This window comes from Patagioenas fasciata, chromosome 1 (genome assembly GCF_037038585.1).
Source record: "Patagioenas fasciata isolate bPatFas1 chromosome 1, bPatFas1.hap1, whole genome shotgun sequence".
NCBI classification, from domain to species: Eukaryota; Metazoa; Chordata; class Aves; order Columbiformes; family Columbidae; genus Patagioenas; species Patagioenas fasciata.
The window spans coordinates 183857016-183929104 of NC_092520.1; the positions used below are offsets into that span (position 1 = coordinate 183857016).

Sequence of the window (72089 nt, forward strand, 5' to 3'; positions counted from 1 at the left end):
CAGCCTGTTTCTCGTTTGGGGCAATTAAACGGGGATTTGTAGCCACTGCTGCGATACTGCCCCGCCCCCCGAGGCCCGGCCCCGCCCCCCGAGGCCCGGCCCCGCCCCCCGAGGCCCGGCCCCGCCCCCCGAGGCCCGGCCCCGCCCCCCGAGGCCCGGCCCCGCCCCCGAGGCCCGGCCCCGCCCCCCGAGGCCCGGCCCCGCCCCCCGAGGCCCGGCCCCGCCCCCCGAGGCCCGGCCCCGCCCCGGCTCCCTCGAGGCTCCTCAGGCTCACCGGATCCAGCCCCCGCTCGGCCCCGCCCCTCGCATGCCGGGACTCGGGCCGCCGCCGCCGCCGCGTCCGTTCGGGCTCGCGCTGCCGGTTGGGCCCCGGCCGCCGCCTGGCGCTGCTGCCGGGGCCGGTGCGGGAGGATGCGGCGGTTCGCGCGGGTGGCGCTGCTGTGCCTGGGCTGCGGCGTCTGTTCGCTGCTGTACGGCTTCAGCCAGCTGGCCCTCTCCCTGGAGCAGGAGCCGGGCGGCGGCCGGGAACGGCAGGCCCGAGACCCCGCCGCGCCTGGCGCCCGGGCGGCGGCGGGGAGCGCGGGCCGAGGCGAGGCGGAGACCGGCAGGTACGGGGCGCGGGGGCCGGGGCCGGGCGGGGAAGGCGGGGGCGCGGGCGGGCGGTGGTTGCGCCCGCATTCCTGCGGGGAGGGCCGGGAGGCGCGCTGGCCGCCGTCCCGCGGGCGGAGTGGGGCTGGACGCTCCCCCTCGCCCCCCGCGGGCGCCCCGGCTGCTCGGTGCCGGCCCGCAGCGCTGTGGCGCCGCTGCGCTTGGGCGGCGGGACGGGGGTGAGGCTACCGCCGTGGCGCGGGGCCGGGCGAGCGCTTCGGGAGCGAGCGGGGGTGGTGGTGTCGCTGTGTGGTCCCTCCCGAGCAGCCCCGGCACCCCGCGGGCCGGTCACCGGGAAAGAGAGGTTGAAAAAGCCTTAAAAGCAAGCCAACAAAGGAAACTTTTAGAAGTGGCCCTGCAGGCCAGCCGACGGGAGCCGCTGCGGGGCCGCAGCCGCCCCCTGCGCGTCCCCGCCGCGGGAGAGGCTGCGCTGCCCGCGGTAAAATCGCGCTGCTGCTGCCTTGTTGCAACAGGGTAGATGGAGCGAGGAGGGTGCGTTTTCTTCTACCAAAGCTAATGTATTTTCAGGGCGTTACTCAGTTCTGTAACTTGATAACTTAATGACTGTCAAGTATAACTTTATTTAAGCAAAAGTACTTATTATGGGATACTTTAATAAAGCTAGTCTTTGCACAGTGAACAGTGAGTCCAGTTCCACAGTTGAAGTGTCATAAATCTGAGCAGCTCACACTCTGCATAGCTTCATGTTTCTGGTGCCTTCCTCCTGTCAGCAGAAATCTTTATGTGATCAAGTGGTGAGTGAGATTAGAGAATGAAAAAATACTAGTCTTCCTTTCTAGTTGCATGATCTTTTTCCACCTGTGGCTACCTAGTAATGCCAGGAGGAGTGACAAGAAACATTACTGAAGCTGGTGGAGGATTTAGGACCAGGCCTTTCTGGGCCAGCCTACCTTTAATTCTGCTTGGACTCCACAGAAGTTTAATGTAAGTTTGGTGCTTTGGTAACTGTCCCTTGCCAATACTGCACACGTTCTGGCACCCTCCACTCCCAGCACTGCTTTTGATCTTCTGGTTAACACAAGTGAGTTGATCTGATGTGCTCACTTGCCAGAAGACTGCCTAGTGTTTGACCAGCTCAGCGCTCTGCATTGACTCATCCTGTAATTACAAGTGTGTTGGTGCTGGTGCAAAGGAGTTATGGAGGATGGCAGGATGACAGAAGCTCTGACTAATTGTTTTATGAATATAATGAAACAGCATTCTGAGTTGCTAGGGGTGGAGTCAGCGAAGATGTGAAACCCAGCTTTTGACTGGGCTCTAATTCAGAGAATGTTTTTTTCCCATGCTTTTGCTTTAGTTCCGATTAATACAGATTATGACTTGAAAAAATGTGCAGATGCTTGTTCTTCACTTGTAGCTAATGATTGAAAGCTAATTGTGAGCTTAAATCTACTAATTCTAAATAACATGATAACTGGAATAAAAGAGTGAACTTTAACATCTTTATGTAAGGTTTAATTGGTTTAATGAATCAGTTTTAAATAGAAATGTGAGGGAAAGATTGTATGTATAATATTTGTTTTACTAAAGAAAATATGCAATTTACGTGAAGAAAACTTTTGTGGGTGATAATCTAAATACTTTGTAGTAGTAAACACTGAAATTACTTTCAGGTACATCATGCTCCTGGTTAGCAAAAGAAGAAACAAGTTTATTTTAAAAGCTGTACTTTGACTTAAAAACTATGCTTTAGTACAAATACTAAACAAAGATACAGGTGGGGGAAAACCCCAACAAGGTGCAAGAAGCTTCTTGCTATGGTGAGGTGAAATGAGATATAAATCTGTCTTGTGTTGCAATGTGGAAAAGCTTTATAAACTGAGAAAGTTATTTTTCCAAAGGTCTTCAGTGCTGTAAATAATTCCTTGTGCATACAGTTTTATGGGGCATATCTCCTTGCAAAATCAGTGTCTGTTGACACCTCCGTGGGAATTATTTACTTATAAACTGCTGTCAAACTGAAGGCTCAGGATGAACATCATCCTGTTGTAAATTATTGGTGTTTTATATGCTGTTTGTACAAGCAGCACGTGCAAAACTCATGTGTGAGTCAGTCCCTTAGACAGTCCCTAAAATTAGGCTTTTGTTTAAAGAAAAAAATCTGTCCTGTGGCAGTTAAGCAGTGCCCCGCTGCATGTTCCTTTAGATGTATGTTTCGATTATTCTCAGGTCTGAAATCGTGTTGCATTATCTGGTGTAACTGATACACACATCGCAGTGAATGTATTGGTGTTTTTCAGTTTTTATACTTTAGCTGTTTCTGCAGTGGAGACCAAACATGATGGCCACAGGTCTTTTTGCTGCCTGCTTCTGACTATCTTGTGATCATGTAATATCCTAAAGGGTTCATTACCTTATACAGTACATTGCGTTCAGATAACCTACTAATCCTTCTTGATGTTTAACATTTCATATACATTGATAGTGACCATCAGTAATGGGTTGCTTCAGCTGTTTTTACTCATAGCTTTAAGATAGTTTGACAAAGCAAATGTAAATGCCCTCTGAAGGCATCTACTCACTCAGCAGTGATCTCCTTTTCTCCTTGGCCAAGAATGGTTTTCTTTGCCTTAATAATCTACAGGGTATTTCAAAAAGATGGACCCTTTGAAATCGGATGGATGCTTTGAAATTGCGTCCATCTTTTTGAAACACCCTGTCGTTTAGAACATGACTTAAGGGCAGAAAGAGCCTCAGTGATGCAGGGGGAGAAGTTGAGATTTTTGGTAGTTTTCAGAAGCGTGTAAACTGCAAGCTTTTAATAAAGCTTCAGAATACCACACCTGGAAGAATTTTGAAATAGTGATGATGCTATTAAGTAGAAAATCTTTAATTAAAATGGAAGTATCATATTGAAACTAGAATTACAGGTTGAGACAGGATCCTCCAATAAACATAGTAATTCAGGGGAGCTTGTTGGGTAATCACTTTGGTAAGGAGTTGTTTGTTTCAAAGACTACTGCAGCCTGAGGAACAAGATGAGTGGAAACTAAATGTGTCTTGAAACTTGGTATAAATAGCTGAAAAACATTTCAACAGTTGATTAGCTGTGAAGAAAGATTGACGCTGAAGGTAAATGTCTTGATTATTCATTTCAGTGAGAAAAGTCAGTACTGTCATATGGAACAGCTAAATGAATGATAGATCTGAACTTGAAAAAAAGAAAATACTGAAGTGTCTACTTCCAGAAGTCACAAAATCAGTCAAAGGCCAGTATATGTAGTCAGCCTTTTTTCTTTTGCTAATATGATTTATGGATGAGGAAGAAGGCTGTGAAAAACTAAACAAACAAAACAGTGTAAACAAATGCATATTTGCTACCAGTATGTCATTTAATAGTACTATAATTTGCTGTCTGTGGAGTATCCTTTCAAGTCAGTCTTTCTGTCTTATGCAAAGTGAATCTTCAGTTATTTTTATGAATGTTGCTACTTCCATTAAGCAGATAATGTTAATCTTTTTATTCAGCTCCAAAAAGAGTGCTATCCTAGTGGCAAGTTTGTGAAATAGAGCAGGAGTCAGTCTGTTGTCAGTTCTGTGAATTCAGTGAGGTCAATACATTTGACGCTATTAAATAATGTGAAACATTTTCCCATTGTGCTGTAGTTTAGTGTTTTCATGCAGCCAGCCACACTTACTGTTTTGTGTGACACTGATATCTGACTGTATCTGTCTCTTGGTCTCTGACCGTCCTGGCAAGCAGAGAGTTAAGTGGATTATAGTGCATGGAGGAGTACAGGAAGTAAACCCACAAGCTTAGACAGCAGGGGATGGTGGCTGGAGTAGGTAGTTCATTCTTCCCTTGCACCGTACACAGTTGTGTTTGTCTGTGTCAGAGCTTAACCAGCAGTTTCACCAGTATGCTTCATAGCTACTCCTCTGAAAGAAGAAATTGGTCTAGAAACTGTTTGGACGTTTCAAAATGTGAGTGAAACTTTTGAAAGGATGAAGCACTGAACAATTTGAAGATAAAACTTCGTTTAAAAAAATCAGCTGAATCTGTCAAGTAGTAGACTAATGCATTTGTTTTTTTACATATAAATTGTGTAAATTAATGAAACATTATCAAGATTGTTCCAGTTAGAAAGTTTATCCTGTATCAGACATTTAACATTACGTCTCCTCTCTCCTATCTAATAAAGCCGTTGCTTTTCTGACAAAATATATCAAAACAAATTTGTGGTTGGTATTGCTGGAGATGTTCAGGAAAAGCTATTCAGAAGAATCAGAAATTCCCAGTGCGCTTGAGAGTCAAATTTAGCATCTCTTATTTTCCTAAATTTTTACTGTTGTGATTCTGAAAAGGAATGAACTAAAAAAATGCATCATTCCTGTTTTGCTGTGTGTAATGGGTTACGCTGTAGGAGACACCAGTCCGGCTCCATTAGTTGATTCTTGCAGTTGATTAGACTGTTAATGCAATACCTACAGGAAGGCAGTAGTCATGACTCAAGCTAGTTAACTGCAACCCTGACCATTTGGACATAATATTATATTTGCTGTGAAGGTACAGTAGTATGAAAGATGCCACATGGACTGAAAAGTATACTTGAAAGCTGTGATCTGCATTAACAGTAAACCCAGCAGAGTGCTTAACAAGAGATTCTTTTGTTACTGTTTTTCTTGACCACTGGTTGTTGAGGGATTTTTTATGCTTCAAAATTGACTTGGGTGAGCACAGGGCCTCAGTCTTTGTCAGTGCAACTTGTGCATTGCCATGTGTTTTGCACACAAATTTAAAATTGTCCTTCAATTCTGAAAAGAAGTCAGGTCATAATATAGACACCTTTGCCATGACAGCAAGGCTAACATTTTTACTATCTAGTGGTGTTGAAGCTAAATTACCTTATAAAGATAATTATGAAATGACTGACTGCCTAAGGGGGAGATACCTTGAATTGGCAAACAGATCTTTGAGAATGCTTATTTATGATACCAATGATTTTTTTAAAACTTTATATTGCTTTGTTTTTATATTTTTGACAGTGGTTTGTGTTAGGAGTTGTCCAACCCAGTAGTGTGATGGAGGTGAGGCTGCTGTAACTCAGTGTCCCTCATCCATCCAGTAGCAAAGCTGACCATTTATTCCCAGTGGGCACATATGCCTGCAGCATACACATATGTGGCTGGCCACAGAGATCAGTGTGGAGAAAACAGTGCTTGCATAGCCACAGACAACACAAGCAGACTGATCCTCTTCCCTCTCTGGCTGATAAGCGTAAAAGGCTTTTAGTGAAAAATATATTGAAGTATATAGTGTGGATCCCTCCAGCAACTGACTTTAGACACTCAGTCTATCTATGACTGGCTCCTGATTCTCTGACCTGGTTTTGCAAACCCACGAGGCTTGCAGCCCCAGTTCAGTTGCTGATACTTGGAACCCTCCTAGACATGTGCACAGGTGCACACAGTATGGATCCTTCCAGTTACTTGCCTTAGCCTTGTGGCAGCTGGCCACGAGGACTGCCTCATGCAAATGGGTCTTTTGGGTAGCTGATCCAGACTTGTGGCCTTAACATTAGCTAACCCTCAAACCCCAGGGCCTGTCTGGTGGCTGGCTTGGACCTTCTGGTCCTTCCAGTAGCCATCCCTCAGATGCTAGTCTCTTGTGGCTAGGTGAAGTGAGAGGTTCTTGCAGTAGCTCAGACTCTCTGATCTCTGCAGAGCCTGGCCCAGCCTTGTGGTCTGTCTGATACCCGTTTCCCAAGCCTCTTGCTCTACTTGCGGGCTAGTCTGGCTTGATACTTGCTAGTAGTTATGTGCACCAACAGGCACACTCACATGCTATGTGCATATGTCTCTCTGGTTTCTGGCACTGCGGGCTTATGGGCCCCTATGATCTGTGGCCACCTTTTCATTTGCTGGTACTTGGACCTTGGTGCATGCGTGTGCGCATCGAACAGAGCCCCCTTTCACCGAGGAAAGTAGAAATTGAGTTAAATAAGGAGGCTGATGATGAGGCACACAACAGGGCCAATCATACTGACCAGCAACCTATTTTGCATGTGACTGAACCCTTTTTATCTTCTCTCCATTTTTGTTTTTGCGTTCTCATTCCTCCCCAGTCCACAAGGAGACTCTCACCCCTGTAGGCAGTTGGTAGGATGGTCTGGAGAGCCTCTCCTGTTGTCTTATCTGGTGGATCTTTTGTGTGGCTCATGGTCTGACTGCTGTCCTGTGTTAGGGCTGGACCAGGGTGCTCCATATGCCTGGGTTAGATTGGCAGGTTTCCTTCACCTTACATTAGTTTCTGCTTTCTGTTTGTGGAGACTGGCCTTTAATTGCATAACCTGTAATAGATGTGATCAAAATATCCCTCCCTAATGCTGAAGGTGACTATTCCAGTCTGACTAGTAACCTCTCCCAGGTAACAGCGACTGTACCTGTTTGATGAACAGATACAGTGCATAGCCCTAGTTTTGTAAAGCACTTATGTTACTTATTTGTAGTCTGAGCTTTTCTCAAGTTTTATTTCAGCTAAAAAAAAAATCTTAATGAGTGGCTTTTTGAATAACTGTGAATAACAAGAAGAAAATGCTGTCTGATTATTCCAGTCTCTTAATATTTTGTATGCAAAAGCTTTATGGAATATGGTAGCATATGGTCAGCTGAGACTTCTGTTGGCAGGGGAATAATCCTAGTCTTGCATTAGGTAAATTACATTCATATGTATCCCAGTAACATTTTTGTTTCAAATTAATCAAATCTGTGACTGACAACCTTGTCATTGTGCTGAATGGGATGTTGGAAAGGCCTAATGTGTCAGAGGAATGACTGGGGCATTAATTTGAGCTTGCCTCTTGCCTTGGTAGTCTGGATAGGAGAGTAGCTCAGGGTAGCGAGGAAAAACACAGCTTGACAGCTGGAAGAGGAACCCCCTGTAATAATACAATAATAATCTTCCAGACCAGAAAACTGTTTTTGAAAGATAGTCTATTAATTTATCCTAAAAGTAATGAGAAACAGTTACTTCAAAAAGGTACATAGTGCAGATCATAAAGATTGTTCTTCAGATAAGCATGAAGTCTTAATGTGCCTTGAAATTTTTAAGAAACTTCAAAAGCCACAAAGATTAATGTAAGAAAGAATCTGACAGAGAGAACTTGTGGTTTCATGCCATTTATTTTCCCCAGAGGAGTGCAGATATCCCAGTCACAATCTACAGTATCCTGGAATTTTATTTGTGGAGACCATTTTTAAGTCATGAGGTAGATTTACTTGACTAGTTCTTGCAGACACATGTATCTACAGGATATGAAGATTTCCTGCGATCTCTACCAAAGAACTGCTCCACCCTCTCAACACTTAATGAGGCATTGTGAAACAGCATGATTATCAGATCATTTTTCTCAAGTCTTGGAAAAGGAACAAGTTATGCAGCTTGCCATTTTTTTATGCTATGTTTATTAAATATGGTATTTGCAAAACATTGGCCTTTACAGATACCAAATAACCCAACCAAGATGATACTGATTCATATCGAACTTGCAAAGCCAACTTCCATTAGAGTTCTGAACTGTGGTCCTTAACTACCTTTTTGTCATCAAGCTTTTGTGTGGGTTTTCTTCTTGCACATCTTTCGTTTGCAGATACCAACTTTCGAAGGAGGATAAATGCTATTGGGATTGTGTCATCGGGGCAGAAAGAGGGAGCATAGGAAATCCTTTAAAAGTATGCACCTTCCTTTGCAATAATCTGCTTACTCATTAAAGATTTTAAATCTTGGTGTTGATTTCCTCACCAGAACCTTTGAAAATACACTTCAATTGCTCTTGAAAAATTTTTCCTATATTACTGTTGCATAAAATGTAGTGGTGGACTAGTAAAACCTGTTTTTTTTTTAGTTGTTAGTGTAGCAATAGTCAATAAATTATTAGTCTTCTCGTTAGTATGGAGAACGAAAACTTGCCAGATACAGTGATTATTTCTGTATTGCATTAAACTTTTGTTGAGAAACAGTGGAATTTGTTGGTGCTGAAAAGCCTTGATTTTTGTTAAAAATTGGCTTTGCCGGTTTGTACCAAGTAGAGTCACAGATGAACAGGGACTGTGTTTAAATGGAAAATGTAACTTTGAAAATGAAATGTTTTACTTGCTTCTCTGCTTGGAGTAGACAGAAGTATTGCAAAGATGGAGTTTTTTCAGCAGTTAAGTGTTGCCATTCACTCTATTAGCAAAGGACTTACACTAAGCCAAGAACACAGAATTCCAGCCTCTGTTTTTCTCCCTCTGAAAATACACGGAGAGGAAAGGCTAGAGGATGTGGACCAATCTTCTCTGTAAAGATTCCTCCTCGTTAGCACCTAATACCCCCTCTTTTCTGTTAACCAAGTTCCATAACACGGCCAGTCTTCTGCCAGGTAATTAACTATACAAGTTATGTTTGAGCTAGAGAATAATCCATTTAACTTTGCCATAAAATCAGTAACATTTATATAGGTTATTTTTGTCTTATCCTGTTAGGTGTAAGAATGTGTCTGTGTCTTTCTGGAATTCCTATTGGATGCTGCCCTCTGATGTTTGTGGAAAGAACTGCTTTTGGGAAGCTGCTTTTAGGTAGGATCTATTATTAAATAGTACTTTATTATTTGATTGCAGACAGGTGTAGCTGATAACAATTTCTTGCTATTTGGGAAGGTGGCAAAACAAAATATTTTGATTGCTTCATATACGTTTCACCTGCTTATAATATGGTTGACTTTAGCTGGGCTTTTTATTACTGTTCTATTACATTTTAAAAATTGTAGACTCAAATGTTATTGCAAAGAGTAGTTTTTTCAGTTATGGTGCTTCATTAAATAGAGATTTGCTGACACTGGTAAAAGTCTATCTGAATATAGTCTGAAGAGTTACTGATGAATTAATTATTCTTGATAACTAAAACTTGCTGCACAGTAATACACGTGATGTAACTTGTAATAAAAACTCGCAGATCCACTTAATAGTGAAGTTTGGATTTTTTTTTTATCAAGTTACATGTTTTGTAGAATTGAGGAGGGTACTTCATCCAAAAGCACTTAAACAACCATTTTAGAATGTGTTTGAAGATACAGTATGTTAAAACATAGGTTGTATCCTCAAAAGATGCATCTTTAACAGTAACTTTGTTTTGATGTGTTTGTTAGATGCTTTAGGCTGTCAGATTACAGAAGTAGCTTTAAAAGAAATTGAAGTAGCCTTGAGCTACTTGACAGATAATGTTCTCTAACCTGCATAGTTCTCGTCAGTATATAATTAAAGTTGTAAGTTAAGTTTTCTTATGTTGAAAATTTTACTGATCATCCTTTGATATGGTTATCTCTTCCTGTTAGTCTGAAGTGTGAATATTTCTAGGGAAGTAAAGAAAAAAAAGTTTAGCCTCACAAGACTTAATGTATTTGAAAAATACGTTATTATGATTGTGGGAAAGACTAAATCTGTACTCTGTTCCTCTCTGCTTGTGGGCTGTCAGGGCTTTTTAATCTTGTCAGTTGTCAAGAAGTTACTTGAAGAGGTGGCTTAGATTGATTTTTAGTCTGGTGAACTGTACCTGTAATTTGTTTGGGACTACCGTGTCTTTCTCCCTACCCTTCGTAGCCAGTGTGTCATCCTCTTGGCACAGAGATTCATTTGATATTCCCTTTGGCATATTTAGCTGTCTGGATGGACTCAATGCACTCTTTTTTTTTTTTTTTTTTTCCTTTTGGGAGTCTAGCTTTCTGAGGTTCAGCACATGGGGGTAAACCAAATGTCAGTAATGCTATGGTAGAGGACGTGGGGGCTTAGCCTGTGCTTAGTGGAGGGACAGCACATAGTTGTAAGCTTATTCATCCACGGACATCTGAGCCAGTCTCACAGTTACGTAGTGCTGAAAGAGGAGAGTGTCTCACTGTCTTTTGACCCTATTGCCCGTAATGTTGTCCGTGAACTCCTCACAACACAATGTGATGTGCTAAAATAGCAGAAAACTTCCTTTCTGGATCTTCTGCCAGGATTAAAGCAAGTAGGAACTTGGAACCAAAAGCGGAGAAACCACCTGCAGTTCCTTTGCGTGTACCTTAAAGTATAACTTGTATGATTCCATTAAGAATGTTGTGCGTGGCGGTCAAGACAAGTCTGAAGTGTGCATTGATTATGGCATTACTGGGCAAGTGTGGTTTCTTTCATGGTGAACCACTAGTATCTGCAAGATCTCATGTTTATACAGTTTGACACTGGAAGAAAAAAGCTGCTTGAATGTGTGAAGGAAGTCTGTTGTTCAGATTAATCATATGAGATTATTTTATTTTATCAATATATTACTCTTAAAATAATCCCCATATGTTGTGCTAACTCTGGTGCTTTTTGAATTCCTCAGTGAGCTGCTCTAACTTCAGAGGTGGCCTTCTTGCCTCTCCCAAACTTGATTTATTTCTTGTTCAGTTGGTTTCAGATAGGCGCACTGAGTTTGTGTGAGAGAAGAAGCAGGGAAGGTGGCAGAGAGGAGGAGAAAGTGGATGGTAGCAAGCAATTACAATGGCTCAGCAGCTGAACCTGCTGCCTGAGCCTCGTTTCCTTGGATGTGCTGGAATAACACAGAAGATGGTTGCATTTCAGTTTCAGCTTTGGATGGGAGTCATTGTGGAGAGTCTCTGGCTGTGTGCTGTGAACAAGCCAGGGCTTGATGCGGCTGTGCTACACGGAAGGATTTCCCTGAGACACCAGAGACAAAAGGAAAGTAAACAGAAGCTGGTCTGCTCTCGACCCAGGCTGCAGGAGGGGCGTTGCCGCTGCGCATGAACAGTCTGTGAACAGTGCCCTGCAGCCAATCACCATAGTGGGGGGGCATGAGTGACTGTGAGTGTAACCAATTGTAGCCTGCACTTGCCGCATGGCCTTTTGGTATAGAGTATATAAGGCTTGGAAAAACGTGGTCTCGGGGACATTGATATTCAGTGTTGTTTAAGAGTTCATTAAAGAGTACGGATGGTAAATTCACATTGAATTTGACTCCTTACTCTCGCCCGGCCCGCCCGTTCGATCAAAGAGCTTATGCCGGCGTCTGGATTCGTCGAATTTGCTACCGCCGCATTTGGTAGCAGAGGATGGTTCGTTAGCAGAGCATAACGCTTCGGATCTACATATGGTAGCAGATGGATGGATCGTTAGCAAAGCATAATCGCTCCGGATCGAAATTACTGCGGTGAGCAGCGTTCATAAAAACGGAGCCAAGCCGGGGTGTGGGATAGTGTGCTTAGTCCGGTATCAAAAGACGGGCACCAGTCGAGCTGGCCACTCGCATCCTACGTTAAGACCGCGCTGATAAGATAATGGATATTGAAACAGCCGCGGCACTGCTGACGACTATTCTCTCTAAGAGAGGTATTGAATCGTCACAGGAAAAGCTAATCACATTGATTTTTTTAGCTCAGAAGTGGGGACACTTTGGGGAAGTTCCACTTTTGTTTTCCCCAACGGAATGGAGATCAGTGGGGGACACTATGTGGGACAAAACTATCAGAGGGGAAGAAGAGAAAGAAATTAAAGCTGTGAGAGAATTGTGGAAAACCGTATTAGAATCATTAGAAGTTATGAAATCGGAACAACGTGCCGCCCTAAGAGCCGCGGAGGCGCTTGTCCCAGAACAAACCTGGACTGATAAAACTTGTCGTCCAAAAGAAAAGAGGGGCCTGTGGGCTACTCTGTGGGGTCTGCCTGCCGTTCGGGGTGGTCGCGGGGTCCCGGCTCAGCCAATACTTTCACAATCCGATCTGCAACGCGGATTAGAAACCGCGCGGCTCGTAAACAAAGAACCGGAAGTTTCCCCCTCCGAGTCTCTGGGGAAATGTCCCAAGAAGGCGGAAGTGCAACTAGTCGACTGTCCGGATGTGGGAGGCCCTGAGTGCCGCCCTCCTCCTACCGCTCCGCCTCTGCCCTGCCCCGAGCCGGACACCCCACCTCCCTCCGAGAAAAGCATGGGGGCCGGGCCGGCGCCGTCGCCGGGGCCGGGGCCGCCTCAAACTTTGCCTCCGCAAGCACCCGCGGAAGTTTTTTGTGAGCCTCCTCCTACATCATTGGGCTCACCCCAAGCAGTAGAGCAGTTACTGCAAGTCATTACCAACAAGCTTGAACAACTTAACTTAAGAGTGTCAAATGTAGAGAAAAATAAGGAACAAATTGAGTTTCAAAAACCAGCTTGCCTTTCACAAACAATGCCATCAAAGGTGCCTATAGACTCTACTGACCAGCCGCAGCCCCGACGTAGCAGATGGTCAGGGGTCATCAAAGATGCCATTCTAGAAGGTGATTGGTCTCCAGCAAAATTAGCCCTACCGGTAATTCAAAATATGAACACTCAGACAGCGGTATGGGAACCACACGATTGGAAAATTTTGCAGCAAGCAAAACAAACAACCACAAACTATGGTATACGTTCAGCAGCTACCGGACACAAAGAACATCTCCGAACCTGTATCACAATCAGCGACCAACTGTGAACCAGGCTTCTTTCACCTCAACAAGCCAAGCACCGCAGGAAGCCTCGGAGTTGATGTGGAGACAGCAGTAGATATAACATTGACCAATACTGCAATTCACAGAATACCAACGAATGCTAAAGGACCTTTATTTCGACAAGATAGTCTCATTGGAGGCCTATTGATTGGCCGTTCTTCTGCTAGTATCAAAGGTCTTATAGTAATACCAGGTATAATTGATGCAGATTTCACAGGAACTGTTCAAATCCTGGCCTACACTCTGCATCCGCCAATTTTTATTCCTTCTGGGAGTAGAATAGCTCAGGTAGTAGCACTGGAAAACTGCCTACCAATGCTTCCAGGAGTTCCTCCAGCATCCTCAACACAAAGGCGTGATAAAGGATTTGGATCGACAGGTCCTGCAGTTTGCTTCACCTCATCAATGACTCAGCGTCCCATGTTACGTGTGCAACTATTTCAATCTGATTCTACTGTTGTTGTAGAGGTAAATGCAATGCTTGATACTGGAGCTGATGTCTCCATCATTAGTCAATTCAAATGGCCACGAAATTGGAAACTTCAAAAATCAATCTCTTCCACTGTAGCTGGAGTAGGGGGTCAAACTACTCCAAATATAAGTGTTGATCCCATTTCGATTAGTTTCCCTGAAGGTCAATGTGTTACCCTTAGGGTGTATGTAATGGAATTGCCAAGCAGCCTTGAGGCGCTTATTGGCCGTGATGTCTTGGGGCAACTTGGTGCCGTGTTAACTACTTCACCTTTTCCTTAGTGGTCACTGGAAAGCAGTTGCCCAACCCTCCATTGACCTGGTTAACAGATAGCCCAGTTTGGGTTGACCAGTGGCCATTAACAGAAGAGCGACTGCAAAAGGCACGTGAATTAGTAGAAGAGCAATTAGTTGCAGGCCATATCAAGCCTTCTACTAGTCCATGGAATACCCCAATTTTTGTAATACCAAAAAAGAGTGGAAAGTGGCGATTATTACATGACTTGCGAAAGGTAAATGATCAAATGCAAGCCATGGGTGCTTTACAGCCTGGATTACCATCACCTGTAATGTTACCAGAAAATTGGCATATTCTAATTATAGATTTAAAGGATTGTTTCTTTACCATTCCTTTACATGAGCAAGATACACAGCGTTTTGCATTTACACTGCCTTCAGTAAACAAAGCGGAACCAGCTAAAAGGTATGAGTGGGTAGTGCTACCGCAAGGTATGAAAAATTCTCCTACACTGTGCCAAATGTATGTTGCATGGGCACTTCAACCTATTCGTGCATCATGGAAACAAACTATTATTTATCATTATATGGATGATATTCTGTTCTGTCAACAAGCTGAGTTCACAGAAAGTTCCATAGTCCAAATTACGATCAAACTCAAAGAAAAGGGGTTGGTTATAGCTCCAGAGAAAGTTCAAAAGTCTGCACCTTGGAAATACCTTGGTTGGTCCATTTGTGATGCACAGATTCGTCCACAAAAAATTGAATTACATACTGATTTACAAACATTAAATGATGTCCAAAAATTGTTAGGGGACATACAATGGATTAGAAATTGCGTAGGCATTACTAACAATGATATAGCACCTCTTACTTCACTTCTAAAAGGAGGTGATCCAGCTAAGAAAATAAGCTTAGAGTCCGTGCATCTCAAATGTCTTTCTGATATTATACAAAAAGTACAGACAAATTGGTCTAGCCGAAGACTTTCTGATCGACCAATTTCCCTCCTTATTAGCAATCTAGAACATCCGTGTGCAATCATCTGCCAGTGGCAAAACAAAAACGGGGAATTCCCCATAGATGTTGCTACAGATTCTTCCTTTTGTGCCACTGTCAGATTGAAAACAGAAAATGATTTGCGATTATTAGAGTGGATTTTTCTCAGTGTCCAACCAAAATTCAGTATTCAAACGAGACCAGAAGCAATTGGAGAATTGATTCGAAAAGGAAGATCTCGAATATTAGAAATTAGCGGTCAGGAACCAGATGACATCAGTATTCCGATAAATGGAGCCGATTTAGAATGGTGGCTGAGACATTCGATGCCTATACAGAATGCATTATTAGGATTTATAGGCAAGGTACATTCACGACAACCAAAAGGTAAACTATGGCAATTCCTTAGAACAAATCAGTGGTTAGAGAGAAGCAAAGTAAAAGCAAAACCTGTTGAAGGCCTTACAGTATATACAGATGCAGGAAAACGAAGACACCAGGCAGCATGTGTCTGGCAAGAGAATAGTCAATGGAAACAGCATTTAATTGAAGGTTCAAAAGAGGATTCATTGCAGACTTTAGAGCTCACGGCAGTGATATGGGCCTTAAATAATTGGCTGAAATCTGCTTTAAATGTTGTCACAGATTCTTTGTATGTAGCAGGTGTAATACCCAGAATGGAAAATGCCCTGTTAAGACAATCGAATAATCCTCGATTAGGAAAATTGTTTGTACAATTGAGAGCTATTTTAAATCAAAGAAAAGAACCCTGTTGTGTGATTCTCATCCGCAGTCATCAATGGAATCTTGGTCTAGGTGAAGGAAATCAAATTGCAGATAGTTTAGTAAGTTCAGTACAGCACATGCCTCCAACAGATAAATTCCAACATGCGAGACAAAGTCATGAGAGCTTTCATCAGAATGCCAGAGGTCTCCAAAGACAATTCGATTTAACTTTAAATGAAGCAAGAAGTATTGTACAGGCATGTCCTCAGTGTGGAAGCCAGATGTTAGGTATAGGAATCGGTGTCAATCCTCGAGGTTTAAAAGCCTTAGAAGTATGGCAAATGGATGTGACACATGTGCCAGAATTCGGAAGACTTAAATATGTGCATGTCACAATTGATACTTTTTCAAAAATGATATGGGCTACTGCTTTACCAGGAGAAAAAGCACTACATGTATGTAAACATCTTACAGCTTGTTTTGCTGTAATGGGTGTCCCAGAAAAGATTAAGACAGACAATGGCCCTGCCTATGTTAGCCAGAAAGTTAGAACTTTTCTAATGAAATGGGGAGTGAAACACGTTACAGGTATACCTCATTCCCCAACAGGCCAAGGAATCATCGAGAGAGCACATCAAATGATTAAAGGGTATTTGAGCAAACAGAAGCAGGAAGAGTCAGATTGTCAACAGCGTTTAGTAAAGGTGTTGTTTACCTTGAATTATTTATGTCTAACTGGAGATCATGAGGAGCCTCCTGTGATCATTCATCATTATCAGATCAGACTAGGAAGGAAAAACACTTTACCGGAATTCATGGTGAGATATCGTGATCCCACCACTGGATTGTGGAAGGGACCAGTACCTGTTATTTTTAATGGTAGAGGGTATATGTGTCTCTCCACAGATCAAGGTCCATTGTGGGTTCCAAGCCGAGCAGTAAAGCCGGAGTTGAACCAAACTCAACCAAATCAACTCCCTGCAGCAGAACCTTCGGAGGTCACAGAGTGAGGTGTAACCTTTGCATTGATTTAGCTGTGACATGTATGTGTACTATAGTTATATAAGTAGAGCTTTAAACACCACTACCTCTTGAGTAAGTTTATCAACACCCAGCACATCGTTTGTTATAAGTTGAGTATCTTTAAACCAAAGTTCTTGGAATTTGTTTAATCAATCCATTGCGATATTTAAACGGCAATGGAATACCTCAGGTTTATTGCAAAGTGCATTGTTTACGTTGATTGTTGTTGTTATTTATATGTTATGTATAAGTTGTTTTTTATCACATATCAAAAAAGGATTAGAACACACAGCTAATCAATCCTGGCTTGTCCAAAAAGAAAAAAAAAGGAGGAATTGTGGAGAGTCTCTGGCTGTGTGCTGTGAACAAGCCAGGGCTTGATGCGGCTGTGCTACACGGAAGGATTTCCCTGAGACACCAGAGACAAAAGGAAAGTAAACAGAAGCTGGTCTGCTCTCGACCCAGGCTGCAGGAGGGGCGTTGCCGCTGCGCATGAACAGTCTGTGAACAGTGCCCTGCAGCCAATCACCATAGTGGGGGGGCATGAGTGACTGTGAGTGTAACCAATTGTAGCCTGCACTTGCCGCATGGCCTTTTGGTATAGAGTATATAAGGCTTGGAAAAACGTGGTCTCGGGGACATTGATATTCAGTGTTGTTTAAGAGTTCATTAAAGAGTACGGATGGTAAATTCACATTGAATTTGACTCCTTACTCTCGCCCGGCCCGCCCGTTCGATCAAAGAGCTTATGCCGGCGTCTGGATTCGTCGAATTTGCTACCGCCGCAAGTCATAGTTTTGTTCGACTCTCAAAATACATGCATTTTACTAGTTGAGAAGTTGAAGGGTTTAGACCTCTGGTACCATCTTATGCTTCCAAACTAATGCTTAGTAGTTGTTCTCAAATTTGCAGTCAGAGTTTTGGAGGAAGCAAAATGAAATTAATTCCATGCAGGTTTATTAACCACAGCAAATGAAGTCTAAAATTCTTGTTTTCTGAGGTAGTATTTGTAGGACCAATTCAAGATTCTTCATGAAGATGAATCCTCTTGAAAGATTTTTCTGTAAAAAGGCGACATTGTGGTTTTAAATTTGGTATCTTTTGAAATAGAAAGGAGTGAGACTTCTACCATAGCGTCTTATTCCAAATAATTTGATCCTGGGTTGACTAAGCGTTCATGTTCTTGTTAAGTGCAGTTGTTGTAGTGAGGTGCAGAACAAAGCTGGTGTCTGAAGAGGCTGGGAGAGGGATATGAGAAAAGCCTAAGAGTCACATATGTAATTCAAATCTTAGAATAGCTAACTCCACTGCCTGTAGATGTGCCAAAGAAACAGTGAGAATTCCGATGAGTTTGCTTTTAATAGAAATGGCAGAGTCTGGTCATTCAGCTGCACTAACACCTACCCTGAATCTTCTGTTTGGCATGGTTTAATCAATTAAAAGAGAACACCACTATTTCTTCAAGTCATAAATCAGTTTGTGAATGGAGATTCTAATGTTCTTTCTGTTTCAATAAACTAGCCAAATGACTTTGCACAGAGGAGCAGATCATATAGCCAGAATTCCTTTCCAGTAGTATTAATAGATTAATAAAATTTATTTCAATATTAGAATGTCTGCTTTCCCTTTACCACTGAACTTTTCCAAACATTGGAAGGTAGTCCTTCAGTGTTTGGATTCTTAAGTCTTCTTTGAAAAAATTTAGCTTTATTTCTGATTTTAACTTGAAATTCTAGTTGGGTTTGGGTGGGAGTTTTTTTGGTTTTGCTTTCCTCCTCGATATCAGAACCACAGAAATCTCTTTATCCATGAGAGAAAGAACATGGCATAGACATTTTTGAAATGCAGCTTGCTACGTCATTTCCTCCAAGTAGCTGTAAGTGTATAAAGTGTGAAGTGACAAGTAATGGTCTGCGGATTTGTAAAACTCAAGTTAGTATAATAGCAGAGTTGGAGACCTATAGAGGAAACAGGAAATTTTTTATGAGAGAGGTATATATGTAGACTTCAGTATGACTCATACTGTTGCTAATTCAACATCATTTGAAATAGATGAGCCCTAAGCAGTTGCTGATTCTAATAATGCATAATAAGGATAATGTCTCTATAAGTTAATCAGTGCAAGATCTATTGCTTCTGCTCTGCGTGGGAAGGATTTTTGAGCTATTCTACCCCCACGTTTTATATCAGCATTCTGATTATCAACATTGTTGAGACAGAATGTCTTGTCTTGTGCTTTTGGTACAGAATATTTCTTGTTAGTTTTTGCAGTGACAGAGGAAGCATGAGATCACTTTTACCTATAGTAGTATAGAATTTATTAAAAATTTAAAAAATGCTGATACAGATAACATGAGGCTTAGGTTTCACATGATTTAGATTATGTGTATCATTTCTGGTATACCTTTCAATGTTCCCAGTGTCATGTAGCTGGTATGACTGTTTTCTGTTGATAGTGATTAGGAAGAAATTCTTAGGGGTCATTACTGTGGTTATCTGACCTGCCTGATTACAGTTTGTTGGATGTTGCTTCTAAGTGGGTTTTAACTTGTGTTACCTATTAAAAAATAAAATGACTTTTTTTTTTTTTTTTTTTTAAAGTAAATTGAGGTCCCAGTGGTGTGGATATATTGAGATGAATTGTGACAGTCCTGAAAAACAGGACTTATCTAAACTACCTAGTTCATTGGAGGATGGGTCTTCAGACTTTTTAGTAGATTTTTAAGTGACTAATAGGTTGTAACTTCAAACCTAATCCGTTAATTGAGTTTGTAGTTGAATAAATGACAATTGGACATCATATGCACTGGTATCATTGGTGTACTTTAACAAGATTCTGATTGTGACCTATTTCTAATTCAGGGCAGTAGTAGAAAGTTAAAAAGCTGAGTGAAAACTAGAGTTTTCATCCCTTTCAAATACAGATAATTTCTGTAGTTACCTTGATCCCACTTGTCCTGGCGGAGAACAGGATGACCATGAGCCAGCACTGTGCCCTTGTGGCCAGGAAGGCCAGTGGCATCCTGGGATGTATTAGAAAGGGGGTGGTTAGTAGGTCGAGAGAGGTTCTCCTTCCCCTCTACTCTGCCCTGTTGAGACCACATCTGGAATATTGTGTCCAGTTCTGGGCCCCTCAGTTCAAGAAGGACAGGGAACTGCTGGAGAGAGTCCAGCACAGAGCAACAAAGATGATGAAGGGAATGGAGCATCTCCCTTATGAGGAAAGGCTGAGGGAGCTGGGTCTCTTTAGCTTGGAGGAGACTGAAGGGTGACCTTATTAATGTTTATAAATATATAAAGGGTGAGTGTCACAAGGATGGAGCCAGGCTCCTCTTGGTGATAACCAGTGGTAGGACAAGGGGCAATGGGTTCAAACTGGAATGCAAGAGGTTCCACTTGAATTTGTGAAGAAACTTCTTCTCAGTGAGGGTGACAGAACACTGGAACAGGCTGGCCAGGGAGGTTGTGGAGTCACCTTCTCTGGAGACATTCAAAACCCACCTGGACACCTTCCTGTGTAACCTCATCTAGGTGTTCCTGCTCCAGTGGAGGGATTGGACTAGATGGTCTCTTGAGGTCCCTTCCAATCCCTAACATTCTGTGATTCTGTGAAATGTGGGAATGATTTAACAGTTACATTTTAATCAGCATAAGCTTTGTTACCTTCTCACTCTGCCTTTTTTTGTTTGGTTGTTTGTTTTTTTGTTTTCCTGGTGACTAAAGGCTGCTGCCTTGGGCTCCTTAATGATCATTTTAGATCAAACAAAGCATTAGAAGAAAAAAGGATGCGATAATTAAGCCATCTGTATTGTATTTACATATCTACCATTTGTTTTTCTGAGGTATATCATGGTGCCAGGTTTGAAATAATACAGGTTGATTAGTTGAAAATATTTTCCCTGACTATTCTATACTAATTGTCAGAAAACCATTTTATGGCTAAAATATTTGCACTGATATGGCAGTTAGGTTTTTGTAGTGGAGAAGAAAATGCATATGCAATAGGCTTCTGTTTGTTCTTTTTGCAGTTGTAAACAACTTTAACATGGCTGAAGCTGGCAACCTAATCCATTTAGATATAATATCAAGGAAAGTTAGTTTAATGATGTTGTGGAAGGACTGAGAGACTTTATTAAGGAACCTTGCATAGGAAGCTGAATATTGTGTGCATTACAGAACATATGGAGAAAGGACAAAGAAAACCAAGGCTGTAGCTCTGTCAGAACCAGTGTAGGAAAACTTGTTTTGATGTAGAATAATTTTTTTTTTTAACCTACAAAATAATTCTTACATTCTTGTATTACCATTATGTAATATGGTGGTGATTGTATATAAAAACTAGTGGTGTAAGTTAAGATGATGGCAGTGTTCTTGGAAAATGACAAATATTTTTACGTTGTTCAAGGTTTAAAAGGACAACTGAGGTGAATTTATTGCTTCAGTTATTCATACCACTCTACTTTCAGTACCTGGATGCTGGTCTTTCCTTCCTTGACTTCCACAGCCATGTTAAGGGAACAGAAGACAGCTTGATTGCCAGGGAAGGTGGGTAAGGGGCTTCCTGATGATCCCTAGGCATATTCTTAGCAGTACATCCAGTGGATGGGAAACAGGAAACCTAGCCCACAAAGTTTGTGTTCCTTTGTGGCTTTCTGTAATAAGTACCACTACACTTGAATGTGCTTTAAAAAAAAGGAGAAAAACAAAATTGCCCTTGGTCACAATGGCAGCTCTTTGAATGGTACCAGGTTACGCTAGATGCTGTAGCATGGCTGCTGTTCTGGAAGGTTTGGAGCTTGGAAGGTGGCTTCAACACAGAAATAGTTCAAGGAAGGGCTTGTACCTGGCCTTATGCTGATGACAAGCATCATGTTTTAAAGTATGTTTTTGCTCTCTCAGTGTCAAAGTGGATTGTTTTTAATGTGTTTTCTAAATTCATGGATTATGTGTGGTGCTCTCGCTCAAGTGGGTTTTTTTTCATTTATTTTTACTGTCGCTACCACTCATAGAATCATAGAACGTGCTGAGTTGGGATGGACTCACGAGGATCATCGGGCCCAGCTCCTGTCCCTGCATATGACAACCCCACAGTTCACACCATGTGTCTGAGGATGTTGTCCAGTCTCTTCTTGAACACTGTCAGGCTTGGGGCTGTGACACCTCCCTGGGGAACCTGTTCCAGTGCTCCACCACCCTCTGGGTGAAGAACCTTTTCCTGATGTCCAACCTAAGCCTCCCCTGGCACATCTTCCTGCCATTCCATCGAGTTTTGTCATTGATCACTAAAGAAAAGAGATCAGCACCTGCCCTTCCTCCTTCTCTTGTGAGGAAGCTGTAGACCACAATGAGGTCTCCCCTCAGTCTCCTCTTTTCCATGCTGATCAAACCAAGTGACTTTAGCGGCTCCTCATATGGCTTCCTCTCCAAACCCATCACCAACTTCTTAACCGTCCTCTGGACACTCTCCAGTAGCTTTATATCCTTTTTATCCTGTGGCGCCCAAAACTGCACGGAGTGCTCCAGGTGAGGCCGCACCAGTGCAGAGCAGAGCGGGACAATCACCTCCCTGCCTGGCTGGCAATGCTGTGCTGGATGCACCCAGGACACAGTTGCCCTCTTGGCTGCCAGGGCACACTGTTGGCTCATGTTCAACTTGCCATTGATCAGAACCCCCAGGTCCCTCTCCAGAGAGCTGCTTTCCAGCATCTCATCCCCCAGTCTGTATGTACAGCCAGGGTTGCCCTGTCCCAGGTGTTCTCATGTGTAATTAGTATCCACAGACAAATGACGTTCTCTTATGTGTCTCTCAACACTCAAATCCTGTTACAGCTTCCTGCTCAGTATCTTCTAGTGGACTACAAGTGCATTCTTCACTCTTCCAATTTAATTACCAGAGGGTTTTTTTTTACCCCCTACAGGAGCTAGGACTGCCACATTATTGGACATTTTTTTTTTCTTTAGAAATTGGGGCTCTCAAGTTTTCCTTATTAGTCTATCCAAAACCCTTACTAAAATACACTATATTTCACTCTATTTTTATTTTTCCAGCTTCTCCACTAGATTGTCCCACATCAAAATATCAAGCTACTATTAGTTAGAAATTTACATACAAAAATCTGCATTTGTATTTTTGTATTTTCCATGTTGTGTCTGAACATTTTTTTTTTTTAAACTATCTCCTCACTTTTGAAAATGTCTTAGTGTTTTGAGAATCTGGATTTGAGGTTCAGTAAGGGTATTACTCTGATACCACAGTGTGATACTCTGATACCAAACTTGCTCAGGTTCAGACAAATTATAGGTCTTGTAAAATACTTTTGATTTTGCTCATGCTTATCTCAGCTACTGAGGTGCTAAAAAAATTTGTATTGCTGAAAAAGTTGTGTCATTAGGTTATACTAGACTCAGAGCTGTCTAAATGAACAAGTTTTTCCTGTCCCTGTCTTCTGATGAGATATTGACATGACTGACTGCAGTGGAGAGCGATGGGTGAAAGTCAGGGAAAAGGGTTACAGAGGATGGAAATTTCAGGAAAGTAGAGAAGGGAGCAGTTGAGAGCAGATAATTTTGAAAGGAATTAGGGGAAGCACCCAAGACCATATCTACATGATATAATATTGAACAAGGGACTGAGATGAGTCATGGCATAGATAACTGGCTCTGTGCATGGAGCGTGTTAATATTGAAGGTGAGACTGCAGAGCTCAAGCTATTAAGTTCTACTGTACAACAGAAACTCTATGCTGCTTCTAGTGGGAGGAGAAGGAAAAAGTGAGGAATGATGCTGGCAGTGGAGGATTAGCACAAGAGGTCAGTAGTCAGTGCTCCTGGATGAAGATGGGGCAATGATTTCCCTCTGGGAGTGGGCAGAGATGTGTATGGAGGGAGAGGAGCAGCACTGAGGCCTAATTATTAAAAAGGAGGCTGTGATTGCTGGTGATCTGTATGCAGGAAAGTCAGTTGCAGCTTATAATCACTAAAGGATGTCTCTTCATGGAGTCTCAAGTAAGAACCACAATTCTGGAGTCTCATAACTTCTCATGCCATAATATGTCTCTGAGGCCTAATATGTCTCATCCCCTTCTTAGTGGGTAGTCCCCAGAGGGAATGGTGGCCTGTTCTTTCCAAATGGCTTCTTGCTCATCTGCTTTGGGGATAAAGCTTTGATAAAGATCTGACTCCAGCTGTTCCCCGTATTGTGCAAGCTGAAATTCAGTTGTTATTAGCTTTTTCTAATTTTTTTTTTTTGCCTTTTCAAAAAATTATTTTTAAGTAGAGGTTTAAAAAATTGAACTAATGAAATCAGAAACTCATAGAACACAGATTGCATGAGCGAAGTGACTGGAACTGTATTATAATATGATCAGTCTGTTTTTTGTTGTGTGACTTGAAATGTTACTTTATTCACAGATGTCAGTAGATTTAGAAATAACAAAATACAGACTTTCTATCTCAATGCATTTTAGAGTAGCTTTGGCATAATTTTCATCATACTTTATTCATGGAAAGCTGTGTGTTACATGTGGTTCAGGAGCCTGGTTTTCAGCTATGCAGTTTGAGTAGGTTGTGCCCTTATTTATCACATGACCTTGCAATGTCACTCTAGGCTCTCATGACTTCAGGGCTTAATTATTGTAAGTCTCTTTTCAGTGGATTAGTGATGAGGCTAATCTGCTGCTTGCAGCTGCTTCAGACTGCAACAGTGTACTTATTTGTGGCCTTCAGCTACCCTCATCACAGTCAGCTTGCTTTGTGCTTTTTATATTAGCTACTTACTACATGGTTTAATGTTTAAATTAGCTTTATGTATAAAGGTCTGAATGGGGTTGCCTTTGTTACATTTGGGCATTTTTTTTTTCTTTTTTTTTTTTTTTTTTGTGTGTGTGTGTGTGTTAACCTGAACTAATTTTTCAGGTTTTGCTGTGAGACTTTAAGTTTTCGGTCTGTGGATTAAATCTGCTGAATACAGACATCTGCATATAGGTGTCTATGTCAAGTAGGTCTTAAGCGGCCATTAAAATGGAAAGAGCGTAGAGAATGATCCAGGTGACCGGCCATTAATTTGCTGAGAAGTAAAAGGCTGGTATTAATTCAGAAGGACTTGGGTATTCTAGACCTCTCCTTAGGACTAGTAGACACAACATGATCTTTGAGAGACACAGTCCTTTTGCCCTGGCACCTGGAGGTCAGATGGGATATTCTAGAACTTATTAAATGGCACTATACCTAGGTTAAATAATTGAATCAAGCCCTAGGTATTTACTTTGAAATAAGATGAATTGCTTTCTGTGCTCCATATCCTGCTCACTAGATCTCCATTGGCTTTAGTGAGACTTTGTACACAATGTCATGTCAGCGTCTTTGTTTAGGTGTCTTATTTTACATCTGAATCCTACCTATGAGGTTTTTCTTACATGTGATTTTTAATAATGTCCCAAACCTTAAGACTGACTGCTTGTTGTAATTAAAATTTTATTAATCTTAAGTCCCTGGGATGCTGGAGTTTTTTAGTTCGAGGGCATTAACCTCTTCTGAAACTCAGAATGTTTTTTGAATGCAACCATTATTTATGGCATTAAACTTCAGCAGTTTTACAGTGATATCTTTGCTTATATTTTGCCTCATGGAACTTAAAATAATGTGTGTTGCTCTTCCATGCCTTAAAGAAAAAAAGGCATACTTGCATAGTATTTTTGTCAATTTAAAGGAAAACTTGTATGCATCTGAATGTGTTTTAGTTACATAAATTGGATAGAGATTATGTGCTAAGAATCACATTTGTTTATTTCTGTTTTGAAGCGTCTCTCTCTTTGGCAAGTTTGAAGAGGGGCTGGTATGTTTGCCAAGCATTTCTCTACTGTTGCTAGTTTGGGAAATACTTTTCTAACTTCAGAAAATTTTCATCTGCATATCTTGGAATTAAACCTATAATTTAAACCTTCAGATGCTGTTAGTTCTGTTGTCCCCTCTCCCCCTGCCCCGTAGTCTGTGCAAATAGCTCAAGCACAGACTACTGTTTTGAAGACTGCCTTTGACCTGATACGTTTGAAACCTTTGAAAGCTTTTCTGCCTAATTAAATGTATGAAATCTGGGAGAATGTGGGTTTAGGTTTAGTATGCCCACTGTGTTTGCCACCAAACTAATGATATTTACCTGATGATAATTTTAGCCTATTGTATTAAAAGAATGAAATAACTTTTAAATGTACCAGCTTTAATACATACCAGATACTGATCTCTGTAACTATTGAGCATATGTCTTCAGGGGGACCACCTTGCCGTGCTTTAGCCCCAAGGACGTGAGCAGTGCATGTGGTCAGTGTACCAGAGAGATTTTCCAGAACCACTGGGAGCACCAGGACCTCCCAGAAGGTTATTTCAGCCATTAGTTTCCTCCCCAAGTTGTACTCCTGCAGGATGACAGGATGGGGAGAAAGCTTTTTGCATTTTTTCCAGTGCTTAGGAGAAGCCCTGAAGCATGGGTTTGATAAAGGGACTTACTGGAGCAGAAAATGGACAAAATGCCTAGATCACTCAAAAATGTTCTTAACAGAGCTTCTTAAAAGTAGGAGTTATCTCACTTTTGTTGAGTTTAATTCTACTATATTTGTCATGTTTACCTATCTCTGTATCAAGTCTAGAGAAAGGAGAAAATGAACTCCTGCAGAGACTTTGTGTGCTGTCAGCCTTTCACATTTTGGTGTAACTTCATGCGATCTTTCTTTTAACATAGCAGTTTTGATGGGCTTCCTTGCTAGTTATAGACAGCAAAATTGCTAAGAAAATAAAGATTTGTTTGTTTAGTTTCTGTATAGCTCTTCCATACCTTGCTTCTCCCTCATGGGCTGGGATGGTGGGAGTTGATATGAGAATATTTCAAGTTAAATGCAAATCTGCGTATCAGGTGTAATGCTCTAGGTTTGTATGTTCTATTTGAGTTATCCTTTGGTGGTTTAAATAAGATAAAGGACATTTTGTTAAATTACATGCTGCTATAAACAGTAGAAGTTTTCTTGAAGCCTTTGCTAGGAATAATGTCAAATGAAAAAATGTTTTTTGTATTAGATACAGTTATATGAAAACACATCCTTCTGATAAAATGCATCTAGCAGTGGTTGCCTGTGGTGAAAGACTGGAGGAGACTGTTACTATGTTGAGATCAGCCATTATTTTCAGCATCAAACCTCTCCAGTTTCATATTTTTGCTGAGGATCAGTTGCATGAGAGTTTCAAAAACATAGTAAGTATTTTCTGATTTGTCGCTTTGAATCTGTTAAATACAAACCTGATGTTCTAAATACAAACCTTTTATATTGTGTGAGCTTATTTGAAGTCTTTACAAGAGAAAATAGAGATCTATCCTTTTTTGCCTCTGCGCTTTCAGTAAATAAGTCAGCTTTACATTTTCTAAATAAAGTGAAATTTCAGTCTTTGAAAATGGTAGATATGGTTATGTCTAATTTTAGCCACATGCAGTTAATGAATATAACATCATGACTGAAGTGGCAGTATCAGAAGCTGACTAGTATATAGCTGTGGAGGGTTTTACTATTTTTTTTTTCTTAAAATATCATATTAACTGTGATATTAGTATGTTATACATATTAATAGAATACACTAATGTCATGCGAACAGTAACTGTGGCAAAACTGGGTAAAGTTATTTTAAATTGAGAAAGACTTTATTGATATTTCTCCTGTGGAAACCAGTTAAGAGCAGAAGAGCTTTTATCTGATGTATCTACTTTTTGTAAATACTAATGTATTTTACTTGTTCTTTTGTACCTGTTCTGATATGATGTGTTTTCTTTATAGTGGTCTGCAGGTGCCAGTTTTTGTTCAAGTATTTGGAATATTTGATAGATTGTATTTCAGAAAGCATTTCTGTTATGGAACAAGGGTGTTGCAGTTGTGTTCATTTATCAGTTTGAATGAGAGATTATTTTTTGTAACAGAATTAAACTGAAGTAATTTGTGTGATCTCTTTTCATATAGCTTGATGGCTTCACCAATGAAGAAAAAGTTAATTACACATTATATCCAATCACATTTCCAACTGAGAGTGCAGCAGAATGGAAGAAACTGTTTAAACCATGTGCTTCACAAAGGCTATTCTTGCCAGTAAGTTATTCTGTAATAAGACAATACAGAGATCTGTTTACAAAACATCAAGATAGCCCTGCTAATCTAATTTCTACTTAGTTTTAAATGAAAAACTATTACTCCGAAAAGTTACTTTTATGGCATCCTAAAAAACCCCCAGACTTTAACCTTCTGGGGCACTAATACACTAGTGAATGAAAGTCCTTTTCCCGTTTGCTCTGTTGTGACACAATATCCTCAATTAGTGGTGTAGGTCCTGTCATCCTCTCAGAGGTAAGTAGGATTTATCACACCTCATTTGCTCATTTACTTAGAAAGTTTCCTGCATGTGCAGGTCTGAGAAGAGTTAGAGAAAATGGAACAAGAAATGGGCTATCATTGCCAGTGCTCTGTGACGCCTTTTCTTTGCTGATCTAAGGCACTTCAGACTAGGTGAATTATAGCAGTAGCAGTCACCATCCCTGGCGGTTTTCAAAAGATGTGTAGATGTGGTGCTCGGGGACATGGTTTAGTGGTGGACTTGGCAGTGCTAGTTTGCGGTTGGACTCAATGATCTCACAGGTCTTTTCCAACCTGAATGATTCTATGATTCTGTCACCCACATACTGTCTCTTGTAGGGCTCCCAAACCCTATCCCTTGTTTGATTAGATGCATAGGAAAGCAAGGGGACAGGAGGAAGATCGGAACTCCTGTTAGAGTAATGTTTTATCTGGCCTGCAACCTACTGCTGAAGAGTAGGTTACAAAATACAGACTGCCTTTGCATTACTGTTCTATATAAAACATCTGTTTCACTCTACAAAAATTCTCCAAAATGAGAGAAGAGGGAACAATGAAAAATTTATTGACTGCATTGACTGTCATTCTAAAGTGAATTTATTTGCATGTGACAAAAATGTATTAAACTTCATTGTGTGAGCTTGATAAAACTTAAGTTTGGTTTTAAACTTTTTTCCCCTTACAGTTAATCCTCAAAAATGTGGATTCGCTACTCTATGTTGATACTGATGTCCTGTTTTTGAGACCTGTTGATGATATTTGGTCTTTTTTGGGAAAGTTCAACTCCACACAAATTGCTGCAATGGCACCGGAACATGAAGAACCTCGTATTGGGTGGTATAATCGCTTTGCTAGACATCCTTATTATGGAGTCACTGGAATAAATTCTGGAGTCATGTTAATGAATATGTCACGTATCAGAAGAAAGTATTTCAAGGTATGTCTGTTGCCTTCATTGCATTTTCTGCGGTTTTACATCCTTTCATTCTAATCCTCTTTCAAATTCATGTGGGGCAGTAATTTTCAAAATAATTTTCTTGTAATTGGAATAATGCTCTAAAAGTATACTGTGTTTAAAATGGTATCTTACTTGTGTTTTTTAAACGTGATTCACTGTAAGACTTGGAATTCTTGAATTTTAAGTGTTTTTGATTGTTTTAATTCTTCTTAGTTCTGAGAGATCCTGTGAATTGATACAGTTTGCTGTAAATTACATTTGTTGATATTATGATTTATTTCTTCACAGTAGAGAGCAGAGAAAACAGTTTAACATACTGTAAACGAACTTTAAAAGTGTGTGTAGCAGTATGGCCAGGAGGTGGTGCTAAAGCATTTAGTAAGTTGTTTTAACTGTACAGTTTCCAAATTGAGATCTTTTACATTGTAACCAGGTGATCATCACCTCAAGTATCTCTTGATTTACTTTGAAGTTGTAGTTCTTGTTGAGAACTAAGTTCATAATGAGAGTACTTACTAAAGGAGTGTGTGCAGCATCAGAAATGGCTGTTGTTTCACAGACGGCAAGTTTTTTCCTATATGCTTGAAACACAAGTGAGGAAGATTGTGTGTCATATTTGGTATGGGGAATCGGAACAAAAAAAAAAGTCGTGAACTGTTGTGAAAACATTGATCTTAATACTCTTTCTCAAATTGTTCAGTACATACTGTACTAAGCAAGTCTGCTTGATGGGTTGCAGGCTTGGCATTCGTACAAGTAAGGAAAGGAACTGAGATTGGAGTGAGCTACCCTGTACTGTGCAAGTATACTAAATAATCAGAATTTTAACAGGACACTTGAGAAAGGGCGGCAGAAACAGAGAAAAGCTGCTCAATAGCAAAGCACATGATTCAAAGCACTTTTTGATGGCTTTCATTAACAAAAACCAAATAATTAAAAAAACCAAACAAACAACAGCCAAAAAACCTCACAAACAAGGAAAAAAACCAAACCAAAACAAAAAAAGCCTACAGACCAAATGAAAACAAAAACAAAACTCAACCCCCCATGCCCCAAACCATAACTCCCTATTCCACCCCCAAAACAACAACCCAAACCGCAACAGTTAACCCTGCTTCACTTCAGTCATTTTAAATGTTAGGAATAAAGCATTTTCTGCCCTTAATCATTAGCCATCATTCTTTGACATCCTTCCCAGTGCTTTACTGTCACTTCAAACTTAAACTTCTCTTTCCACATCTGATGTATATATACTTCTGGCCCTTGCTTTCATATTTCTTCTGAATTTCATACTTGTCCAGTAATGGTTGTGTGTGCACTGTGGCTGTTTGTCAAACATTTGAGACCAGTGGTGCATGTAAAGAAATATTCTTTCACTCTTGCTTGATAGTAAGAAGTAAAGAAGAAATTTTAAAAGGTGCTTTGTTCTACATACCTGTTTTGTGTTTTCTTCTTACTTTTGTGTGTGTAACTTATAACAAGGTTGCTGAGAACTTATTTCTTGCATTAATTTAATCTTTTTCCTTCCATTCCTGTGATTCCCCCCGCCCGCTTTCCTCATCCTGTACATTTTTCCTGGAGTCTTAGTCTGATTATCTTGAGCAAGAAATATGCATACAATGTTTGGATGCATGATGTTTTGACATATATATATTTTCTGGTTCAACTGTAGCATTTTAAATCACCTCTTTAGGTACCCTTCTTGGTTTAAAATCTTGCCCCAGTATCTTTCAGTCTCTTCTGTAACAAATGCTGAGCATCTAGCTGAGCATCCAGGTGTTTTGTGTCTATCTTTGTACATTCCTGGCAAGTGTATTGTTTGTTATTTGTCCAAGCTTTGAAGTTATAGAGATAGTTATTTTCTCCAGTGTGACTGGCTTGGTAATACTGCATTAGACTGTACTGCCAGTGACTGATGTACTTATCAGACTTCCTCATGATTTCTAACTTATGCTGCTGACTTAGCTCTTCCACCTATTGGACACACTGGAGAAATGTGCTGTCATATCAAGCTTGTGGAGCATCACAGGGCCTTAAAATGCACAAGCTCTGTTACAAAAGCTGTGCTGTTTGTGGAGACTTCAGGGACTTGGCTGTTATCTTCATGTTCCTTGCTTGTCTTGAAAGGGTGATTGGTCAGTATGAAAAGTTGCAAGCCCCACAGCAAAACTTTGGAAAGGGTTTAGCGTAGTTGAGACTACACGTTAGGCCTGAGAGAGTGTATGGCTTCCTTTGTTTACTGATGGCAAAGCAGCTACTAGTTTCAAGCTTTTAGAAGAGAGGTAAAACAAATTCAGGGTAGGGACTATTCTAATGCCCCTTGCCAGCAGCACTGCAGATGCTGTTGGACCTTGTTGGTACTGTCCCATGTTGTGTCCTGTTAACTATTCCAGTCAAATACAGTAGAACTAGAAAATGCTTCATTGTTTTATTGGAAGGACCAAATTTGTTTATACTCATTCAGGAGACTCAACACATTCCTCAAGGAGTATATAAGTTCTAGGAATTTTTGTATCTTTAAAAAGCTGCCTGTAGATTTTTTATTACTATCTAGTGGCTAGAGCACTTCTCTAGACAGTGGAAATTTTGAATCAGGATATTCCTCCAATATGATGGATTTAAAACTTTGGGTTCTTCATCTATTGTAGCTTCTTCAGCTCGGAATTACAGGCTGAGCTGCTTGAGGCCTTTAAGCATCTATCTTCTGTTGTCGTCTTGATTTGTAAGAGTCAGGAGGAACTAGAAGATGAATAGATAAAAAGAACTGGAGACGTTAGCCAATGGTTACAGTGCTCACCTGAGTAGCAGAAAATGTGTAATTCCATGTATTGCTTAAGGATTAAATTGTCTTCTATCCATTTATTTATTCAAGCCTCAGCCTTCTCAGGACTGTCAGGTCTATTCATTTCAACAAGCACCCTAGATACTTGACTATCTGTTGTGTCTAATGGAAGTTGTCAATCCTGTTTCTGTTTGTCTTGTGTGTTTTGAGACTGTGTATATAAATACAGTACAAACGTGCACTGTATATATACATCTATATGCACATGTGTATACATATATACAGATACGTATGCATGCACATACATGTTATTGAATATAGTGTGGTCATTAAACAGTGCATAATTTGAACATAACACTAGAATTGGTGATGAAACTTCTTATGAATAGTGCCTGCCTGTTGTCTTTGCTAAGCAGTAATTAGAAAATGGGAATGTAAAACATGCCAAAGTAATTAGGAGATAGAAGACCTAATAGTAGGTGACTATTTTTTTTTGGACTTGCCTATCTATAGATGTAGATACTTTTATACTCAAAGGGACATAGCAGATATGGTGTTTTAACAAAAAGTCCTAGAGCAGTGAAGCTTTGTAAATAAAGAACAAAGACTTCTATAAGACTTATTAGGAAACTGAGTTGTGATGCTGGAGATATGGGCAGTCATCGAAAGGAATGAGCTCTTAGAAAATCAGACAAGCCCCAAACAAAACTCCAGATAGTGTGTGCAAAGGAGAGGTTCATGGGTATACTTTAGACAAAAAAAAAAATCAAAATTCAGAGAATTTCTATGACCTAAGCCACTATACGCTTTTTTTAACCATTCAGGATTGCTTAAGGCTATAGCTCCAAGGAATATGGTGAGCCTGTGCAAAATCCAATTGCTTCTAAAATGAAGGTTACCATCTCTTACCAGCTGCTTTTCTTGTTTACTTCATCTTGCCTCTGTTGTTTTTTGGTCCCTTCTATGATTCAGTTAAATGTGGTAACAGTGGAAAAAAGAAACCTTTCTGCTGAGTAAGTGAAGTAAATCAGCTCCCAAAAACTTAGTAAACATTGGCATGGGTAATGCAAGAACAGGATAGAGTCATGTCACCAGAAGGAAGAAGGCTTGCTCTTATTTGGCATTGAGGAAATTAAAACTGGTCACCTGTTTGTGGGACACAACTGCAGTTTGTTTAGATATTGCTATTATGATTTGAGTATTTTTCCTCAACTTTATATTTTTTTAGTACTACTTCTCTCAATTCCAGTAAAAAAGTAAACTTTGCCAATTGTGATTCAGTCGGATCAATTTGGTTTTTTTTGGAAGGTTTTAGCTTGGTGTTAAGTCTGTGTTTTCTTTTGCTTAATCACATTGCACTGAGCCTAATGATAATTCTTGCTAAAGAAGGATCCTCTTGTGCATTTCTTATGCTTGCTCTCGTCAAATACTTGCAAGCAATCATAGTCATAAATTTTTTAGGACAGAAGGGATTGTAGTATTCTGTTTGGCTTCTTACGTAATATAAACTATAGATCTTTTTTGTATTAATTCTTGTCTGAAATCTGATATTATTTCTTTTTTTTTAGTCTTCAGTTCTGAAAGCCCTTCATATTTGATGACTGGAATGATTTGAGGAAAGATTAAAATGTTAACTGCTAATTTTTGCACTTTCTAGTTTGTCAGTGGAAAGCCTGGAGAAGAAAGTCTTTGATACTGTAATTCTAAACTGAATATTTTGTTCTCGGTGATCTTTTCTGTGTTTTAACATGGTGTCTCTGTGTGCAGATCTCAAACCATATTGGAGTTCTAAATTATTGTTGTTCTTTGGCAACTTGTTTAAAAAGAATCAAGGGTATGATTCTGAACTTGTTCAGGAATTTTCGGTCTTCAGGACCTCCTGGTGTTCCATGCTCACTCTCCCAACTGAAGTAGGAGGTACAGAGTGAGCAGTGTTGTTCCTTATCTGTTCTAGTTGAGCTTAAACGTTGTGTAGAGATAAGAAGCTAGCTTTAGAATATTTAAGCTGTTACACTGCAGATGATAACCTGTTTGGTAATGTGGAGTTCAGTGTAGGTGAGCTTATTCCAAGTAGCATGTCCCCAGCCAAACCATTAGAACAACTCCTCCTCCTTTTCCTTTGAAGGGATTTTGCTAAATCAGGAATTTGGGAATGCAGCCTTTTCCTATTGAAAAGTTGTGCCTTTGCTGTGGAAGTTCAAGTTCAGTAACTAAAAAAATTGGTTCAACTCAATGAAAATTTGTTTGAAAAACTTTGAAGGATTTCTGCATTTTTGTACACTGCTTTGTAGCCAGTATTTTTACCTATATGTGTTTGTAACTCTTTAATTATTAATATTTTATTGATCTGGTTTGAATTTTTGAAGTTAACTTTAAAATCTGTGTACGTTATCACTCTGTGACAGAGACAGAGAAATTGCATAATGTGTGTTTAAATAGTGCCCATCCACTTGCACGTATCACATAAATGCAGTTCTTGCATTAGATCCTATTGCTGTATAAAAAAAAGTCTTGTTTCTTAGAACTCTTGGTTTAAGATTCTTGAGGGAAATCTTGACAAAAATTTAATGTGGCAGTTAAATAGAAGTTGGAGATGCATCTAATTTTTGTTATCATAATGTAATAATTGAGAAATAAAACATATTGGAAATGTCCATAACTATTTTCCTTAGATATGCTCATTTGTTTAAAAGGAAGAAATCATCTATACATTTGAGATTTGTGACTTTGACAGGCAAATTACTGAGATTCTGTAACGCATTTCTTCTTTATAGGAATGATTGTCTTGAATGTTGTTTTGCTTTGTTTTGGTTAATAGAATGATATGACACCAGTCCGGTTACAGTGGGGAGAAATACTTATGCCACTGCTGAAGAAGTACAAATTGAACATAACATGGGGTGATCAGGATCTGTTGAACATCATGTTTTTTCACAATCCAGGTAAATCCACATTGATTTGAAGTCCAGCATGACAAACTTGATCTTTTCTATGGTGTTCAAAAATCTGAGAAAATCCTCTTTAGCAGACTTGAGTGAAAGTATTCAAGGGACTTTTCACTTCTTTGGTTTTCTGAAAATGTTTACTCCGAGACACAGCATTGGGGTTTGCTAGAGTGTAATTAGCTGCTGGGTTTCGAAACGACTGTAGAGAAATTTATGAAACGGCCTTAAGGAAAAAAAGACACAATTAATGTATTTCCGGAAACAATTTTAATATTTAATCCAGAGTTCTCATTTTTCTGCACAGAAAGTCTTTATGTCTTTCCTTGCCAATGGAATTATCGGCCTGACCACTGCATCTATGGAAGCAATTGTAAGGAAGCTGAAGAAGAAGGTATATTTATTCTTCATGGAAACAGAGGTGTTTACCATGATGATAAACAACCAACTTTTAGGGCTGTCTATGAAGCAATAAAAAATGTAAGTGTTTACAGCATTGTGCTTGTTCAAAGTGTTTTAAAATGTATTTTTATCTACAGTGCTGCATACTTTTTTGTAAGTTTTGTTGATACCTTGATTGCCACAAAGTAAATTTTTTTTATCTTTTAAATGATGTTAAGAGTTTCACCAATTTTTTGTTTACTGCTTGGATAGAATTCCTGTATATTCCTTTTGTGATAAGCATGTTTTGAAACATGGTATAGACTATGCCTAGGTTAGGTTTTTAACACATTGCCTCTAGTTTTCAATATCTATTTAAAAGGCTTTATTCTCATTCTTTTAATAAATATATCTACTAAACCATTTGTTGGAGCATTTCAAGGTCACCAGGAGCTTCATTTCTCTGGATATTTTAAAATGCGGAAAAAACCTTCCTCCCAAAGTTTGTGTGTATTTACTGCAACATTTTAACATTTAACTGCAGCTAGTTTGGGACTGTGGAAAATATTTTTTATGCTGTTTCGACCTTTTATAGAGATTCAGTGTATTAATATTTTGCTGTCCCTTTAAATGCTCAGCACAGTGACTTCTTTTCATTGTGCAAATAAGTCATCTAATAAACTATTTATCACTCCATCAGTAAACTCACTGAAGAGCTGTAAAATTTAGCACTGATGCACATTTTAATGTAGCAGGCTATTGTGTGTGTATAACCTTCAAAAATCAATAGTATATTTTAATGGTGCTTTATTATATGTTGTCATATGGATATAAAAATGAAGAAAAGTACTTTTGGGGGTCTGAGAATACATTGCAGGGCAAGTGGATGTGTTTCAATAAAAATACAATTTCTTTGTTTCCTTTGAGCATTGTCAAAAACAGAAGAAAAAATCATTTTTTTAAATTTATGATCCCATTTGGTTTATGAATATGTGAGAGAAAGTATGGAAAACGCTGCTGATTCAGTGGTAATAAGATCAACAAAATTATGTCACTTTGAAATGAGTTTTAGCTTATTTGTTTATGGAAAATATTGTGCTGTTGAATTAATGACTTCTTTATTTCCTCCCCATGTTAAGCATACTGGATGTTTGACCATCATTCAATTTAATGAAACTTTAGTAGTACCACTTTTCATACTGTTGTTTCATTATAACTTGATAAGAATTCCCTGAAAGTTATATGTCATTCAAGAAAGTTACTGTTCAACAAACAGATTACACATCTAGAATGATTTCTGGTTAATTTTTAATTTAATACGGTAATTTTAAAATTCCTCTTTGTCTGTCTGGATGTTTTCATTTGCTTATGTTTTTTTAAAAAACAAACCAAACCAAACTTGTTTGCTAGGCTTATTGAAAGCATTAGAGAATATTTCTGTAATTTAGAGGTGTTTTTCAAAGGCTGCGTTCAGAAGCTCTATGAATTCTTGAAAACATCTAATAAACCTATAGAAAGCAAATACAATGTTCAAAGGTGTTTTTATAAAACTCTTTAATAACTCTGAATAATGACACTCTTCTATTTTGACCTTAAAACTTCTTTTCTTAACTTCGTTACAGTATTCATTTGGAGATGATCTGGTTCATTCCCTGCTGCAGCCCCTAGAACTGGAATTACAGAAAACCACGCACACGTACTGTGGAAGGGTATACAAAGTGTTTGTAAAGCAGCTAACAAAAAGCATAAGAGACTTATATGCCAGAAGATCAAAAGGAAGGTGATTTTTATTCCAAGCTGCTGTTAAAGCAAGAGACCGAATTAACAAACTGTTCAAAAGGTGCAAAATTCAAATATGGCTTGAATCGGCTCTTGATGTGCCCAGATAAAAGTTTACTAGCATACGTAAAAATGAAGAAAATATTCATGCAATGAAGAACAGGAACTTTTTTTCTGTAAAGGTGACTTTTTGCTCTTTTGAAGTTTAATCCACGACGTTTATCTTGGGTCTGATGATTTGAGTGTTACTGGCTTCTTTGGTTTGTAGTTTTAGTCTGCATAATTCAGTTATCTAATGATCAAATGAACAAGGAAGAAATGAAGATGGTTCTATTTGGGAGTGTACCTCATATATTGTCTAAAATTCTGTTAAACTGTGAATGTAGCAATAACTGAGTCAGCAGCACTAACCTCACTTTAAAGGTGTGAGCCTTTATGTAAACAAAGTTGTTTACAAGTGCAGAAAATACTCTATTTTCAAAGAAATGTGATATAATCATTGACAATCTTTATGTGCCTTTGTATGTTCATCTCTTACATGTTGAAGTACTGTTTTGACAATCTTGTTTTGCTTATCTTAGATGTAAACTGCACACTATAAATGGTTTTCTCATAAATTAATAACTAGTATGTGATACCAGTTTTCTCTGTAGATACAGAGACTTTTTAATACACAGCATTTGTTTCAAGATTGTTGAGCCATCATGGCCAAAAGATACAACAGATTTGAGGGTTTTTTCTAGCAAAAAGTCAGTATGAAGTTGTCTGTGTTAAAATACTTTTTTAAAATTACATGGGTTTGCAGCTTTATAGAGCATTTTGGAAGTAGGAAAAACAAAAGAGTGGAAAGCTGTTGCTGTTATATTTTCTTACTAAGGTTTATTACCTGATGATCATTATAGAGTATATAGTACCTAAAAGTGAAGAGCTGTAATGCGAGTTCTGATGCTTCATCAGACTGTATATTAGAGGAGTTTCTTAGAGAATATATCCTGTTATCGTATTTTTTTAATAACATGGCTTTAAAGTAGCTTTGGGGCAGACCCTCAAATACGTGAATACATTACTATCAATAGGGTGATAGTGATTTACAACATGTAAGGATTAGGCTTTCTTTACTTATCTTAGTGAAAAAAAAAATCTGTTTATGTAATATGAACTTTTTTCGGAGAAAAACATGAAGAAAAAGGCTGAGTTTTAGTGTTATGGTAAAATATTATTTAAAATTGCATGGTATTAAACGTATTTGTAAGGTATATTTGAACTTGGATAACCTGTCTGAGATGAAGTCTTCGTAAAGTGAGTTTTTGGACTCCAGAAATGTTCCTGTGTGTTGAGCATGGAGGATCCACTCACTGACTTGCACCTTCATCCCAACCCCATTTTAGAAGCTTAATTGTTGTGGCTGTTTCTTTATCAAAGACAGGCTGGCTCTGACTCCCAGATCCATGTGAGCTGGATGAATGCTTTAGACGTAGAAAACCACACTCCATCGGAAGCTGAGTTTATATTCTGTATTCTGCTTCTAATCTCCCTGCTGGCTCAGGGTGTAAATTTCTGGGATGGCAATTAGAAAGCAGTCTGCTTCATATGTAGTTATGGTCTCTTTTCCTTTCTATGTAACCTTTTGAAGTCTGAAAATCTAGAAATCTGTGTGAAGGTGAATACTGTTATTGACTGATTTTTACAATATGCAATGCATTATTTTTTTACATAAATACTGATTTTTATATCAATTGGTCTTCAGCTTTTTTTTTTTTACTTGTTTTGTATGTTTGGATTTTAAAATTATTTCTTTTGGCCTGATTCTTGTCTTTGTCTTTGCAGAAACTTTCAGTTTTGACTTGACTTCTAGTGTGTTATATGCATGTGAAGGTACTGCTTACAAGCCAATGAGTCATTTTAGAAAAAAAGTGGAATGCAAACATTAGCAGCAACCTTTCCACTTAAATGTCAGGTTTTGTGGGGGATTAGAACAAAAAAGGATTAATATTGAAGCTTATCATAGGATGAAAACTCTTACTTTGTGCTTCTTTCAAGAGGTGTTTACTTAGCATTTTAGAAATAGGAGAATATACTGCCTTATGCCATGTTTTCTTGCTTAAAACTTTTCACCTCAGCTCTCCATTCCCCAATGAAACTTGTGAACACTTTAGAAAACTTAAAAATCAGCAAGTGCTCAGTAACTTCCATTAAGTAACTCTCCAGAGTATTTATTTTAAATAAATTTCCAGTTCTGTAATCCCAGTTTCTTAAATTTAGAAAGATGACTTACCTTTAAAAGCAAATCTGACTTTTACAAACTAAACATTTGGAGACAGTAAGAAGACTGGAAACCAAGAAGTGTGATAGAAACCAATTGTGCCCCCAAACATTTCGATACCTGATTTGTAAAGTTATATGCATATGTGTAGAAACATACATCTAGCCTTCATATGCTTATTGCTGTCTAGTTTTAGAAATGTTATTTTTTTTCTGTAGACATAGTAAATAACCAACAAAATAGGACCTGGCAAATTATAGAACTTCAGAAATCCTCTTTTCATTGATTTATTTGTCATAAAATTATTTAATGCTAATAGAGTTGTAAAGTTTCATAGAAAAATGTAAACAACAGAAAATGTACATTCAGGTTAAGACAAATCTGTTGTCTTTGTGTTTGATTTGTCTCCATATCATGGTGCTATTATTCTGCTTCCGTTTAGAGGGAACACAGTCTCATGGTAGAAGAGATCTGTCTGAAGATGTGTTATCTCATTTGTATGAAATTCTCTCTTTGTAGGTGGTATGAAAGGCCAGCTGTCCCTTAATGAGATCAAACCATCCTTATCTATGGTACTTGTACCTCAGCCTCTTAATAAGGCTTCATGAGCCTTATGAAAATGTCTTTCCAGTTGCTTGTAGTTTTGCCAAAATTTAGACTGGTTTTGGTAAGCTTTTGATTTTTAAACCTAGAAAGATTAAGAAAAGAGGTTTAGAAGAAAACAAAAATTATCTTCCTTATTCTGATTTTAAACAAATTTGAAAGCAATATGAGGTTGCCTTTTGCTGGTTTTGATCCCCGTTTGGTCAAGCTATAAACTTCTGGCAACATGTTGTTTGGAAAGCTCAAGTGTCAACGTGTTTGTAAATTTGTACCAGGTTTCTGTCTGTATTAGGCACACTCCAGCCACACAGGCTGTGCACTTTCCACAACATGATGACAGAAAGCTGGTGTTTTTTCTTTGCTTCCTTCCAGATTATACTTCCCATCTAGTCAGCATGGAAAAGGAAATAAATGTAGTGTATTGGTAGGAGGAGAGGAGGGTCTGGGTCTGCTTGGGATGTTTAGAAGCAGAACATATAGGAGGTGAAGCTGAAGGTGTAGTGAATTATCTATACCTGCATTATTGGGCTTTCTGGTTTAGAATGAAAACAGGAATGAAGCACTGCTGCTTATTTACCCATTTATGGATGTGATGGTGCTTGTTCTGGATTAAATGGGGTGAAACTGAGGGGTAAAATTGGTCTTCTACTTTTTTAGTTTATCTGTAGGAAAACACTAGATTCCTGGTTTATAAAAGTATCTCCAAACACATGGGCATATCTAGAATTTCTGTTTCTTAGAAGTCTTAAGTTCTTTTCATTGTCTAGTTTCTATTTCCAATTAAAAGATTTTAAACTATCAAGCAGGTTTAACAATATCCATTTACTGACTATATATAGGTATATATTTTTGACTGAGTTAAGTGGAACACCTCTATATAATCTAAATTAATGTGTAGGCTGTTTGTGTCTCCATTTTTTTTTAATAAGTTATCAATTTTGAATAGTTATTATTTTTACTTTCTTTCCTGTGGTCTCTAATGTGATTACCATAGTTGTCATAGCTCCCTTGCCCACTTCACTACTTTGTGAATGGATGGCATTTGGAATAGCTTCAGTAATTCTGTGTATTAAAATAAGTTGCAGGACCTGTAATGTGCAGGTATGGCTTCTCATTTATTAGCAGGAAGTAGATGCTTTTGTAGCACAGACAGTAAAAGTATGAAGGTGTGGGAAGGTAGCTTCTCACCACCATGGACCTTGGAACATATCTTACATGTGTCTTCTGTGGCTGTTGCTGTCAGTGTCACACAGAAACATTCGGAAGTGATGTCATAACTTGTATTTTTCAAAAAGAACTGTAAGTATTTTTCTGGCATGTTTCTGAAGTCTTTGGATGTCTTCTGTTCAGTTTCTTTTTTGGCACTTCAGTTCTGTCTGTCCAGGTGAATTTGTCTGTATGTTTGAGAGGAATAACGTAAATTCCTACAAGGATTTGAACAAACAACAGCCAAGTTACTTGCTCAAGTTGCCCAAGCAGGCAAAGCATGAACCCAGCAAGTCAAATTTTAAAAAATTGAACACTAGCATATTCACTTCAGCTTCCATTGGAAAAAAAGAAAAACGTCATTTGATGCATGTTTAGCTCTACAGAGAAACACAACTTGCCTTCTGTATTTAACTGCCAAATCTTAAATAACACAAGATAATTTTCTCTAGAAGTGCAAGTTGCCTCACAGTTGCTTTGCAGTCCTAGTAGACTACTAGAAACTATTACTCAGATTTAAAAACAGAAGATGTTTGCAGAGGTAATAGTGAATTTCCCACTTCAGGAAGTGGGGAGAAAATCTCATTTTAAAGTAGTTCTCAAAATCTCTCTCTTGTAACCACTTAGTGGATCTATGTAAGAACAGCTTGTCCTCCAAGGTTATAATAAAATTTAAGATCTGTGGTTCTCCAATGCATTTTTAAGCCTTTGTGGGCTTATTAAATTTTAAAGTTTCTTGAAAGAATATTAAGTAATCAGAAATTTTTGTGTTGAAGAAATTCAGTTGTGTCTCTCCAGTTTTGCTGTTGCTTTATGCACAGCTGCATTCAATTCTGTAGAGAGCCCTCATTTAAACTTCTGGCTGTGCATCTTCTGTGTATCTGCTAGCAAATGTTTACAAGGTTTCTTTATTCTCTCTTCCCCCTTTTCCCTGAACTGCTTTTAAAAGATAATCACTAACCTCTTCTTTCATTTGAATGCTTATAAAAATTACGGGAGATATTATTTCATGTGTCTTTGCAGGGACTTGTAATTAAAGGAGGACCTGTACTCCTACTGTGATTTGATTTATATACATACAAATATACTTTTTTTTTTTTTTTTTTTAATTCAGACTGCTATATGAGGACGTTTGGGTAGAAGGAATTTTCAAGCCTTTAGTAAAGTAATGTTTCTTGAGTGATCACCTAGTAGTTTCTTTCCTGAATCAACTAATATTATCCCTGTCATCTCTTGTGATAGATGCTTGGCTACTGTCTGCCTAGTTGATCTATGTTATTGCAAGTTCCTGTAATCAAAGCAGTGACTATAATTTCTTCTAGATCTGGATTTTAAACACCCATATCTGGGTCCCGCGTTAGTTTCACAAACCAGGACTCAATATGTTTCCACTTTTAGATATCCATCTTTGATTTCATTTCACTGTTTTAATTTCTAGATGGACCTGTAGGGATAAAATACTGGGAAAACAAGAAATGCAGAATGTTTTGCAACAGCTTAGAGAACTACAGATTTCTGAAAAAAATAAAAGCAAAATCAATTTTGAAATAGTATTCTATCCTTGAGCCTAGTTTCTGATTTGGTAGATGTAATGGTTAACATCGTTGGTTCTGTCAAATATTTTGACTTTTCCTATGTAAGCTCCTTACATGGAGAGATGGACAGGTATCTCTTAAAAGACCAATTTCTAGTTTCCTTTGAACTCCAAGGAAAGGAATAGCAGCTCTTTAACTGTAAGTCATTCCTGTAGATCCTCTGTGTCCCCGTCTAAACTCTTTGAAACCAGTAATAACTGTCTCCTTGCTGCTATTTAGTGGTACTACATTTTGGGGTTTTTCTAATGGTCAAGCTGAAAGGGGAGGGGGAAAAATGCAGTTATTCCAATCTCCTTGTTATTTCCTGCTGTGCCATCTCTAGAATTCCACATGGCACTTAAAAAAAACAAAACAACAACAACAAAAAAAAACAGCCAAAACCCAGCTTGGTGCATTTTGGTCCAAACCAGAGGCAAATAAACTTGAAGGCTTCTCCTGATGCATTAAAACCTTCATTTAGGAACACGCTTTACTCGTAGGTAAAAAGTCAAGAGTGTTTTGTTGCACTGCTTATCAAAGCGAGTCTGCAAGAGCAGCACTCATCCAGTTTGATACAGCTTATTGCTGTTTTAAGCGTGCCAAACTTGTAAGGTACAGGCACATTACGTTCCTAAAGTCTGTTAGAAACCTGTAAGAATATAATCAATCTTAAGTCTACAGTCTTTAAGACTTGTGACTGCTTTTCAAGGTACCTGCTGAACTAATATTCTCACTCACATTCCCCTTTTTTCCCCTTTGTGCTGTTTCCCACAGACAATGTATTGATTCGTTTGTCCTTTTAGAGTGAAGAAAAAATCTGGGAGTTTGCTATAATAAATATCCCCTTGAAATCAAACAGGATTTTGCTAGGGAAGGAAAGGCCCTGCAAAATTTGTTTGCTAATGATGGTTTCTGGCCTTCAGACCTCTGTAAGTTCATGGAGTACAGATGTGCAATTTACCTGTGGCTTCCTCATCGCTTTCAGAAGTGCTGCTAGATTTCACTGTCTGTAATTTCCTCACTTATTTCTAGCATCGAACACTGGGTTCTAAAAATAGTCTTTCTATATTCCTAAAGGGCCTTTCTATTTTATCTAGTTTGTGTTGAATTATTAAACCAACTGAGATGAACAATTCATTAGAATAGTCTAATGCATTTCCTACTACCTTCATATTCTGGGAGGTCATGTTTTCTCCCGATCCTCCTTTGGGTCATTTAATATCACATCCTTATTCTCAGAATTATAATCTGGGAACAACAGGTTCATTTTTTCTTTTCTGTCTTATGAATCTTAATGTTCTGCCAGTCATTTGTGTATACGTTTTACTAGAGCAATTCACATTAAATCAGTCTCTAATATTCACATGAATTGCTTTGAAATACAAAAATAGATGTGGAAGTTATCCTAAGCTGCAAATCTTTGTGGTCGAATTAATGAGTATTTAGGGCATGGGTGTTTTTAGGCTTCCAAGAAAATGAAAGCAATATAGTCAGATATCTCCTGATTTAAGACTAGGAATTTAAATTTAATTAAAGCTGGTGTTTCAGCTTTATGATGCAAACCTACTGTGTCTCACTGAGCAGCTGGTGCCTACGAGACACTCTGCTTGCCTGTTGCTTATCATATCATGAAACTTCACAAGTATAAAGTCATGCAGTTTCTGACTAGTCACCGTACTCCTGGCTTTTTTTGTTTTAAAATGTTCTATTTTATTGTTTTCTTTTACATTTTTATGCCATGTTTAGTGTTATCCAAAATGAAGCAGGGTTGCAGATCTAAACCCAAGAAAGAAAAACCGCTTTTTCTACCCAGGATGTGTTTTATACTATTATTTGTCTTTTGATTTGATTTTTTTTCACTAGTGGGTAAATTTGATATATTGGGGACTTTACTGCCTGTCATTGGCACTCATCTTTCCTGCTTGCTGTTCCTGGCTTGCCTCCTTTCTCCACTGCCCCTCCAGTGCTTCTTGCTGCCTGTCTCTTCCAGGAGTGTGTGTTACCATATCTGTTCTTCTCATGATGCTTTTTCTGGATCTTGGTGGCTGGTCTGCCCATTAGCCAGCGTTCTGCCACCAGATACATGATTTCAGATCTGGGCCATTTGCTGTAGTGAAGGACGCCCTGCAGCTGGCATGGTGCTTTCTCCACAGTGCTGATGGATGAGCACGAGTCTGGGCACAAGACCATGTTCTTGACCCAAAGCAGGTCCTAAGCAGTGCTGTGTTTCTTGGCTGAAGCTCAGGGAAGAAACTTAGTTTTCCTTCCAGCTTTGTGTAGACTATTAAAATTTTGAATCTTTATTTTTCTGTAGAGATAAAGGCTTTTTACTGGAGGTGTGCTTTCAGGAAGAAAGCTTGGCTGACGAAACAGTGAAACAGAGGTGATCTGAGCCATTCTGCTTGCCTCAGGCAGGCTCAGCAGGGCTCTGGACATCAACACGAACAAAAGACAAGAGCCAGGGAACCTGGTGTGCAGTGAGGGAGTCGATCTGTGCCCTGTTGCTCTGGGTGCTGGACATCCTCTGAGCGAAAAGTGATCTTCAGTTGACTCTTTCTTCTGTGCACGTACAAAGAGAGAAAATTGACTTATGACTTCAAAAAGCTCAAAAAAAGTTTTAGAGGGATTATAGAATGCAATAGAGAGTGCACAGTATATAAAAACGTTCTAGATGAAAAATTAACAGCTGCAAATAGCCCGTTAAAACACATAGGTTTTTGAGAAGTACCTACTTCACTGGTCCATTAAAAACAATGAATAAAACAGCAAAAATAAGTAATGGTAGGGTATTGATGAAAAAATAGATCAATATCTTATTTTTGCAGTAATCCTGTTTGCCTATCTTGATCTTTCTTTGGCCAGAAGAATAGGGTGTAATTAATCAAAATTGATTTAGCTTGAATAATAAAGTATTAACGGTTTGTGGTAGAAAAAATTCTCTAGATGTTTCATTTTTCTTACAATTTTCTGTGCTTTAGACCTCAAGCAGTATCTAAGTGAATTAAAGTTGCTTTCTAAATGTATACTTACCAAATAGTGCATTGGGAAGAATTTTTGTCCAAAAATACTTTTGTATTTTTATACTTTTTAGTGTTTAATGTTGAATTAATACCTTTTTGCAAAACGCGTGTCTAGTGGATGCCACATCCTGTAGAATAAGTCTATAATAATTGTTAGACGTAAAAATCCAATTGCTTTGGAGGGATAGTTTTAGAACAGACACATTATCCTCTTAGGGTGGTATCTTGTCTCTGAAAATGTGTAATTTTAAAGGAATAGATTATATGGTACGTTGGGCCTACTGCCACTCTTCCTTTTAATCTAAATTATGGCTCTCTGAGGATGCAAACTTTTTTTTTTTTCCTTGATATCAGCAAAGCAAGTGTCCATTATGCTAAAGAACACTGGAAAGCGGAGCTCTGAGACTGTTCTGTGGTGATACCCTCTGGTGTGTTTGCAAGCGTTAAAGCAGACAAATGGAACTGTTTCTTAACCATACAGCAGTATTGTGCCTGACTGAAATCACTAGCTCAGTGCTTTAAAATACTACATAAACACAAAGGAAATACACTAATATGCAGTCTATAACAAGAAGGGTAAATAAAGGCCTCCTCTAGAAAAAATCAAAAATCCTTCCCTAATTAGTTTTACCCCTAAAAGTTCCAGAAGCTCCTTGAAGTCCACCAGGGATTTGAGTGTTGCTATTGATTTAAAGTGCTGAGATACTGTAGCAATGGATGGCAGCATAAAGCACCAATAAATCGATTAATAGAGTTTAGCCTTGGGTTGTGTATTAGTTCATCTACTCTCATCTCTCATATATCACAGGCCATTAATTTTCTCCCTGTTACCTTTGTACCAATCCCAATAATTTGTTTGACTAAAGTGTAACTTGTGTCCAGCTAAATCATACCTTTCAGAAAAAAGCCCAGTCCTGGTCTGAAGACGTGGAGAGAGAAAATACTTCCGTTTGCTGGTTTGTTGCAATGGTTCATCGTTCTCACAGTTACAAATTTGTACCTCAGGCTTCATCTGAATTTCTCTGACATTAGCTTCCAGCCATTGATTCTTTTTATGCCTCTTTCTGTGAGCATAAAGAGCTCCTTAATAACCTGCACTTTCTCCTCATGGAAGTACTTGGATGTTGTAATCAAATCACTTCTCAGTTTCCTTTCAGGTAAGCCAAACAAACAACTAATAACCTCTCTCTCACTAAGCCATGTGTTGTTCAAGTTTTGTTACTCTTTTTCTACCTTCATCAGTTTTCTGGAGTCCTCCTTAAAATACGGGCATCAGGATGGTATAGAGGATTTCAGTACAGTTAAGGACTTGATAATTTTAATACATAGGTAAGCTTTTCCTAGTCCTGAATTCATACATTGAATACTTATGTGAGCTTGCTTTCCATTCTTGGGATAAGATCTACATTCCTTGATATGAGGGCATTTGTCTCTGTTAAAATGAGCTCAGCCAGGCGTCATTTCACCACAGTAATGCAGATTCATCTGTGCAACTGATGCCGTTATCACCGTTTATCATCTTGCCAGGTATTGTCATCTGCAAACTTTTATCAGCCGTGGTTTTACATTTACTTCCAAATTACCGATAAAAGCTTTTAATAATGCTGTGTCCTTTGCAACATCACTGGAAACAGCTCCTTGATAACACTTTTCTATCACAGCTTATCTGTTGAGAGTGGCCAGTTCACCTTGCAAGGTTTCGATGTTTCTCTTTTTACTCTGCATAGTATAATTTCAGCTTCAAGGAACAAAAAAAATATATTCAGGAATAAATATAATTTGCTTGACAAGCTTTATTTTCCTGGAAACTACATTGCTTACTTCTGCTTGTAGTATTTTCTTTTGATTCTCTTCCAGTTAATTCTGTTGCAACTTTTGTAATAATTTCTAATGGGAATAGTCTCATAGTAGTCAGCCTACAAGTAATTTAGTATTTGGAATAATACTAAAATTATTTAGGTTGTATTCTGGAATTTTCTGGGAATGCTAAGATTTATTTGAACCGTTAACAGGAACATTCTTCAGGAAGTTCATAGTTTCCTGCGGTAAATTGCCTAGATCTGCTGATTTTGAAATATTTATACCTGGTCAATGTTTGTTTAACTTCTGGTTTGCTAATGGACGAGAGAGTATTTCAATATCTACATGTGACGCAAACATATTTTATTTCTGAATGCAGAAGACTTAATTGAGTGCTTTTACATTATCAACAACATTATCATTAGTAGTGAAACCAGTTTTATTTCTTTTGTTCTTAATCTGTTCAAAACATTACAGCATTGTTTTCATAGTCCTTCATTCTGTCAGCTGCAGCGGTTTTGTTGTTGTTTGTGGGTTTGTTGTTGGTTGCTTTGTGGTGTTTTGTGTGTTTGTTTGTTATTTTGTCTTTTTTCAGCCAGATGTAATACTTCCCAATTTTGGGATCATGGTAATTTCTACATAATTCTAATTTTTACCTTTTGTTAGTTTTATCTTGGTGAAACTTCACTTGGCATCATCTTCTTTGTGTCACTCGGTAAGATGCTTGTCTGCCAGATGGAGTACTGGACAGAGTTTGCTTATCTGCAGTTACTCTCTGTGTCTGCTCACTTCAAGGTTTGGTGGAACTTCCATGAAAGTTTCCGGAGCATAATGCCTTCCAGTCACTGAGCTCACGTGTTCACTCACAGAATAAGAAGCAGGTTAAGCAACTCAGTATAGGAGATTTCCCCCAGACGAATAAACAGATTTCAAATTTGCAAATTATATTAGTCAGGTTCTTCTGGTCAACTGAGTGTTTAAAATTAGCCACCTTCAGTCACCTAAAAGCCCAGCGTGTTTGATTGCTCATACCTCCATGTTGCACATAAATATCCTCAAAATACAAGCAGAGTGGAAGACTCTCCCTTATGCTTATGGCACATCCAACTCAACGGTGACTCTGGGTATTTTCTCTGGGGCCGTGAACCTCTGGACACCATGTGGCTGGATCCAAGCACACCTGTCAGCCGTTACCTTCTGGGCAGCCTTATGTTTTACACTGTCAGACCATCAATGAGTAATGACACAATATTCTAAAGATTATTTTCCACATGAGGATAGTCTCCTATCAATTTCTCTGCAAACTAGGTGGTTAGGGTTTTCTTGCCTGTACTTGTCTTTGAGACCTCTCAGACACTTTAGCGATTCCAGGGTGAGATTACCTGGCAGGAACCCCCACCCCATCCCTCTCAGCCTGAGGGCACTGCAGAAGGTGAGAAATTAAGCACCCTAATCACCTTGTGTACCCATAACATTCTCTTTCCTCGACCTCGTTCATTCCTGTATGCAGTCACCACAATTTCTAGCATTTGATAGCAATCCGTAAGATCCTGTCCCCTGAAACTCAGGTGCTCCAGGTAATTAGAGTGAGTTTGTTCACTTAGAGTGAGAAATGTCTGTGTCAATAGCAAGAAAGACATTGTTTGATGCACATATATAAAAAATGTAGTATAAGTTTTGGGGATAGTGTGTGGGCATGGATCTCCTGTCCCTGGAGAAACCTTCATCATGTCAATTTAGGATATATGGGAAGATATATGGGAGATTTTACTTAGTAAAATTCATTTTGGTGGTCATCTTCATTTTTATGCCTGATTGTAGAAACAGTTTTGGTTTTCTTCTGTGCTTCTGTAGTACATTTGCTTAAAGGCATCTGCTTTTGCAGTTAAAAATCATGAATCACTCTGAAAACCAAATTTGGGGTTTAAGTTAAAAAGCTTGAAAGGACTATTGTGGCTAATCTCTTGTATGCCAGATTTTTCTAGGGTAAGGTTTCAGGGTGAACTCTCCATCTGTGGTTGTACAAGTACTATTTGTCCTGAAGCATGGTCCTCCTGTGTTTCCTCCCAAGCCCTATTGCATTAAGAGGGTTAATTTAGCAGAAGTTAAGCTCCCTCGTGTTCTAGCTTGTCCTCAGTATTTCACTGGAGGCTGTGTGCAGCTGAGCTGAACTCTTGAGTTATGTCCAATTACATCAGATTGTCTCAAGTCAGCACTATAGGTCCAATCACAGTGAACAGCCAGTCCAGTGTTATATTGAATTCACAGAATTATGGATTCACCAACAGTGCGGAGTTGGGTGATGGTCATTGAATTTATGCGCTTGCACAGATTCACGGGTAGTATACTATAAGTCTGAGTGCATCCAATGAGAGATTCTCGTGAGTAGATCCACAAATAATGAGATTTATTAAATCAACAGGTACAAATTCTTTTAGATTGCTGTTGATAAAAAACACTGTCTTCAAAACCACACTTCGGTTGCAAAATACACTTTGATTGCAAAAATACACTTTAGTTGCAAGAAGTATGTATTGGTACCAAATATATATAAATTGTAAGATGATGTCTGTGATTACAAATACAAGCTTGAGGTCTAAGTGTTTCAGGGAATCACCTGGTATAACCATGTGTGCAAATCTTACCCAAAAGTGTCCTTCTGAAGAGAGAAGATCCCAGAAGTCTGCGATGCTGTCTCCTTGACTTCTCGTTGATGGTGTCTTCCCTAATTTTCTCCTGTTGTTAGGGTATTTGATGCTATTTTTTAAGTTTAGGTGGAGCTTGAGTGACTCTAGTCGTACATACCTTTATTATTGATTGGTGTAAAAACTCTCACTTAGTTTTTTAACGTTAAAATCATCACAGCACATGCTCAGGGGAGCATAGGGATGTAATGGAGGTGTGTATCCTTTTGGATGGAGGTACATTTTGGTGTTATAATGAGATTATAATGACTGAAGGTCATCCACAGGACAAATTTTGGCACATCTGCTAGCTCAGCAACTAGCATTTTGGATGGAACAGAACATCTATCTTTTTTTTTAACTGGCAGCAGCGATGTGCACAGTACCATCTGGTTCCCGTACCTGCCTTGTACACAGGGCCTGGCCACTCCACTCCCCTGTACTCCGTGGTGCCAACACACTGGGCTCCCCCCGTGCATGACCATCCAAGAGTGTAGGACAGGTTGGGATGGGGACGGAACCATGCAGAAGAGATTCCTTACCTGCTGTGCAGCTGACTTATATGCTGAAGGTGTGGATATAACTTTATTCTCAATATGTGTATCCTCGATAATTAGTTTCAACAATTTGTGCTCTCGGTAAGTATTCCATACCAATTAAACCCCAGCAAAGACATACACTAAATATTGAAAGTCCCTTTGTTAGGACTTCTCCGTCCTGTAAAGTGAGTTGTGATTGCTCCTACTACAGAAGGGGCTTTGAGTTTAGCAGGCCACGTCTAAGGCCACCCTCCTGAATCACTCATGATATGAAGACTTGCAAGGATATATCAAAGATGGAACCTGTTTGTGTAGTTCATGTTTATAAGCTGTCACAGGCTCTGTACATAAAATTAATTCCAGATTTGTAAAGCTGCTAGATGGAGTGCTGTTTGAGTACAATCTTTCAGTTGAAACTTTATAGACCGGAGGTTTGTCCGTTCTTGCCTTCCCATTTGCTGGAAGAGGGCTCTGATGATTACAGGACCACCATTCTCAGCATGAACTGGCAGGTGGACAGTCCTCATAGGGCAGGAGAAAGGTTTCTTAGAAGTAACTGTAATCATCATAGTGCACTTGGCATAATTACATTCAACATCTGCCCACTGCCCTCTCTGACCTTGCTTTCAGCGTTGTTTATGTTTGGGCCAATGTTGTCAGGTTCTCCCACCAGTTTATACCGTGTGGGAGAGAATTACTGTGTGTGCAGGGAAAGGTCTCAGAGTTTAAGCATGGTTGTGCTCTTGGCACAGTGATAACATGAATATAAATAGCAAATAGACTGTGAAGAACATCCATTTAGGGGTAAATTATCTTCCCCTTCCACCGTTTAAAGGACTTTACTGAAACAGATGGAAATGCTCGTGAGGTTGCTGTACTTAAATGGAAGGTACTTTTTGCCAGGAGATGACCACTCTACCACAGGCTGCTTTTCTTCTGGTCATTTCTCTTCTTGTCACAGATCCCTTTCACTGGCAAATGAAATTTGGAACTTCTTTCTGACATCAGAATGTGCCTTAAAAAGGAAAATGTTGACAAAAGCAAGACTCATTAAACCTAATGCCTGTCTTAAAGGATAACACAAAGTCAAGTTACGGTAGCCCTCCCTCTAGTGCTAAATTTTTTTACAAAGATTGTGGAAGTAGTTTATAGGTGGATTTAGTGCTGCCTTCCCTTGGGTGCTGCCAAGCATTTTGTTTTCTCTAGGGCCCTGTGCCCACACCTGGCACCAACCCCAGCACAGCCGTGGCCACATGTCCCCACGCAGCTCTGCAATCCCAACATACTTTATGTCCCCTGTCCCCATTATGTGCGGGGCAACCTTATAGCATCACCCAGGCGGCCTGACTCTATCAGCAGTGCCCAGTGTGGGGCATGTGGCCGTGTTGGTGTGAGGCAGAGGACCAGCACCAGCCCTGGTTTTAGAGGATTGGCGTGGAGCCCCGGCAAATTGCAGCTGTGGGTACTGAGGGTCCCTGGCTCCAAGCGACTTTGGGAGGAGGCAGTGGTACCCACCAGGTGGCAGCCCTGTGGCCCAGTTTATCTGCTCCATCATACACTTGGAGACATCCCTGTGGCATCTCGCATTGCAACGAAATTTTATTCTGTGCCGTTCCTTTTCAAGCTGGAGATTATAAGAAGACACTGTTGGGATTTTTTTACATTGGAAGATGTGGCATTTATGTTGTATCATTAGAACAGTTGCCAGCAACACCCTCTTGAGTCTCTTTCTGTTGGTCTGTTGTGCATCAAACTGGCTTGTTTTTTAACTGCTTGTGCATTGGTACCTTGCTGCTTTGAATAGCAGGGTTAATTTGCTTTGTGTTTTTCAATAACAAGGTAGCCAAAAGTCACCTTTAGTACTTTCCTTAAAAGTAACTAATCCTTTGATACCCTGAGGCTTTGAATCAATGGTTTAAAATCAATATTTTCTATTTGAAGTTATTGTTTATCTTCACACTGCACTCTGCAGACTGAAAACCAATTGGGTACGTTTATGGATTGTACAGAATATGGGACAGGCAAAGAGTTAGCTGTTATGCCTTTTTGGGAAATGTAGAAAATTAAGGAAATTAAGCAGCACTCTTCTCAATAAGCCCGCTAGTTACTACTGCTGTTTTCATGCAATTTTGTTCTTAACTATCACTTAGGGCACTAGCTGAAAAGGAGACAGAATTCTGTTTTTCAGCACGCAGTGAAATCTTGAACAGCAATTAAAATACACAATGTTTTGGCAGTCTTTAATAATACCATTTGTTCTGGGGACAGGAAGAGTTCATGAACTTTCATGTTTCTTTCACATTTGATCTTAATTTTAAAAGACCATTACTGCTTACACTCATCTAGGAGCCCTAGATTCAGCAGAATCTCAAGGGAAAGAGAGCACAACAGTGCAACCTTAATAGCATCAGATGTGTGTTTATCTCAGGCTTTTTGTTTTACTTTCTAAATTTGTTATATTAAGAGTACTACTGTGAGCTCTGTTCTTTGAACTCCTTTTTAATCTATATTTTTAAGAAAGGTTACTTGGTCTCAAACTGAGTTTTCAAAGAAAACACATATTAATATTATGTAACATTAGTTTTTGTTAATTCATGAAATTAGCACGTTCCTGTGGTCTGGAATAAAACAGGAGTACGGGCATGGTTTTGATGCCCAAAGCCTTCAATTTTTCTAGAAGATTTTCACAGTGTTCTTTGGGTTCTTTTCCTCAAAACATTTGGTAAAATGATGTATAGTTTCAACTAGTCAGTCACTCCAGTGAAGTAACACAAACTTACTGAAAACAATGACAATTCAACAGCTATGAGAAATCAGAGTTTCTAGACTTTATAGCGGCAGAATGAACAGCTTGATAATAGTTTGATTTGGTTACCTGAACAAAAGAAAAACCATTTCATCTGAATGTTTTCATCCCAGACTGGTGCAAAAGGTTGTAATGCTGCATTTCCCAGGGGAAGGAGACTGTTTTTTCCTTTATTCCCTCTTGGACCTAATGAACCCTATTAAGACCGCCTATGAATGGGAAGAGACAAAAGGATGCTGAAATGTTCTGCTTCCTTCACATGTTGGGGTCTCAGTTTTAGGGTGAAATCTGCCTATTGTTGGGTTGATTTTTTGTTGTTGTTGTTGTCTTTTTTTTTCCTAGTTAGATACCTAGTGCTACAACCACTGACAACTTAACTGCTAAAGTAAAATCCAGCTGTTAGTCTCTCATTGACTGCTCCGCATTTGTTTCAGCCTCTCCTCATGTGTTGCCATCAACCGAGGTCGCCAGTTCTTCATAGCAAAAGGCAGCTCTTTACTACTTTATGCAATTTCAGCTACTGGACACGAATTCTGAGTAAAACCAACCATCATGTAAATAGTATCTTGACAAAGCAACAGCGCACACAGTCAAAATGGAATGGTAATGACACAGAAGCAGCTCTATCCTCTGAAGTGTTCCCTCCAGACCAGACTGTAACTACCTGTTCATTTTGGGGTCTTACTCATCTTCTTTTGTAAACTAGACCAAATTGTGTGTTGTAGATCTCTTTGGGCCATTATTAGAGCTGCCAGGCTGGGTAATGATTGATATTAAATAAGTTATGCGAGGAACTCTAATTTCTTATTTACAGGCACCTGTAGAAGGACACAGACAGTGACAAAGTACAGCTTTTTCCTCTGAGAATAGGAGTCCAATATGCCTTGTATTTCTTCTGACTGGCCATTGCAATAAACTACCCTTACCCATCAAGGACTTGATTCAGTGCTCAGTGAAAGCAATCAAAACATTTCTGCTGCTCTTAAGGGTAGGGAAAGGTTGAACCAGCCTGTCTCATAGGGTCGCTGAAACCATGCTAAGTGAGCTGCAGGGCTGAAGTGAGCAGAACATCACCTGCCTTTTCCACCAGGTCACGGAGATGTGAAAGATGTGGAGTAGTGTTGCTATGAAACTCACGTATGAGCTTGTATCTTGGCTTGTGTATAAAATCTCCCGTGTTCACTGGTTCTGCAACACGGGTGACCTGTGGGGTGAAAAATGGCAGCACATCTGGCTGCCTGCAGCATGACTGCATGTTTGTTACAGCCCTGGGAAGCAGAGGGCTGGAAATTCCCCCCACCGTGAAATTATGTACAAGGCAGAATGTTCGCAATGGGTTTCTTCAGTTTTTCACAGGCAGCTTCATTTTCTTAATCCTAAGAGCAACATAGTAATAGTTAAGCAAATTGGCTTGGTGTAGGCTGTTTTTTCAGGGAGGTTCTGCATCTGCCCTTGGAGTTGCATTTTCTGCTCTGCCTGATGATAATGTCAGGCAAATGTAGAGATGGATGATGCTGGGGTGATGGACATCAGTCCACACGTATTGTACGTCAGCTTCTTGTGCAAGGAGGGTGAAAAAATGTAATTTCATGACCAGGTCTCTTGTTCTGGTTCTGGAGCTTTCCTCACTCAAACTGATTGATTACTGGTGGTTCAGAGATAAAAATCCAGATGTATGTCTGAGTACCCTGTGCATTTATGATTTATCTCTGAATTCATCTGCTAATAAAGGACCTGTAACTTTTGATATTACTGTTTCTCACTCTTCTGGCTCATTTTTTGAAAGCGTGACCTGCCTGGGCCAGCCACAAGCTATGAGGACCATTACTGCCATGTTGCTTTTCTAGCCTAAAGGTCCTGAGCTGCTACCAGCAAGTAAAAGTCATCAGTTCCCTGGTGAAACTGCAGAAGTTCCTGCCTGTACACTAATAATGATTTTCCCCTGCTTCAGGCAGAAGAACTGAACCACTGCCGACTTCTCTCTTTAACACATCGCAAGCTCCCTCCCATGATCCCCAAGGGAATTTCAGCTCAGTATTTTAAGAGCTTTGACAATGTGCTCTGATAATTTTGCATGCATCTGTGCTAAGGTCGGCCCTAGACACTGGTACTGTTGTGTCTGCTTTTTTGATGGGCCAGTGCTAAATTAGAGAGCAGTTAGACAAGCGGACATGATAAATTGAGATTCACTGTATTAATTCCCCAGGAAATTGGAATTTAGAATCTAATCTCAAGCTGTAAAAGTCTTGGGCTGGAGTCCGTGCCCCTCTGGCTGCAGCTGTACTGGCCATGTGTCTACACAAATTAAAGAGGATTTGATTAGCAAGTCTGTGAACACCCACACAGCCTTGCTGTCAGCATCCCCTTGCTTGGTTTGAGCCCATTCCCACAGCGATTCCCTGGGCGGCACACAGCAGAGAGGGATTCACCTGCGCCATTTCTTTTGCTCCCAGGAACAGAGGACGGGTCTGGTCCCTTTTATTTTTTAGCATAGGTGTAAACTCTGATGGAGTTACTGACTTGCTGGCATTAGGATTTCCCTCAACGATCCCAAAGTTTCATTCAAATAAAAGGTAAAATGGTAAAATGATGAGTCATTAAGACAAGACAATGTTTTGTGCCATGTTCTTTCTACTGGTTATTTACAGTTTTACATTCTACTTTGCAAGTAGAGTTGTTCTTGGCCTGTACCTTAGATAAAACAAAAGAGTGTAGTCTGTTGTACCTGCTAGAGCACCAGGAGAGCCAATTCACTAACTCGAACCAAGGGACAGGTGTACAGACACCCGTTATCATGCACCGTGTACATCACCAATAATCCTTGCCATGGTGAGAGAGAAAAGAGGTTTCTTTCTTTTGTTTAAAACCGAAAAGATCATGTTCAGCTGCCCCGGTATGGTCTTGTGATTTAATTGTCTGTGGATAAGTTGGCTACGGGTTTGGCAGCTGAACCTGACCTGCAAGCTCTTTGGCACTAGAGTTTGTTGTGTCACCTAGATGACCTTTTAAGTGAAGACTGAAACAAAAAGAAGTGTTAAATATTTAATCTTTCTCAGCACCACTCATGAGCCTTTCTTCTCCCCTTCTGGCTGAGATATTTCCATAGGCAGCTTTTTTTGTTGTTTATAATAGTTGTTTTTTGACTTGCCCTTTTCTGATATAGTTGTTACATTTTTGTTGTTTTCTTTTACATTCTGTTATGCCTAATAGTTTGATCTGGTTTTGACTGTTTGTATACTTATTTGTGTTTGAGATTATTTAGGAAGGCATGACTTGACCAAACTGACTCTTACGGTGCTTCATGTCTTTACATTAGGATATTTTGTACTTGTGTGTAATATCCTGTACTTGTGTGTAATATCTTCTGCAATTTATTTCCCAAGGGACCTTCCTGATTCGTTACTGAGGTTTTTTTCTGTTCCTTCTCAAAATTCACTCATTTTATTGTGGGCTACCTGACACAGATCTGTGGAGATAAAAGTTCATTTCCCCTATTGCTGTGTGGAGGGAGTGTCCATGGCAGGAGAGCATGTAGCGAGAGATCATGATGTGTGGTTGCTCTGCTTATAGCTTCTGTTTATGCTATGTATTTAATTCATTGGTATCTGTCCACCTGAGAGGCTCCTCAGATTGTCCTTTTGTCTTAATTTGCGCTCCTGTTACAATGCTATAATGAATAATTAGCCCCTCTTTATTTGTGTCACACTGTCAGGTTGGGGTTTTTTTTTTTGTGCAGGTCTTTACAACAGCCCCTGATAATCCCAATCTTGTTCCCTTGAGGCCTTTGTTCACAGATACCTCATTTTTTTGTAATAGTCTTCTCCTTCCACAACAAAGAACCAAAACTTCTTTGGTAACACGTTGTTCACAATCATGTGCTAATCCCCGGGACGCTCCGGTTCCTGCTAGGACCTTTTCTTGCAAATGCAAGGGCTGCAACCCTTGTGAAGCTTGTGATTCATATCCACTACCAACCTCTGGTCTTAGCGCTGTTGTGGACAGCATCATTAGTGCTCTTTTGAATTGCCCAGTATTTAGTGGATGAGCCTCAGTGGTTCTTCTGAGTGACAGGTAAAGGCAGATTGCACGTCTTGGGATGTCAGGCTTATGGACAGTCCTTCATCCTCTTCAGGACTGAGAAGGGACCATTCCAGTCCTTATTTGCTCTTTGGGTTTGTGGCTTTGAACTCTATAGTCCTTAGAAGTAGCTTTTCCTTATCCTGATTGAGCAGCTGATAGTCTGAAAAGTGACTTATTTTTTCTTCTTCTACTTACATGACAGAAATCAATCACTTTCCAACATTCTTGTACTCATCAGTGGCTCGTGTTGGATGGCAAGTTACCCTCAGCTTTGCTGGGTGTTTCTGGAGTCACTGACATTCCTTTTCTTAACTCTTGCATCTTCTGCAGAATGTGACAGGCATGCCCAAGCCTTGTCTGCTCTTTGAGATCCCTGCAAAGAACTTAAAGTTTCCCAAATAAAAACCTCCAAAAGTTCTTATCTTCAAATGGCTACCATCTCCTTATAAATGATGAGGATTTTCACAAAGAGGCTGGCAATGGCCCCTGTACATAGTTGTTTTCCCTTTTCCTGAGACGCAGGTGTACTAACACAACTTTGGGGAATTTTTTCCCAACAGGAAAAAAGGCTGAGCAAGGAAGTCTGACAAATGCGACGTCAGTCTAATAGCATAGATATAGATACAGGGAGTCAATTTGTGTACTTTAAAAACTCACAGCCATGACTATCCCTCCAAAGAAACAATACTCGTTACTTTGCTTTGTTGTAGCTTTTGATGGCTAACTCTGAACCCTGGCTCTTCATGTCTCTCTCTAGTTTTAGTCTGTGTCTATCTCAAGCTCACGGTCATGCAATATTGGATGACGATGCTCTCCCATATGTCATAACTATTTGGAAAGCTTAAGGTAGGCTTGGTGTTTTTGCAGTTTTTGTTCTGAAACATTTGCACTGCTGTACAGCAGATGGTGCTCTGCTTCCCTTTCTTCTCACACAGACTGCTGTCATTAGCTAAACTTTTCAAACAAGACTGAGGATTGTTAATAATCTTTTCTGCACTGGCTGAGAAATTGGAGCTACATATTTTCAGAGGTGGTTTACTTAGCCATGCACTGATTTTCTTTCAAGGAGCAAGAAAGCATAAAGTCTGTTTGTGGGTTAATTTACAACACTAATCTATCTTCCCTGTGCAGTTAGAGCAGAACACTGACTTACATTTATGAAGGGATTCTTTCCATGTGTGCAAAACCAGTATTTGTTTCAAATGGATAATTCTTTACTAAAATGAATGAATCACAAAAGGAAATACAGGTTGAGTTTAAGCAGTGAACTCAGTGAAACCATCAGAACCTCTGAATCAAGAAAACCGTTTCACAGCTTAATTAACCAAAATGTTTACCCAGCTACCTGAAGTCAAATGAAATAAAATAGTATTCTCTGGTTTTATGCTGAAGAGTTGAATTCCTTCTTTAGCTCTTTCAGAGTACTAAGTGCTGTTTTCTGACAGCACAGTTAGCCTGGGCTTTCAGGGGCTTGTTTCACAGGTGATAGCTCTTAAACAACTGCAAGTTGTGTTGAAAAAGTCAAATCCATGTCAAGGATTTGGTGAGAAACAGTGCTGTAAGCTTTGAAATATTGCAGACTGCAGTAATACCGTAGTAATCTTCAACAGTATTAACAGCTTAAATGGACAAGCCTATATAAATTGGCTTAAAACCAATCAGGTAGGAGAACTTCACTAATTCAGACTAATAACTCTGTTGGCTGTATTGTGGATTATCAGCTGTTGCAAATTGGGAGTAAAAGCATGATGCAAAGCTTGTGGAAATCAAAGTAAAAACTTCCATTGATATTACTGTGCTTGCATTATCCCCTTACATGGATTTCCGTAACAAAAATATCAAGGATACTGAAGCACAATAGGTAACTTATTTATTTTGACAAATTTGCTCTGTTTGCTGTCATATATGATACTACCTCTTTCACTCTGTGGCATTGTACTTGATAAATATATGATAAATATATATTGCTATATATGTGGCAGTAAATCTAAGAACCTCAGCCGTTGATCTGAGCCCAGGGTAGATGCTGTACAAACACAAACCAAAAGGACAGTCCCTGACCTTAGTGCTCAGTATTTTGCCAGCGTGAGGCTTATGAACAGTCTGTAGACAGTAAATTTTTCTCTGCAGTTCTGTGAGTTTATGTGTAGTACTTCAGATGGGTATTTCCACATTCATAATTCAAACTGAAAAAAATCCTTCCTAAATTAATTAATGGTTTTCTTCATTCAGAATCATGGAGTCAGTCTACTTATGAAAATGTAAAGCAAAGTTCTATTTCTGCTAGTTTATATCTGCTCTTTAGCAGAGTATATATATCTTTTAAATAGACCAAAGTGATTCTTTCTCATAGAGGATTTTCTTTTATAAAAATAAATTATTTTTTTTTTCTATTAAGGTGGGGGGAAGAGTCCTATGAAGATCATCAATGAGAAAGGGATCATAATCTGTTTTTGTCTTTTCAAGACTATGAAAAAAGAAGTACTTTTTTTTTTTTCTTGGAAAGCATTTTTCCCAAGCTATTGCCTAAGAAATGTATGTATCTTTAGACTGGTGGAAGGTGAACTATTAAAAAAATATATATATATATATTCCACTACATGTTTTATCCCTGAACTAGAGCTACAAAGAGCAAAGCATATGGAATAAAAAAAAAAAAAAAAAGGGGAGAGAGAAATTTGTTCCCTATTTTCACGTGGTTTCATGTGTAGACTTATAATGATGATGTGATGTTTTACACTAGTGAATAATTTCCATGCTCTGGGGAGCCTGAACAGCTGATTTAGGCAAGTCAAGTTAAGGTAAGATCAATCTAGATTGGTAGGAGAAGGAACATGGGGAAAGAAATGTGTCATTTCAGAGTGAGGAAGGTGGCAGAAATGAATAGGGCATTGGGTTCGCTGCATGAGATTCGAAACTGGGACTGAAGGGCCCCAGGCTCTCCCTGTTGCTTGGCTTTCAGTGAAACCAGCTGAAATGTGGTAAATGTTACATATCGCATATACAAGCTGTAACATTGCCCTCAAAGAAAATGCTAAATGGATGGATTGTCTCTGTCACCCACAAAATAAATTTTCTGTGCAGAGAGAAATCTGGCTCCCTTTGAGCCCCCACTGAATTTAGTGCCAAAATGTATTAATCCAGTGCAAAGTACTGATAACTCTATTCCTTCTTCCTCAGTTGATTTGATGAAAATTAACTTTCAACATTCACATCTGATCAAATCACAAGGTAGAATTATGTGCAAGCATGAAAAAGATGACACCTTATTCTGTAAATACATACTTGGTAGTAACTTTCAAATTATGTTAACAGAGTTCACACAGTATTAGTCAAATCCCTGTCGTTAAGAAATGGTATTTCATAAGAAAGCTGATAATAGGATACAAAGATCCTAATATGATTAGATGATGACTTGTTAATGGGAATTCTTTTTTGTCATAACCAGTGATTTTCAGTTTACTCTGACAAAGATGATCTCTCTGATGGGAGATGGTAATATAATAAAAATCTGGGAATAGTGTTAAAAAAATGAAATTGGAGATTCAACAGCACAGTCAATAATTTCTGAGATCCAGGATGATTAAATTTTAAGGACATTGTTGAGTGAAAAAAGGCAATTCTAAGGCAGAGGCAATACCAGTGTGCACTGCCTGTCTGTCAAAGGCCCACTCCTACACCTTGATCCCATGGATATATGATGATTCTCTTTCAAAGCACTGCTAGAAATCAAACCAGGGCTTTATATGGGAAGCCTTCCATTTCCCAGAGCAGGAACTGTGGCTGGTGGTCTGACCACACAAATGGCAAAGTTTTCAGAGACTTAACTGGGTGGGGAGTTTTATAATTATGGGAAAATAGTCAATTCTTAAGATTTTTTTCTGGGGACTGCAAGACCATTTTTCACGAAGTTCAGTTATTTGATCTGAACGATATATCAGCATACCCCTCTCATCAACGTTTTCACTGTAGCTATCCTTATAGCTCAAAATATCCAGGTCTTGCCTATCTTTGTTTTGGGTATACTAAATCAAGTAACTATCAAAAATCCAGGTTTTGCTAGTAATTTTCATGTTTATTCATGCACTGGTAGCATAACAATGTTTTAAGAGTGGAAAAAAGGTGTCTTCAAATGGCCATAGGAATGCCTACCAGTCTCTCTCATGTTGCATTGCAGCACCAACTAGGGCTCAAACTATGGGTTAAAAAAGGACGTTTTCTTTATGGACTGCACACACAAATAACCTTGGTACATCAGTCTTCATGAATGGAAGCTAGCTACGCTAAGGATAATCTGTTCATTAATTGGTTTTAGTATAGGAAAAAGAAAGTCGTTTAAATAATTTGGGCTCCTGAGTGAGGATCTATATGATTTTTAAAAGAAAAACTCTGTAGTCACTGAATGTCAAAGCTGTGATTAAAGAGCAAAAAGCTGATATGGATACCACTGTAATTGGGTATGTTTCAGTAGGAACTCACTACCACCATCAGCTTTTTACGATTTTTGTATTGCTAATGTGATATGAAATGTACCACTAGGAATACTGTTGCATATCAGATTCTCTTATTTCATGAATTATTACTATATTACCCTCTAAATATCCCAATGAGTATAACAGCATCAAAATATGGTGTAAAAACAAAACCCCATGCAAATAGCAATTATCGAACTGTACAACATTTTTTTTTTCTTTTTCCTTATTTTTATTCTGAATAAATAAACAGTTTGCAACTGTAAGGGTCATTCAACCACCCCAGAGATGCCATTGCTTCTGAATTGGAACAGGGTAGCTAATTAGTGCCAGGAATGTGATGTGACAGGTTTTAAGAGCGGGTAAACCAGAGAATGACTTTTGATATTCAAATCTGCTCTCATCTTGTTTCCATATTCTGCTGCTGGCATTAACTAAGGAAGATGTGAAATGTGTCTCATCGTGCACTTGGAAGGGCTGAGAACTCTCACATCTCCTTCCTTCTCAGTGTTCCATCTACAAGCCCGTCAGAGCAAACAGAACTTTGCCCAAGAAAGATGAAAAAAATAATAGGGAAGGTCACATTCTCTCGTGTTTTCGGGAAATTGTGGAAGAAGCCATCGCCTAAGCAGGAGGGAGAAGGTTCATCAGTCAGTGCTTGTGCCCTTAGCCTGACTGAGCCTGTAGCCTCATAAAAACTTCCTATTCTATTTCATGGGAAACTCTGGACTTTAAAACAAATTCCTATTCTGAGCAAATATATCAAAGAGGGTTTTCAGATTTCATTAATGGGAAATGTAATTAAAATAAAAATTATTGAAAATGTGTTTTAAATTTATCTCATTATTTACAGTCAATGTTTCCCATAATTTTCCTCATGTTGTGTTAATAATTCGCTTTCAATATTTTTAAATAATTTTTAAAAGGAAAAAATGAAACATTCTCCTTCAAAAGATCTAAATATTCTGTTGTTTCTTATCAGAAAAGATCTTTCAAGGGAAATTAGAGTGAGGTATTGTTGAAATAAGCAATTTCACCATTGGTGAACCAGCATTTTCCAATGGAGAAATACTTTATTGTAAGATTTATGACTGTATCATTCATTCAGAATAATTTTAATAAAAACAGGGAGGTTAAGATTTATATGATTTGTCTGAAGGTGAGAAGTTCTATTTAAAACTGTGTCAAAGTTCATTTGGGAGACACTGACTCATCTTTACAGATAGCCCAGAATATAAATAATGTCCTGGCAAACAGTATTAATAGTGTCTTTCGCAGAGATATCATTAATAATTATGGTTTATATGGCTACAACTCCCAAAAAAGATTCTCATGGTGCAATAAACCAAAGAACTAAGCTCAACTAGTTTATGATTTCATTAAAATGGTGAGCTATAATTGCAACCTGGCAATCAGCAAGTGCAAATGCTCTAACTGTAATGCTGCCAGTTTTATTTTACGTGTAACTTTCAGAGAAGGGGAATTTATCCTCTTTTTCTTGGATTTCAATGCACTGAAAGTTTATTCTTTGGAAATACACTAATAGCACAGAAATGGAATTGGGATTATGAAGTATCTGATGCTTTTTTTCTCACATTTATGATGTGCCTTAAGCAATAGCACTGGTTGTAAAATAAAAAAGGGCTAAAAAGAATGTAGTTGTCATGAGAGTTTGTGTGTCCAGATCGCAAGCCAGAAAACTGTCACTGATAGTCGAGGTATAATTGACCACAGTGTATGATAAACGCATTATTGATTGATTAATGTGACCTGGTTGTATTTGAAATGTGAAAGAGGAAAATTGAGTTGTCACTTTATATCTTGTTCTTTTTTGAGTAACAGATAAATATTGTAATTAATGATTTTTCACTAAGGTTATCTAAAAAATTTAGGGAATATTAAACATCACATTATTCATAGTCATCATAGGTGAATGTATTATTGATGAATATTGATAAATCTTTTCTTATGTGAAACAGACCCCAAAAGAAGTTCCTATACTTTAATAAGGCTTTTTAATAAGATATTTCTTTTGCTTACATTTTTCATCATTTAACTGAGTGAACTGACTAAATTCACTGTATTCCTTTTATAGTTAAGTAAGGTTTTATTTGTATTTAGTCCATGGCCAACTGGTATGTTGATTTAGAAGGTTTAAGTTTGCTTCTGTTGTCTAGAAAAGGATTGAGAATTGACCCATGGAATGCCTTGCTACCATTTTCTATTATTTATGCAAAAGAACCTTGAATTTTCTCAGGTAGTTGAAAAAATGTGCTTTAGAAAATGAATTTCCAAAAAACATTGTCATTCTCGAAGTAAACCTCAAAGAATCTTCCAAGCTATTACAGATAAAACAAAGCCAAAAAGCTTATGTTGCAAGATACTGAAATGTTATCATTCACCATTTGTCTGAGTATACCTGCGAAGGGGGCTGCCTGTCACTAGGAGACTTTGCTGCCAGAAAATGCAGTCTCATTTAAGTCTCTAGCATTTTGTAAGAAATGGAAAAATCTTTAACATGAAAATGTTTCACTGAATCGTTTCAACCTTCCTATTTGATTTTGGCAAATTTTGAATTATATCATGCCTTTCAGATCAGGTATTATTTGTACTTTGTAGTAATATAATTAAGGAAGTTGATGATGATATCTTCCGATGTCCTATGAAGTCCCTGAGTGTCTGAAGTTATTTCACTATTTTGACTTCTTGATATCAATTCAACTACATAAATGTAGGATTCTCATGCTATTTCAGCTGCTCCGGATGTGGGCATGGGGCTTCAGTTGTGATACTTGAACCCTGGGATGTACACAACCTCCAGGATCAACAGCCAAAAGCCAGCATTGAGCACCTACATTCAGGTACAGTGCTGACCCCTGAAATGTCTATATTAGAGTGGGCCGAATCACTCCTTATTCTCTTTTGAGTGTATTGACTAAAACTGCAGATATGATGGAAGCTTGGCCATGTAGTTCATGTACAGATATGTATATGTAGGCATCCAAATCCTTGTGTTTCAGTCTGGGGCTGAATCTCACCCTTTGTTACATGAGCGAACATTTTTCAGAGTTATATGAATCAGTGGAAGAGTATTCTGATTTATCTGTGATCATTTAAAAAATGTATTTAAATTCTAACATAAGCCTTTTTAAAAAATACTGCATAGGATGCCTTTCCTGAAGATAGAAATACTCCAGAAAAATGCTTTGTAGGGCATGAATGACTGGAAAAAAAAACCACAAAAATGCTGGCAATCAGATCTACCCACTCTCTTAGGTGCTGAGTTAGGGTGGAAAGCAAAACTTCTATGTGACGCATACCCATTTTGCATGGAAAGTGGTTCCAATAACAGAGCAGAATGTTATTAGGAGCAAATGTCTTCCTGAAAGCCAAGAAAGGACAGTGCAAATTATGAGATTAGAAGCTCTCCCAGTTTTGCCTTTAATTTAGTCCAGGGAAAGATATTGCGATTTCAAGCCACCACATTTGTGCTGAAGCTAACCAGCAGAGCGGGTAATAACAAGACCAACCTTCACCACTGGGCCTCATCTCCCCCAGCACTAGCTTTGGATAGAGGTGGGCTTCTTCAGAGTTGACAGTGATTCAGAGAAGGAATAAAATTTAACAAAACACATTTTAACTTTTCTTAGATTATCCATTTTCCAAAGAAAAAAACCCAAGTTTTGACTTGCTAACTTGTTCTCTAACAAAGTCTAAGCTGTCTTTCTCAAATCCTTCCTGAGTTTTCACATGCTAGGTCACCCTCTGTCCTCAAGTCCAATATTATACAATTTACATAGTCTTGAGTTTTGTGTCTGGGAGAAGATTCTTAACATATTTGACCTCAGATTAAATGAGGCAGGACTGAGCAAAACTTCAGACTTTCTCAACCAGTTAGTGCAGCAAACATGGCACGCAGGGACCAGACAGTAGGCAGGAATCAGCAGTCAATTCAATAATTGCCATTCTTATCCCCTGCTGTGCCAGGAGATAAGTAGGAAAGGCATCACTATGGTCCAGGAGTTATGTTGTTTGGTAGGATAAGGCAACCCCCGCTTTCCTTAATCAGAGTGATGCCTAAAATACAGCCTATGGGGTATGATGAAGACTGTGATGCTCACAGATACCGCTGTGCTGGAGTAGTGGTGCCACCCACAGGGAACAGCACAAAGGCCAGGTCTGTTAGTCTTGATCCTGAATCATCTTAACACCACCCCTCAGACATCTCCAACAAAGTCAGAGGAACTGCCCCAGGATATTCTCCGAAATACCTGACTACATTATTACTTCTCTGTTTTTTTCCCAGTAGTGGAATGTTTGCATGCAAACATGAATGTGCGGGGGTGGTTGGCAAATGGAGCACAGGATCCCTTGGATGGGAGGGGGGCACCAGCAGAACACCTCATGCAGCCTCCTCTCACTCCGGGTGGTGAAATGGCTGGTGGGAACAAACAAATGCTGACTCTGCCTCTGAACCTGTCATCAGGAGTCCACCTACCATAAAGCTTCTTGATCTTCCAAAAAGCTGGAAAACAAAATAATATCTTTCTCAATTAAGGGCAACCATTTTTTTGACACGTTTGTGCACTCTGGGTAATGTTTTCAGCAAATGTTTAATTACAAAAGGATGGTGCCTAAATTGTCATAATTAATCTGAGCCTGTACTAGAGTTCACAGCAGCCAAGACTTTTTACACTGGTGAATAACTCTCATTGAAATACTCTGCTTAAATAGCAGGAAAAGCTGCTATTAGGAATCTTGGTAATAGCTTTTATGAAAGCTCAGTCTAATTTAGAGCCCAATTAAACCCAGAAATCCAATTATTTCTGAATAACATAATTGCAAGAAAGTAACTAGCATTGTAAGTATGCACTAGCTATTATGGAAGATGCTTTAATAAAAGAAAATCAGTTCCGAGTCACTGAAAAGATGTGTTCTCAGTTATCATAAGGATGGTCTGCAAATTTCAAAATTCTTCTATTTTTGCTGCTCTGCATGAGGGGCAAGTAAATCCGCTTCTTCGTGCTCTGTAACTGTTATTATGCGCGTTTCATGGGCCCAACTGGAGACCAGATAAAAGATGCTAGAGCAGAGCCATTTATATAGGTACTTGCATGATTTCTGTTGAATGACACCCCTACCAGGTAGTAAAACCAAAACCTCTGCAATCTCTCACTTTCCACGACAAAAAAAAAAACCCAAAACCCATCCTCCCCCCTCAAAAATACCCCAAGAACCAAAAAAACAAACCAAACAACCCACAAAACCAAAGCCAACAAACAAAAACCCCACCACCATAATGACAAAACACAAATGAAAAACCAAAACTGAAACAAGATTGCTGTGACTTTAGCATTGAAAGCTGTGATAGAAAACTGACCTGAAAATTTTGGATGTAAACAAGCACTTTGATAATATGGGCTTGAACAGACAGGGATAGGGAACCACATTCAGCTGGTAGCTACAAAGGCTGATGTTCAGTAATTATTAGTTAACTGTGGGTGTACTTGTGAGATTGGTTACCTGCATGCACAAAAAGCGCAGAGAAAACTCAGACCCAGCTCCTACAACAGATTGATAATTTTGCTACTGGTTGGAAAGAGAATCACTTCCAGGCTGCCCATGGCTTTACTGCTGTCCTGGTGGACACTGGTGGGAACACCCCACCAAACCACTGCCCCCGGAGATCTGTGGCTGCAGTCAGTGAACCCATGGGAACACCGACCTCGTAGCTTGTTTGCCTGAGCTCTGCAGTGCCTGAGTGAGAGCGGCACCGTAGCAGCCTGCTTCTGGAAAGCTGTCCTCAAAATCACTGATAGTAAGGCAGAGTGGAGAATTTCTGCTCATCTTTCTTAATGGTGCAGGAGATGCAAGCTAGTTTCGTGCATCAGGGACTTTGTGCATTATAGGTATAGCTGAGTGAGGAAGGACTGTGATGGTAGTGTAAAATACTTCATAAAACCAGGGACTGACACTGGCTTCAACACCTCTGCAGAAGGAAGTGAAGTGGAGCTAGAAACTTCATTTAACCCTGTTATTTGCAGTAACTGTACATTTTCTTACACTGAAAGCCGCAGCTCAACTTTCAATTCCTTCTTAGGGTAAATTTCCCTCTTGTATCAACTAGAGCTTTGCCTGAGTGAAGATTTGCCATGTTAAAATTTAGTTTACCGATTTAATCTCAATCTGTGTCCTGAAAGATGAGTAAAGTGCTGACCCCAAGGAAGGTGGGAGGAGGAGAAAGAATGGCTTACTGAAGGGGTAAGGGTTTTCAGTTTGGTACATGTGTTAATCTCATCTGCTCACCCATATGCAAACAAAAAAAAAGTTTCATTAAATAGTTGGCTTCCATTACAGAAACACTTGCTAAACAAACAAATCCCTTCAAACGGGTAGAGGGCTGGTGCTATAAGGTTATCAGCTCAACACATCTCTACTGTCTATAAAGCTTTGTGAACAGTATCTCCCAATTTTATGAAGGCCAAGGTCACTCAAGCAAAAATAATTTGGTTTTTTAAGGATGTCTGAATTATGAGCACTCAAAAAACTATCTGTACAAAGATGACAGAAGAAATTTATTATTTGAATTCTGGAAACTTAATAAAAGAAATGAAATAAAGTCTTATTCAGAAGTTTAAATTAAGAAAGGAAAGTGCTCATCTTCCAGTAGCACATAAACTCCTGTCTATTTGGCATACTTAGACCCAGTAACTTGGTTTAATATGTGTTGTGAAATAAATACCCTGAAAGGAATCAGATATATAAAAATAAGGCACTAGTTTTACATTTTGATTTTAGAAGGTTAGCAGACCTCTAAGATTTACAAGAACAACTTACTTTGTGCTGTTAGAAACAGAGCTCACTATCCCAGTTTGACACCATTTCAGTGACAGAAAAATATTTATTTGCCAATGATGCTTTTAGTGTGAAAGAATCTTTGAAAACCGCATCTGCAGATATCAAGGCTAGGTGAAGGATTTCTCCAAGGATGATCAAATCAATGATCAGGAAAAGGTTGCATAAACAGAGTGCATTAGCATTGTCTCCTCGGTAAAACAAACTAAAGAAATCATCTCACAGAAATGGAATGATTTTACTAGTGTGAAGCATAATGCTTTATGTGGTTGGAGGAACTCTGCCAGAATCCAGTGGCAGTGATTACAGGTCTTCATAACCAAGTATGTTGTTGAATTTTTTTTTTTTTTTTAGCTGGTATTGGCATCATGTCAAATTTACATGTTTGAGGTATAATTAGCCAGTCTGACTAAAAAAAAAAAAAAAAGATTATAATTTAAAAATATGAATTAACACAAAATGACAAGCATTAAAAGTTAATATCAACTCAATGTTCATTCTCTTGCATTCAAATGAGTCTTATTAAGATATTAAGTCCATCTAAATATCAGTATAATTTTCAACTAATACACAATGAGTTCCATAATCTGCCTTTCTCCCTAACCCTCCATTAGCTCTATTGTTTCTCTACATTTTGTTACTCCAATAAACCATTTTAGAATTACATTATTTCATTTTTCATGTAAAGCACATAACTTGAGTTTAGAAATACAATTTTTTTTTGCAAGCTAGACCTTTGGTGACCATGTACTGTGTTAATTCTAAATACACTGTTACAACTCATGGCCCTTCTTTGAAATGCATAGGAAGAAACAATATCTGAATTCAAACAAGCAAATCAAGCCAATTGGCTTAGAATTATGATGCTTGGTTTTCTAATGCATATTCAGAGTGGTAGAAAAGAAAGTATGAAATTTAATTGTACCATAAAACTGTCAGGAGAAAATATATACTGAGTATCAAGCAGGATTACATTTCTTCAGTAGTGATAATCTGTGGAAAACTTTATTTAAAGAACTGCTACATTTTTAACACTACATTTTTGGCCAGAGAGCAGTTCTAAGAATTCTTTCACTGAAAAAGAAGTGACAAAATATGATGCATTTTCTTCATTCTCTAGAGTCTGACACAATGTTTCTGCACACACTCTGTTACTGATGTCTGTTAAGTACAAAGCAGCAGAAAGGGTAAAGAAGCTCATGCAGTGTTTTCTTGTTTTACAACAGTAGCACAAAACCAATAGCAGTTGGAAAGCTACAAAAACACAGAAGTATCAGCTGATATCTGCAAGGGTCCTTTGGGGAATTTGTATTATTTGTGTGCCAGGGAGCATAATAATAAAATTTACCCTATACCCCATTACATGTAGAAACATACCTTACCATAATTTCTATTACACCGCTGGCAGTTCGTTTTATGCACACACATGAACTCAGCCATTGAAACTATTTTTCATCTTGATAGTTCTTTAAGACAGTAAAATTAATGGCTGATACATAATATAATTCTTGTGTACACACCATGGCATGTATACACATAAGTATCCAAGACACCTCAGAGAAATTAGTTTTCATTTTTTATTAAAATGTTTTCACATCTGTAAAATCTGCATAGATCTGACTCAGATATCCTGGAGATGAAGGAAACAGTCCTGAGCCTACTCGGATGGGCTTTGAACCCAAGTCCTGCCTGTTACTACTGATTTCACCCAGCTGAAGAAATAAATTAATCCATTAGGGAATCAGGAAGTTAAATTTACTGATCATGCTTCCAGTCACATACGTTTAAGTGCATAGCTAGTTACTGTAATCAACTATGATGACAACTAATGATCCAAAACCATTAATGGGAAATAATATTAATGGTATTGTATCTTGCCACTGCACCAGCACTGTTTAAAGGAAAGAAGATACTGTACTCCTCACTATTTCCCTACATACTTTTTTTCTAAATGAGACCCTCTTGTGGAGTCAGTATTTCTAGGTTACTTGCATTTTTTTTCTAAAGAGACAGGAATCACTCCCATATCATTTTTGTGGATGGTGGTATTGAGACCAGGTTCTTTACTGCCAGTGCTTTAATCTCAGAAGCACAGGATTCAGTTGCAGTATCTGTCCATATTTATCTCAGTTGTCGTTATGTGATACGTGCCCCCTCTTCCTGATACAGACATGGGGCTATGGAGAAGTTCTGTTCGTTATGTTCGTATCTATAATACTTCCAGGGCTGGCTGAGAACGGGATATGCAGGGGTGCATGAAAACTGCCTCCATGCTTTGGTCACAAAGAAAAAAAAAATCTGATTGAAAGTCTTCGGTTCAGGTGCTGCTGACATGGTGCAGTTTTCCTCAAGTGTAAAAAAGAATTCCTCATGAGAAGTCTGGTGCCTGAATTTGGAGGAGGAGACTGGAGGAACACTACTGTGTCTGTCTCCAGCTGCCTTTCTCCCAGTGGAGAAATTTTCCCCATCGCCTGCCCGTGACCTTGTGAATGACCCCTGTGAGCTGTGGGGGATGTAGAGAATACACATGGAGAAACAAAACCTGCTGACAAAAAAAAAAAAATTAATCAGTGATTATCTGGAACTTTCTGACAGAGACCAATATCTTCATAATATGGGACTTACTAGTTTGCCTAACATTCTCCTTGCAATTATTTGTATAATATTACTGGAACTCACTTGCAAGCTCTACCTAATCAAGCACCTTGGGTCTGTAAACCCCCGTGGGATGTATTCAAGGGTTAAACTGTCAGTGTGGTCTCTACTTTTCAGTATGCCATAACAGCGAGGAGTCTCCCTGTCAAATCAATGAGAAATAATACCTAATACTAGGACACACAGGTGCTTCTGCCCTCAGGCCACTGGTTAAAATCCAGCACAGTATCCAGCCCTCTTCTGCTCCGAAGGCTGTTACTGAGTGACAGATGCCTGGTGGCCTGGGTTTAATGAGCAAGTGGTCTTGGCCGTATTCTAGTAGAAAGGTGCTCATGTGGCCGCTAACTGATCCCCTTCTCACAATAGAAATACAGGGTACCTAAATGCCTCTGGATTGTAAATTGCCGTTTCAGCCCCAAAGCAAGCCCTTCCATAGCACGTTTTCTTTGAGTCACGGGCCTGTTTGTCCAGATCTTATGCATTTTCTGAAGGACAATAGGATACTTAGCTGGGCGTTTAATGAGGGCGATGTATATATTCTGAAAGAAAATATTTGTGTTTTTCCAACACATACTAAGGAAGTAGTATCTTATTACCTTTACGCAATTCACCTTTTTTATTCCTGATATCTTTTTGCTGATGAGTGGTCTTAGGGTTTTTGAGAGGACCTATGGTCACATGTTTGTTCACTAAAACCACTTGCTCCTTCAAGGA

At 39.1% G+C, this 72089-nt stretch overlaps 1 protein-coding gene across 2 annotated transcripts; it reads left to right on the forward strand.

Moving 5' to 3' along the window:
- The first annotated feature begins 318 nt into the window (after nt 1–318).
- Nucleotides 319–38554, forward strand: GXYLT1 (glucoside xylosyltransferase 1). 2 transcript variants are annotated; one of them, XM_065862261.2, is made up of 8 exons: nt 319–608; nt 9133–9225; nt 26661–26835; nt 27590–27715; nt 28662–28913; nt 34535–34658; nt 34966–35138; nt 36662–38554. In XM_065862261.2, the coding sequence occupies exons 1-8, from the start codon at nt 412–414 to the stop codon at nt 36821–36823; spliced, it is 1302 nt and encodes a 433-aa protein (XP_065718333.1). In that variant the 5' UTR covers nt 319–411; the 3' UTR covers nt 36824–38554. The 2 variants fall into 2 exon arrangements, with proteins under 2 accessions (XP_065718333.1, XP_065718342.1); XM_065862270.2 differs by lacking the exon at nt 9133–9225 and having other exon boundaries at nt 320–608.
- The last annotated feature ends 33535 nt before the right edge of the window (nt 38555–72089 follow it).

Bases quoted from the DNA above. Each gene is read 5' to 3' on its own strand.
- GXYLT1 (XM_065862261.2), top strand. From the start codon at position 412: ATGCGGCGGTTCGCGCGGGTGGCGCTGCTGTGCCTGGGCTGCGGCGTC. The intron at 28,914-34,534 runs GTATGTCTGTTG...TTTGGTTAATAG, and splicing joins TCAGAAGAAAGTATTTCAAG to AATGATATGACACCAGTCCG. The intron at 35,139-36,661 runs GTAAGTGTTTAC...ACTTCGTTACAG, and splicing joins TCTATGAAGCAATAAAAAAT to TATTCATTTGGAGATGATCT.